The sequence below is a fragment of the Diaphorina citri genome, unplaced genomic scaffold, assembly GCF_000475195.1.
Source record: "Diaphorina citri unplaced genomic scaffold, Diaci psyllid genome assembly version 1.1 scaffold521, whole genome shotgun sequence".
Lineage (NCBI taxonomy): Eukaryota > Metazoa > Arthropoda > Insecta > Hemiptera > Psyllidae > Diaphorina > Diaphorina citri.
Genome location: NW_007377955.1, coordinates 111,186 through 175,313, shown reverse-complemented (window position 1 = coordinate 175,313; position 64,128 = coordinate 111,186). Strand labels below are relative to the sequence as shown.

Genomic DNA, 64,128 nt, shown 5'->3' with positions numbered 1-64,128 from the left:
CGATGGCCACTTTGGTCCAGTTGAGAAAGCGGATCACATCTTTGAAGGCAGCGTTGAGTAACTTCTGGGACGGATAGAGGTTTACTGAGAACTCCTTACTGTTCAGTTCTAGGTCCAGGCGCGATTCCATATGGGGGACATCGAGGGCCTCACAGATACTCTGCACGTGGGGGCCTAGGAGGGCGTCGGACGGGCCAAACAGGGCCTGCACCCCGTTCTGTAACTGACGGCACACTGGAACAGAGAGGTGGTAAGACCTTTAACTTTCTAAATTTTCACTTATAGGTAGGTAGGTAGGTACCTAACTGTAGCTGTGTCCACACATGTCGACCGGCCATCGATCGATGTTCACTTAACCGTCCATACTACCTTGATAACATACATTCACCTCGTCGATCGGCCGTCGACTAAGTATGTGTGGACAGTGGACACACCTTTACAATCTGTAAACAATCGATAGTTTTTTTTGTAAAGCTTTAAACTGTAGATTTTAAGCTTTAAACTGTATGCTCTCATATAGGTGTAACCTACCAATAACGTAGGTACGTATACCTACTAGTATAGAAATAAAAAGTAAAAATCAACCAATGAGTGACTAGTGGCGTCGGGTCTGAGGGAATCGAACCCACGGCCTAGCGCTTTCCCGATTTTGAAAATTTGGACCGATTGCAATACTTTCATTACTAGTATAGCTCCGCTATACTGTAGTAATAGAAAGTAAAAATTGTGGCCCCTTCATTTTGTATTACAAAATCTGTTATATGGGAATTTATTATTATTATGTTAAGGCGGTCTCTTCCTGATCCCTGATGTGCCGCGTCCATTTTAATTTAGGACTATTGCACTGTGTTATATGGGAAAATCGAGCCTCTATAAGTGGGAATGACTATTTCTAGATACTTGGTCCGGAGCCTCTGTAAGTGGGAAAGGTTGCCTTTTTCCTAGGTCCGGAGCCTTCTGCGGACCTCTGTAAGTGGGAATTTGTAGGAAAGCATAGTAATACTTACTGACAGATTCCTCTTCCTCCAAACCAGTGTTCACATTTACCTCTACGAGACTAGGCTGGCCACACATTATAGAAATAAAATAGTTGAACTGTTGAAGTGAAAGCAAAATGAACAAAATCGTCAAGTTAAAACTTAGAGCTTTTATTAGTTAAAAAAAAAACTATTAAATTGAAAGTCGCCACTGGACAACGGGGTAGATTTAATTAAAAAGTTTTCGGTATTAAATGCGGGGGAATATATTTATTTTCTTTCCTAATACCTCCTAACACTAAAACCCATAATCCCTGTCCATATTTCAACACCAATTCTAAAGGAAAGGGTCAAACACTGTACCTCTATATAGGTATGTACGTATTACGTATGTACACCTACTGTATAATACCTATTGTAAATGTGTGCTGTGTATGTATAACTATTTATGTATAAGACATAATGTACGAATATAATAGTTGTTAGGTGAGAGAAGAGACGAGAGGAAAAATAGGAGAGAAAGTGAACAGAAGAGAATAAAAGAGGATCGAATTGAAAGACTAAAGAAGAGAGGAGAAGAGAAGAAATGGAAGAGATGAAAGATGAGGAAAAGAGGAATAAACGTAAGTAATAAGTCGAACACAGTTGCAAGGTTGCCAATTTTATTTAAAACTTTTCGCCCTCTGAGTGCACCCCCAAAATAATAATATAAAAATACTTACCTATACTTTACTTACCTCCTACCCATATACCGACCTACCTACATTAGATGTTTTTCCAATCAAGAGGAAAATATTTTATTATTAAAGCGTTAAAGCTACCTACCTACGACCTCTTTCTCTATTTTTCTCCTTCTTCCTTCTCTCTCTTCTTCCCTCCCTCTCCTCCCTCTCTAAGGACATTGATAATGTGTATGTTTCCATTTCTATTCTGCGTGTCATTTATAATCACCTTCTTTTTTTTGTTTACTATTTTGTTGCCTGAGAAACTCGAGGACATTGTCAATAGATGGTTCAGGCATCACTGATAAAAGAATTTTTCAAGTGAAAATGATCGAATAAGCCGATTTCAAGTGAAAACGATTAACTAATGAGTTGATTTCAAGTGAAAATGATCTACTAATAAGTCGATTTCAAGTGAAAATGATCTACTAATAAGCCGATTTCAAGAGAAAATGATCCACAAATTTTTTTTTTGTATTTTAATGTAAATACCTATACGAGTATTATTTTTATCATCTTTTTTTTATTATTTAGATTTATATCACGAGTAAATATCCCCATGAAGACAATATAAACATGTAAATACCTATATAGGTAAGTACAAAATATAATAACAATGTATTCACGCTTAGACTATGTTGTATTTCAATTTAATATGTTTACTGTTACTCTCTTCTACTGGTATTAGAAATTTAGATCTTGGATTAACCTCGTTATAACCGATTCGGAAGGTTTTTCTCACCATCATAAATTGGCTTCCTCTAAAGATGAACTTTTGAAATTCAGGGCACATATTTAGGTAAGGTATATTAGTTTTTCACGAGCCGGATCCAGTCTTCCTACCACAATAGGTAAAATCCGCCCCGGGCGGGAATCGAACCCGCGGCCTAGCGCTTACAAGGCAGACGCACTACCAACTAAGCTAACTAGGCTGGCCATCTTATAGTAAACCCACTTTCTCTTGTTCAAATTTGCCTGTGGGCGGAGAAGGGAGTAAGCCAAGCAATTTTTTCCTCAATCTTATTACAAAAAAGAAAAGAGTCAAAGATGAAGTTTTTTCTATGCAAATGACTTTAGCTTCATCTTGGGATCCAATTATTTTATGAATACTTTGCATTTCCGTAAAATTTCGGCATTTTAAAAAAAAAAAAAAAAAAAAAAAAAAAAAAAAAAAAAAAAAACCTACCTATAATTAAGGGATAATACCTATCTCTACCTAGCACCTAGTGGTAGGTATTTTTATTCAAATGCGTTTTTTACTCCTTTTTGTTCAACTTCTTCCACTCCGTCACCTTCATTCTAAAGTCACCGAGGTATTTCTATTCACTGCCATGACACTATACACTACGGGAAATTAATAAAAGACGAGCATTTGAGAGCAGAAAATATTTAGATGTATGGTTAGGGAGCATTTTTTTCTCCTCACGAGTTTGAAGTCAATGTATACTCCAGTGCGGAAAATTTGGGACCGTGTGGTTTCCTTTCCTTTCGCCATGTCGTAAGTTCGACTCCCGCCTGGGGCGGATTTTATATTTTTTATCCCAAGCAGATGAGGTTCGTTATCGGAAAGGCTTTCTCCTATCTTGTCTTCCTTCTTTTCGCTTTCGGAACGATAAGACCTTAGCAAAAACAGTCTCTCATTTCCGTAAAAAAAAAAGAAGAAAGGAAGAATATTTCTGTTCGTCACAGCCGAGAATAGCCACCGGCAATGGCTTGAAGCAGATTCCGGACGATTTAATTCGGATAGAGAGATTCGTTTAAGTTTAACCCGACCCATCTTGGTTAGGTGGTAGAAATGGCTTCCGGCGCGGCGTTAACCACGCCTAGTGGTTAACGTCGTATAGATTTGTATAAGCTTTAACCCATCCTTTAGGGCTGCGGCTGTTTGCCCCTACACCTAAGGGAGTGGGCTTTTTGTGTATGGACTGTATATGGAGTTAACCCATGAGAGCCGAAGCCTACATTAAAGTCACACCAAACGTGACCAAACCCTTCTCTCTTTTTCGCTAATATCTCAGTCCCTCCACGTCAGAGTGCATTGAAGATTTGTCTATTAGTTAGAAAACAAAATTTCCTACTATTTTCAATATTATTTAACATATTTACACAGTACCGGTCCGGAGTTAGAAGCGGTTAAATTTCAGCAAGATAAAAAAAAGTTCGTCTCCTATGGGTTAAGCTGTAATCCTGATGAAGCCTGGAGCCTGGGAGTCTGAAGCTCACGAATTCGAATCTCGGTAAAATGTGTGACAACTACAACGGACTCCAAAAGGTCAAAATGGGCCAAAGGGGCCCCCAAAGGCCTGATCGAGCTTAACATCTAATGAGCAATCTCACTTTAGGATAAAATAGAGACGGAATTTGGAATCTTTAAGTGTTAAGCTTTTTTGCCACTTTTACTGAAGTTGGACGAACACCAAATGCAAAATCGTTCGAACGTAGAAACTCACTTCTTTCGCTCAATTCTTCTAAATCTTCTAATGCAGTCTAACCTTATCTAATGCAGTCTAACTTTTATCCAATATCCACACAAGTTTATTGTTTCAATACCTATTTATCCGAGTATGGAAAAACCTGACCTACATACCTTAGAGGTACCATAAATTGGAATTCAAGAATATTCTGTTTTTGAATCTTCTCTGTTTCTTCTTCTTCTTGTTTCAACCCCATTTTTGAAAATGGTTTTTCGGTTTTCACAAAATGTAAAAAGTAAAAAAAATCTCAAAGTTTCAAATTCTCGTTTTGTTATTCCATAAAACCCATAGGTAAAAATAATATACCGAGGGGTTAGGTAAGGTAGGGGGGGCGTGAAAAAATGAGAATATGCCCAAAGGGGGCGCCATGCAAAAAAAGTTTGAGAACCACTGCTCTACAGTCTACCTGCTCAATGCTCTCCTCCATTCTGTATTTTAGCCTTAGTATGCGGTCACAACGACGACCATCGACCCTCGCCGAAAAAATACTAACCTCAATGGAGCAGTTGCAAATAGGTAAAAAATATTAATAAATGGTGGATTCCTATGTAAAAAGTTGTGAAAAATCCAAATCTGAGGTCAAAACTCCGAAAAAATAACTGTAAAAAGTCGAGAATTCAATTTTTATTTTCCATTCTAATGAAAGAGTTGTGTGACGTCAGACTTTAGGCAGTTGTCTTTTCCGTCCGCTAGGTAGCGCCAGTATGCAAGCACGCTTGCAGAGGAGCAGAAAGAAATGCCCAGAAACGTATGCGCACAAACACATTAATGTGCTGCCTGCGAGGGAGCTTTGCTTGGAACATTTGATGTGACGTCATCGTGTACGGGAGCGTATGCCGTGACGTCAGAGTTCAAGTTTTACCGGTATTATTTAGATCGATTTATCTCGCGATCTAGAAGTCGTAGAAGAAAAAGGAAAATTCCATTGTTGCTCGTTTTTTCTGCTCTTTGACTTAGAAACTTCGTCCACGTAAGCGCAACTGTTCTATTTCTTGCATTTCTCGGGGCCCACTCAGCCTCGTGAGGAAAATGAGTAGCTATGACATGTAAATGCGCATAGCGACCGGTGCCAGCATGGTAGGTAAACATTGCATGTTAGGATTATTGAGATATTGGGAAAACCCTACAATGCTGCAGTGAGCACAAAAGTTGTGATATAATAACACAAAGAAACTGCATTTACATTTACATTTACATAAAGAGATTCGTGTAAGTTTAACCCAACCCATATTGGTTAGGTGGTAGAAATGGCCTCCGACGCGGCGTTAACCACGCCTAGTGGTTAACGTCGTATAGATTCGTATAAGCTTTAACCGATCCTTTAGGGCTGTTTGCCCCTACACCTAAGGGAGTGGCTGTTCACCCCTAATACACCCATCCTTTAGGGCTGTTCGCCCCTACACCTAAGGGAGTGGCTGTTCACCCCTACACCCATCCTTTAGGGCTGTTCACCCCTACACCTAAGGGAGTGGCTGTTCACCCCTACACCCATCCTTTAGGGCTGTTCGCCCCTACACCTAAGGGAGTGGCTGTTCACCCCTACACCCATCCTTTAGGGCTGTTCACCCCTACACCTAAGGGAGTGGCTGTTCACCCCTACACCTAAGGGAGTGGCTGTTCACCCCTACACCCATTCTTTAGGGCTGTTCACCCCTACACCTATTTTGTGGGCTTTATTGTGTATGAACTGTATAGAGTTAAGCTGTAATCCTGATGAAGCTTGGAGCCTGGGAGTCTGAAACTCACGAATTCGAATCTCGGTAAAATGTGTGACAACTACAACGGACTCCAAAGGGTCAAAATGGGCCAAAGGGGCCCCCAAAGGCCTGATCGAGCTTAACATCTAATGAGCAATCTCACTTTAGGTTAAAATAGAGACGGAATTTGGAATCTTTAAGTGTTGAGCTTTTTTGCCACTTTTACTGAAGTTGGACGAACACCAAATGCAAATTCGTTCGAACGTAGGAAACTCACTTCTTTCGTTCAATTCTTCTAAATCTTCTAATGCAGTCTAACTTTTATCCAATATCCACACAAGTTTATTGTTTCAATACCTATTTATCCGAGTATGGAAAAACCTGACCTACATACCTTAGAGGTACCATAAATTGGAATTCAAGAATATTCTGTTTTTGAATCTTCTCTGTTTCTTCTTCTTCTTCTTGTTGTTGTTTTAACCTCATTTTTGAAAATGATTTTTCCGTTTTCACAAAATGTAAAAAGTAAAGGAATATTTGAAAACACAAGAAAACGAAAGGAATTGATGCAAAAACATGGCTTATGTAAAAAAATACCTATTATGTAAACTGTTTTGCTGTTTGCTTTGAGTAGGTACTTAATTACACTCTAGGTAAAAAAATCGTTAAGTTACTATCTCCGTTCTTTGCTGTCATGCGATCCACTTTAGAAGTTTCATTTCAATCAAACGAAACTAACGATTCTTTAAGAGTTTTCTTTCCCCAGAAGGGAAGATCTTGCAAGGAAATCACCACGATAGCGGATGAAGAGATCTTAAAGAGGGCGGTAATTAAAAATGTAAGGACATTAATCCAATTTGTAACTTAAAAATAGTGAGTTCAAAGTTTTAGTTTGAACTGGATGATTTTCTTTTAGTTTTTGTCTGTAAATCTGTTTGTTCCTCTATAACTCTCAGACGGTTCGTCTGATTTTGATAAACTCTGGCAAAAATGGTAACCATCTGAAGGACAATTTTTCACTGGAACTGGAGTCCAATGGAGCCTCCGGAGACCAGTAGGGACGCTTTTTAAGAAGTTCTGTGTTTCGCAATATAACTCGAAGTCATTTTTAAGTAACACCACTAGTGGAAATGCAATGTAAATATCAAGTTCTATGTCATTAAGTCATTATCATTAGGTATTATTTGCTTCCTTACACTACCCTTCCTCTATTACCTGTAGCTTATTGCACACTATTCGGAATTCCTTGAGAAAAGTCGAAGGGATTAACTCAAGTATTCTCAGCTGATGTTTGAACATCGGAAAGGTGATTTGATTCTGAAGGAAGCTCAAATTGCTGTCTGGAAAATCAAATAATCAGTACAGCACATTACTCGACAAGGCAATCCAAGTGGCGAACCACTGGAAACACAAGACATGCGATTATGTTCGCGGATTTGGCAATTATGTTCGCGGATTCGCGTCCCGAATCGACATTTTGGATATTTGGCAAGCCTAATAATAGAATAAATCACAAAGTGACCCTTTCTCATTACGTCCTAACCCTTAAAGCAATACAAGTGATACTACAAATTGGACCTTATACGCCCCTTACACAAATGCAAGTGATAGGGACTTCAAAAGTGTTTTGGCACTAAAAACTGACCATCGAAAATTTGACCCGATTACATTACTTTCCTTCCTATATAGGATAAGGAAAGTAAAAAGGATGAAAACCAAAGAGGAAACTAACATAACAGTAGTGGAAAAAAACTAACAGTACATATTATAGTGGAAGGTGATAAAAAAAAGCTCTGTATATAATGGCGACAAAAATGTTATTATAGGGTATTCAGTTGTACCCGTGTATAGCTGTTTATAACAGACTGTATATGATTTTGAAGGGGGGAAAATTCGGTAAATGATTTGAAGGAAAAAAAATCGGTCCAGTGGTCTACAGAGACCACACTCCTTACCACTCGGACACTCCGACTCTTGTCTCTACATAGCACAAAACTTCCTTATTAATCAACTCGAGCGATAATTTAGAATTTTTCCCCTAAAAGTCACTCTTTTATCAAATTTAAGGGCGAAGGGGCCCTTTGGGGGCCTTGAAAATATGAAAAGGCACACCTACCACTCACGAGAAAAAAAAAATGAGCCATCAACCATCAAAATCGGTCCGGTGGTTTAGGCTGTAGAGCGGTCAACGTCAAAGAAGAAGCGGAAGAGGAAGCGGACCATCAAAATCGGTCCGGTGGTTTAGGCTGTAGAGCGGTCAACGTCAAAGAAGAAGCGGAAGAGGAAGCGGAAGCAGCAGCAGCAGCAGCAAATTATGAAAAATTTGATGTTTTTCAAAGTCAAATATCTCTGGCTAAACATAACCGATTTTGATGATTTTTTTTTTTTTTCAACTTGGTCTACTTTCATGCCCCAACACACACTAAAAATTGACGCAAAGGGAAGGTAGTCTCATTTTGTTAAACAAAACATAAAATGCGAAATTTACCACAAGCACGTTTATTTCAGGACGATACGAAGGTACCTCACAAAATCACCGGAGAAATCCCGTTCAAACGAACCTTCCCACGTGAGTTTTCCGTCCTCAGCTCCCTGTCTATTTGAAAGTTGAAACCCACACACACCCTATAGCCCTATACAAGATGCCTGGACGCCTACACAACACAAAACACGGCCTTTACTTGGCAACATTAAACAAGACCATACCTAATTCCATTATTCAAGGGTCAGATGTTTTATTTTTCAAAAGAACAAAAATAATCTATACCTAATATAGAAAAAAAATAGAGGAGGGAGGGACAAAAAACAAATTGTGTTGGCCTCCAAATTGTCGATAAAATCCCTTATTAAAAAAATATGTCGTACACAACAAACCTTGAAATTTTTCGTTCATCATGATGGAGCAATCTTTATCAACGAGCACAAAGTTGTTGCGGTTTGAATGTTTTTTTTTTTTTTTTTTTTTTTTTTTTTTTTTTCAAAAATCCAATGAATACCTACTTCAAATCCACCAGATTCATGTTTTTAAAATCCGAATCCTCACTGGATGCACTGAAAGGGAATCCAAAGAATCCAGATAATGAATCTGTCGAATCCGAATTTTCTGAATTTTTTTTTAAACCCCTATGGAAAAAACTAAAAAAGGACTGCTTATCTACTCTGTCTTTGGCTTAGATATACCTACCCCAGATCCCATAACCTTCTTAGGTAATAGACAGTATTAGATACCTACCTGCTTTTTTCTTGCTGTCTATTTTGCTTAAAAATAAAAACTAATCAGCTTAATATGATTCTAGGTACTTGGATTTCATTGGAATTCAATGATTTTTTTTTTTTTTTTTTTTTTAAAAATTATTTTAGTTTTTTGGTTTTATTTGAAATTAAATTTTTTTTTTTTTTTTTTTTTTTTTTTTTTTCAGCGCAGTGAAGCTTTGAATACAAATGGCATACAATGAGGCAACATATATATTATATAGGTATACAATATTTCTGTGCATGTTTGTAGAACTAGAAGACGTGTTTTCATTTATTTTAATCTTGAATATTTCTAGGATGGTGGGTATAGATCTGCTTCTTCTTCCATTTTTTCATCTACAGTAGAACCTCGATTATATCAAATAATTGGGACACAAGGTAATGAGAAAGTATTGCAATCGGTCCAAATTTTTCCTCTTCCTCTTCCCCCTTCTCCTCCTCCTCCTTCTTCTTCTTCTTCTCTTTTTTGTGATGCTCTATATGGTTTGGAAAGATGTGCCAGAAAAAGAAAAACGAAATTCATTTTACTTATACTTACATCAGGTAGATGTCTTACTTACTTTGGCTCACCTAATCTAAAGCTTTACCTTCTGTTATTCCGAAAGGATTTTCTATTTCATGCGATCTGTTTTCGGTGGTTTCCTCCTTTACTCCAAAATGTGGGCAAAGCATAAAGGAACAAAAATTTTGAGTAGAAATATGATGAGGTTTCTCTCTATTTTATAAAAATTGACGCAAAGGGAAGGTAGTCTCATTTTGTTAAACAAAACATAAAATGCGAAATTTACCACAAGCACGTTTATTTCAGGACAATACGAAGGTATACCTCACTAAAATCAAACGAACCTTCCCACGTGAGTTTTCCGTCCTCAGCTCCCTGTCTATTTGAAAGTTGAAACCCACATACACCCTATAGCCCTATATAAGATGCCTGGACGCCTACACAACACAAAACACGGCCTTTACTTGGCAACATTAAACAAGACCATGCCTAATTCTATTATTCAAGGGTCAGATGTTTTATTTTTCAAAAGAACAAAAATAATCTAATATACCTAATATGTATAGAAAAAAATATAGGAGGGAGGGACAAAGAACAAATTGTGTTGGCCTCCAAATTGTCGATAAAATTCCTTATTAAAAAAAATATGTCGTACACAACAAACCTTGAAATTTTTCGTTCATCATGATGGAGCAATATTTATCAACGAGCACAAAGTTGTTGTTCCTAGGGGTTGCTGGTGTGGGAGCGACTGTGTATGCCAAATATCTATACGAAGCTGTGAAGAGAACCAAACAGAAACTAGACAAGCTGCTCGACTCGGGTTCTGACGGAAGTATTCGGTTTATAGAGAATGAGACGTGTTCCAGCTCGCATTACTTTGACCTTGAAAGTCTCAGCTTATCGGGTCTCACTTGGATGAGCACTATTAAAGCGGACCACGCCCCTATCTACATGGTTCTGCTGAATAGTGACTGTGTGCTGACGCGACAAGAGTACAAGAACTATGTGAAGAGAGTCAGCCATGTGTCACTCAAGAAGATGCAGGCTCAAGATGCAAGCTTCTTCGCGGAGTGGAATGTCAAGCGGGTTGCCTACACTGTGAAAGTGAATGGGGAGGAGGATTTGGTTCTCCTTCATCAGAAAGCCAAGGCGAGGGGAATACCACGCCTCCTTATGATGGATGAGAGTAATACAACTTGTGTTGTGTTGGGACTAGGTCCTGCTAGAGCGATAGATGTGAAGATAGTTCTGTACGATAATCTATCACCTCCTACGCCGTCTGAGAGTAAACTGAGCTGAGTTAATAAATTTTACTACGAACATGACATCAGCGTATTCTATTCGCGGTTAAATGACTCGTACTCAGTGGCGTAGCGTGTATGTATGGCGTGTATGGCGGCCATACAACTCAAAAGTTCACTCTAATGCCCATAAATTAATATTAATGGCATGTACTGTGATGGGACTTGGTAGACCTGTGCAGTGTGCATGAGCCCTACACTTGAATTTAGAGCACGCTACGCCACTGCTCGTACTTAGATTTGTACAAGCTGAACTCATCTTTTGGGGCTGTTTTCCCTTAGATACAGCTATGCCTCAGAGTGAACTTATTGTGTATGTAGGGTAGTTAAGGGTTAACGTGTTCCCCATCTACATACGTACATTCTCAGGACAGTAAATTTATGTGGGGTTATATTTTAAACAATCTCGGTAGGTAGGTAGGTACTTAGGTGGATCAGTCTGCCTCAATATACTTCCATTCATATTCTGACTTTCCTCATTTCTGTGAGATGATAATCTTATTTTGATAATTATCTACATCTACATAATGGATATATACAAACTGTATTGTTTTGTACAAAGCTTATATCTCCGTATAAAGTGAAAAGGCTTGTTCTATTTCGTGCACACAGATAGAGAAGGCCTCCTCTATTTCTGTGACGACATTTTCGTGGGAAAACAAAAGGCTTTCTATTACCAACTGACGAAGATGTAGGCAATTTATTATTTTCTAACCATGCATATATAATAAAAGGTAATATCTTCTTCTTCTTCTTCTTCTTCTTCTTCTTCTTCTTCGTCTCCTCCTCCTTCTCCTCCTCCTCCTTCTTTTCAATCCCACATATCTGAACGTCGAAAGTTTCGAATCCTGTGCTATAGATGCTATAGAATAGAGGTTTCTCTGAAGCTTGCGGCCAAATGGAAATTTATGTGACATTGTGAAGGTGTATTATACGATAGGTGTATTACGACTTGTATACGATAGGTGTATATTTATACGATAGGTATTGTACTTGTATACGATAGGTGTATATTTATACGATAGGTATTGTACTTGTATACGATAGGTATTGTACTTGTATACGATAGGTGTGTTATACTTGTACACGCAGCAAATAGTGAAATGAGGTTACCGATACTTTTACGTAAGAGTGTGGAAGGGGGGGGGGACAAAAGTTTGGTTGGAAAAATTCAAATCGGTTCTTCGGAGAAAATTGGAGAAATTTCCATTTGAGAATGAGACTTATTGTGACACTTCTGATGTTCGTATATCAACGTGTCACGTCCTTAGGGTATTTAGTATGTAGGTATTAGATATAGATATATAGATAGGTACATAACATATGTATACATACCTATTACCAATGCAGTATGTGATGTAAATACAGCGAACATATCCAAATTAAATGAGTATCTAGTGCGAGAAAAAGGTCAGACTGTACATGCTACCTTGCCTTTTTCGCTGTCATTTCAACCCAGTTTTTCAGTTTTCTGCCATGAAATGGCCAGCACAAAAAAAGCGACAGCACCAGAATGTGTATACAACTATATAATTGTGTAACGCGTCTGTCACCCGTCCAGGCGCACATCACGCCCAACGTATTCTTAACATGATGATCTCTATGAAAAAAATGAGATCTACTTTTCCTCCTCCTCCTCCTCCTCCTCCTCCTCCTCCTCTTTTTCTTCTCCTTCTCCTCCTCCTCTTCTTCTTCTTCTTCTTCTCCTCCTCCTCTTTCTCCTTGTCCTTCTTCGTCTCCTCCTCCTCCTCCTCTTCTTCTTCTTCTTCTTCTTCTTCTTCTTCGTCTCCTCCTCCTTCTCCTCCTCCTCCTTCTTTTCAATCCCACATATCTGAACGTCGAAAGTTTCGAATCCTGTGCTATAGATGCTATAGAATAGAGGTTTCTCTGAAGCTTGCGGCCAAATGGAAATTTATGTGACATTGTGAAGGTGTATTATACGATAGGTGTATTACGACTTGTATACGATAGGTGTATATTTATACGATAGGTATTGTACTTGTATACGATAGGTATTGTACTTGTATACGATAGGTATTGTACTTGTATACGATAGGTATTGTACTTGTATACGATAGGTATTGTACTTGTATACGATAGGTATTGTACTTGTATACGATAGGTATTGTACTTGTATACGATAGGTATTGTACTTGTATACGATAGGTATTGTACTTGTATACGATAGGTATTGTACTTGTATACGATAGGTATTGTACTTGTATACGATAGGTATTGTACTTGTATACGATAGGTATTGTACTTGTATACGATAGGTATTGTACTTGTATACGATAGGTATTGTACTTGTATACGATAGGTATTGTACTTGTATACGATAGGTGTGTTATACTTGTACACGCAGCAAATAGTGAAATGAGGTTACCGATACTTTTACGTAAGAGTGTGGAAGGGGGGGGGGACAAAAGTTTGGTTGGAAAAATTCAAATCGGTTCTTCGGAGAAAATTGGAGAAATTTCCATTTGAGAATGAGACTTATTGTGACACTTCTGATGTTCGTATATCAACGTGTCACGTCCTTAGGGTATTTAGTATGTAGGTATTAGATATAGATATATAGATAGGTACATAACATATGTATACATACCTATTACCAATGCAGTATGTGATGTAAATACAGCGAACATATCCAAATTAAATGAGCACAAAAAAAGGGGGGGAAGGCTTTAAAAAATAAGAACTCAAATACTTCGCGCGATTTTTTTTTTTTTTTTTTTTTTTTTTCTTCCTCTGCAAAGACACAATTTTCGATGGGATTGATTTATGTTGAGCAATAAAAAGTAATTCACTTTTTCCGGCCGTTTTTATGACGACCGCTGTTAAAAGAAAATTGTGGCCGGGGGGGCCTTTTTAGGTTTTTTTTTTTTTTTTTTTTTTTTCAGATCATAAAATAAGTAGGTACCAATACCTGCCTAAGTGCTTTTCTTTTTACCCCGTTTTTGTCACAACATACGAGTAATTTTCAAATCTTGTATTTACAGAACTCTGATGCAACTTGGATTTGGATAGTTTCCCTTAGTCGTATCCATTTTCCCTATGAAGTTTCCCCTCTTCTGAAACTCGTTCCCCTCCTGTAGCGTGGTAGCAACTGTACTCAACGACTAAATCATATAGATCCTAGATCAGGGATTTCCAACTTCCATGTGTATGCGGACCACATGTTACATTGGCAGGTATACTTCGCGGGCCACATACACAGGTTAGGAGGCCCGTATCCATTATATTTTCTTGAGGGCGGGGGTGGACGCTCCACATTTTCGGAGTACACCCCATATTAAAAGAGCAAAAATTACGCCCCATGAGTTCCATCCAAAAAGCTTCGCGGGGCACGAAAATGGTCTGGCGCGCCACATGTGGCCCGCGGGCCACTAGTTGGAAATCACTGTCCTCGATGGTGCGCCATTGTATTCGGTTCCGTTCCCTCCCCTAAAACCTTAAAACCGTTAAAAAATAGATCTGAGGAAAGTACGTAGCTGGGGGAAAGAGAGAGAAAGAGGGAGGGAGGGAGAAGGAGGAGGAAATGTAAATACCTCAAAAAGAGAGGAAGGAATGGAAGGATGTATCAGAGCACAGAATTTTGAGAACCACCTCTCTAAACCAAGATGTGAACTGAACATTCCATGAACCTAGTCACCAGCTCACCAGGCAGCCAGGCACAGGTATTCAAAGTATTCCAAAGTGAGTTGATTAAAACTTTTATGATACCTAATGCATAAAGTTCCTTTCTGCCTGCCTTTTATGAGTCAAACCTTTTAGTGCCAAATAAAAGGCGGAATGTCTGAAAAACTTTAACTCTTTCAGACTTCCATATATGTAGGTATGACTTTGTATTAGCTTTAAAGATTTAAAGGCAGGTACCTATGTTTAGTAAGAGCTTTAGCTTTTTTGTGAGACTTCCTTATGATACCTAATGCATAAAGTTCCTTTCTGCCTGCCTTTTATGAGTCAAACCTTTTAGTGCCAAATAAAAGGCGGAATGTCTGAAAGTCTTTAACTCTTTCAGACTTCCCATATAGGTATGACTTTGTATTAGCTTTAAAGTTTTAGGTAAAGGCAGGTATGTTTTGTAAGAGCTTTAGCTTTTTTGTGAGACTTCACTCACGAGAAAAAAAAAATGAGCCATCAACCATCAAAATCGGTCCGGTGGTTTAGGCTGTAGAGCGGTCAACGTCAAAGAAGAAGCGGAAGAGGAAGCGGAAGCAGCAGCAGCAGCAGCAAATTATGAAAAATTTGATGTTTTTCAAAGTCAAATATCTCTGGCTAAACATAACCGATTTTGATGATTTTTTTTTTTTTTCAACTTGGTCTACTTTCATGCCCCAACACACACACACACGCAATCCGTTTTCTTCCATGATTTGTAGTTGTCCCTCTACAACTACCTGAAAACGGCTACTTTCCCTGTCGCGTATAATATCTCTAGTAGCGCGGTCAAACTTTTTTGACTTGGCGGGGCGGAGCGCTACCGCGCTCCTTAATTGGGAGCTGATGTATTCGACGTGCTATATCGCCGCGCCGCGCAGCTACACACTGGCTTTTCAAATTAGACTTGTCTCGCAAACTGTATGTGTGGAACCTATATTCGTTTGAAAATTCAATGCATTGTGCTGAACTTGGGAAATGCTTGTTATAAGATGCCAAGAAATGAGAAATTTATCAGAACCTGAAAGTGTCTTCTACATTTTTCTTCATTATTCTGGTAATATACCTACCTATGTAAATGTAGGTATATGTATGTACCTCAGGGCCGTATTTATTATAGGAGGGGCCGATTAGCCCCTCCCCCTCGGCCTCGGGCTTTATTTTTGCTCTTTTACTGTGGGGCGGACTCCAAAAATTTTGCAGCATCCATCCCCTCTCCCGGTACATCACTATTTGACCTCTTGTTGTCCCACCCCCTCGGAAAAATCGGCCCCGATGTATCTAGGCTATAAAACAAGTATGTAGAAGTTACAAAGTAGCTAGAGCAAGAGTGTGTGTGCAAGATTTGCAACTTGCAAGTATATGCAGAGGAGAACATTATTGCAAATAATGTATACTTACGGAGAACACACGTTTCCAAATGGAACATTACAAAACATAAAACGTGCTCTCTGAGTTCGCGCCAGGTTTTTCTTTCTGGGTGCACTCAGTGTTACAGCTCTCATATCGTTGTTTTCTGGGTGCACTCAGCGCACTGATACAGCTCTCATATTATTATCATTGTTTTCTGGGTGCACTCAGCGCACTGATACAGCTCTCATATCATTGTTTGCCAGAAGATTTTTCGTAGAATTCCGTGAATGTGGAGAACAAAGAAGACCGCGAAAGAGGCAAAAGAAAGAAAAAGCAAAGAGAAAAAAACAATGGGGCTGAAAGGAGGCTAAAGAGAGTGCAAAGAGAAATAAGAAACAATGAAGTATAAATAGGAGAAAAGACCAAAGAGGAATGAAAAACAATGGAGGTTTCGTAGGAACAATAGCGTTTCCTGTTCCACATTTTCTAAATTTGTTGGTGATATTCTTACTTTCTTAGTTCCTGGTAGTTACCTATCTATTCTGTATTCTACAGCTTTTCTATTATTTTTGCTCACAGAACGAATGTAAGCAAATGCAGTAGGAATGTATGTATTGCATGTAAGTATATTTTTGTATACGTTCTTACTTACAAAGAGGTCCTCAGCTGAAGTGCATAGCTAGATAACTAATATTACCTATGTAACTTAGTATGTGTGCAATACAGTGTGTAGGTTGCTACCCAAATACAAAGCTACTGGAAGATACGAAATGAATTTTCTATTCCAAGTACTTGTAACGAGACATTTTACATTTGCTCCAATACATTTTCAGTTCTATTTTTATTTATTTTAGGACAACTCTAACTGGGTAGGTAACTAGGAGGTATCTAGTGGTAGTAAGAGCGAGGGAGAGAGAGGGGCGAGGGAAAGAGAGGGGGTGAGGGAGAGAGAGAGAGAGAGAGAGGGAGGGAGGGAGAGAGATAAAAAAGAAAAGGAGTGAAAATTTTCATAAATCATGTAATTTTTCCGGCGAAAAAAGTTTAAAACAAAGAGGCTGGGAATTCCGCTTAACATGACGCTCTCTCTCTCTCTCTCGCTCTTCCTTCTCTTTTGCTCCCTCTCTTAATCCTTCTCCCCTCCATCTCTTTTTCCTTTAATCTTTCGCACTCTCCCTTTTGTTAATCTCTCTCTCTCTCCATAAATCATGTAATTTTTCCGGCGAAAAAAGTTTAAAACAAAGAGGCTGGGAATTCCGCTTAACATGACGCTCTCTCTCTCTCTCTCTTCCTCTTTCCTTCTCTTTTTCTTTTTCCTTTAATCTTTCGCACTCTCCCTTTTGTTAATCTCTCTCTCTCTCCCTCTCTCTTGTTTTCCCTTTGACTCACTTTTACTCTCTTTCCAGTTTCCAGTTCTCTCTCTTTCTCTACCCCTTTCTTTCTCTCTCTCCTTCTATCTCTTTCTTTCACTTCCTTTTCCTCCCTCTTCCTGTGTTTTTTTTTCAATCAGCTTTTGTGTTACTTACCGCTCGGAAGAACTGACTAATATGAGTGGTACTGGTGTCGATGATCAAATTGAAAATCTCTTTTTGGCGGATTTCTCGCAGCACGTTCCTGTACGTACTGGGATTGGCGTGGCGGATGTACATTTCGGTTTTTAGCGTCGGCGGAGTTTTGACCAGCTCTTGAAGTTTGAATAGGCCTGTGGAAATAGCAGACGTCAAGGTTAAGTAACGTCGGGGATGGTAAGTACATGGATGGGTACGTCATGTAAAATGGGCCACAGCGGATCCAAAGAGACTCTCTCTCCCTCTCTCTTGTTTTCCCTTTGACTCACTTTTACTCTCTTTCCAGTTTCCAGTTCTCTCTCTTTCTCTACCCCTTTCTTTCTCTCTCTCCTTCTATCTCTTTCTTTCACTTCCTTTTCCTCCCTCTTCCTGTGTTTTTTTTTCAATCAGCTTTTGTAAGGATGCCCTGCATTTTATGGCCTGACTTGGACTCGAACCATCAATCTCCGAATACGAAGTCCACCTTGGTAACTAGTAGAAAACCAGAAAGGGTGAAAAATTCTACAGCAGGAACCTTTTTTCTGAGTGAGTTCTGAACTTCACTGTGAACTAATCGTCCCTATTCAAAGGACTGAAGTAATGTTTTATCCTTATGCTGTATCCATAATTCCATACATTGTCAATGCCGTCGATCGTCTCGATCGATGTCGACTGAAATCGTCCACTGCCTCGACAACATAGATTCATCTTGTCGATAGACGGCGCGACGGGGTCAACTACATAAATATATACTCGTATGTGTGGACACAATTTAAAAGCTAAAAGAAGCACATCAGTTAGCACAGGGATTTTCTTTTTGAATTGCTTTGTAGGGGAGGGGGGTGTAAAATGGCCACTCTAAGGAAAAAACCCAATTTTCTTGGAAATGGTTACAATAAATCACTGGATTTTTCTACGAATTAATATATAATGTTGTTTTGTATTAAGAAGGATTTTTTTTATTTTTTTTAAACTTTCATTTTGAACATTTTTTTTAAGATTTGTAAAAAAAAACAAAATGGCCATTTTACCCAGGCCTTGGGGCAAAATGGCCATGGCTTGGCCATATTACCCCTGGGTTTAATCTAGATTTAAAAAAATGGAAACAGTAGGCGATTTAAGATATTTTGGATAAAACAAGATGTTAGGTAATCAAATTTGTATTTGGTTAAGGTTAAAAGGAACAATAAAATAAAATTATACACTTCTAGAGATCAATAATTGGTCAAACAATACGTAGGTACGAGTCGTTAGGGCTACATACCAGATACCCCAGTTTTTGTTACATTGGATTTATTTCGGAACATAATTCACACGTAAAGTTGTCGTCTTCAGGGTCTACCCTAGCACAAGACTCATGGGCACCTCCTTTACATATGACACAAATGATCCACCCTTCTTGTCTAGTGGTTCTACTTTGAACTTCAGCTTGGCTACAAATTATGCAATGTTCATCATGTTCTTCTGACTCACTGTCCTCATCTGACTTCTTTGATTGTTTTTTTTTCATCTGCTTTCTTGGCTCTTTGTTTTCATCTTTTGTAACTTTTTTAGCTCTCTTTTGTTGTCTTGTTGCTTTTCTTTCGTTTTCTTTAGCTATTCTTTCAATGCATTCCTGTAGCGAGTTTTTGTACGGGCTACTAGTCAAATTTGTTGCAGTACTTTTCTTCCTATTTGTTTTTCTAACCTGATGAGCTGCTTTGGGGATTGGCTTTATATCCTGAGGGCTTACTGAAAAACTACTTGAAATGTTTGCTACACTTTTCTCGGCTCGGTCTTGAATAACATGTTGTATTGTGAGTTCCCCTAGGACAGGCTGATCTCTTGTCTGGGAGGTTTCATGATGTCCACTTGCAGGGCTTGTTACGTCATGAACATCAACTTGGACATGTATCACATGTGGCTCTGTGGGTTCCTCTTCTCTGAAAGCCTGATCAGTTGTCTCTGATGCTGCAAAGTCCAGATCTGTAAAGACATTCGGATCATAGGGACAGATGCCGCATTTCTTAAATCCACTAATTGCATTGGTAGGTGTAGCTGCCTTTAAATAGGCCTCACCAAAAACCTCACTAATCTGATATTGTGTTACCACTCTTCCAACATGATTGTTCAACCATTTTTCCAAACTTTGAGAGTAGTAAACGTCCAGAGGGCCCATGACTGAGACGTCCAATGGCTGCATTCGATGGGTGCAGTGTGGCGGGAATGTAATCATGGTTACATGATTCTCTCGGGCTGAATTGATGACTTCCAAGTTTCTCGTATGACTGATGTGGCCGTCGAGGAGTAGAAGTACAGGATCATCCTTAGTTGGTTTTGTGAAATCAATGAAATGTTGAAACCATTCTCCAAAAACCTTGACCGACATCCATCCGGATTCATTACAAGCAAATTTAGTCCCGGGTGGAGCTCCGTCTTTCAACTCTTCCTTCATTCTCATTCTCTTGAAGATCAACATTGGAGGGACATAGCCACCCCCGGGGGAACTACAAATGACCGCCGTTGTTGTGCTGCTTCTTTCTGCAGAGGTTAAGCGTCCAACTTGTTTCTGACCTCTTGGGGCAAATACTTTGCTGTTTCTCTCTGGCACTGTACCCAAACCGGTTTCATCTACATTGAAGATGCGGTGTTCTCCATATTTTTTCAGCAATTGCCCAGATGAGTTGGTAGTAAAAAGTGCATCTTTTAGTATTCCAAAAAACTTCTTCACATTGGGCCTGTTGAATGCTTGAGCACGCGCAAACGAGGTAGATTCTGGGACTCTTAGGGAAATTTGCGGGTGTCGGAGTCTGAATCCATCGAGCCAGTCTTCCCCAGCCAAACCAGAGTTTTTGTTGAATGGATGATTGATATTATTCTTCTCTGCTAAGTCAAAGGCAAATTTCCTTACTTCGTGTGCTGTCATGCCAAAGTACCTATTGCTCATTGAAAGAATGTGGTTCACCATTTCTGCCTCTTGTTCTTCAGAGAAAACGGGACGCCTGGATCCTAATCCTTTGGAGATACCGGTCACACGAGCATTGAGGTCCAAACATCTTCTCTTCAGTGTATTGCGCGGGACATTGTACATTTTGGCGGCGGTTGAAAAATGCATTCCTTGGTTTTTAACAGCTGTGATTGCCTCCTGCATGGAGACGGCTGACCACCCTTGCCTTGTGGTCGTTCTGGGCCTCTTTCTAGGCATCTGAGAACTGAAACAAAACAATAAATAAATAAATGTGTGTCAATTATTGTGTTGTACTGAGCTCGGTAAGATAAAACAACATGTAAAAAATGACCGGGGTAATATGGCCATCTCCTTGGCCATATTACCCCAGTCGGAATTTTTTTTTTTTAAATAATTTATTTAAAATAAAATAAAGGATTAGAAGAAATGTAAAACGAGCATTAAATTTCTAATTAATTTTTGCATGCATTAAAATAAATAGTTCAATTATTCACCTCAAAAAATTAGAATGAGAGAAAAAAAACTTACGATCAAAAATTAGATCAGCACGTACAAAAACTAAACTTTTTTAAATAACGTTTAAACGCACCATTGCACAGCTCTAGATTTTGCTCACTACTAAATCGAACACGTGTAGAAACATGTTGAAGAAGAGAGGGGAACCGTAGGATCACTAGAAACTGCTGGAGTGGGGGTTGGCCATTTTACCCCGTGTGGCCATTTTACACCCCCCTCCCCTACCTCATAGACTAAAAGGATTGTTTACGTTCTGCAGATCTCTGGGGACTTTTTCTTTATTTTCTTTTCCTTGTCATTTAGAAAATACGTTTTGTTCAGATTTGCTGACAAAATAAACTCAAACGTTTCAATAAGAATAAATATGGCTGCTGAACACTTGACGTTAAATGTTTTATTTTTTTATTATTTTTTTCCATTATAGGCTGATGTGAGATGAGAAATGAGGCAGAACTTTCATAGTAAAAATTCCTAAAGGGAATTGAGCTTAAAGATAAGGAGATAATTATTTCAATGTAGACTTGAAATAAAATTGTTTTGAAACCAATCTTGTTGTAAAAAAAGTGTTTCAACGCCGTCTACATTTTTTCGTGACAATAAAACAATTTGCTTCATTGGACGCGTTGTCTGTGTCGTAGCATGACCATCCCGTATAGTATGTCCCTCATCAGATGAAGTTGGTAGATCAATACGAGAACACCAGAATGACCCCCTTTGAAAATGTTGAAATAGGTAATTGCATTTTTTTTTTTATGAGCTCCCATGGCGTAGTAGTCACTGCGCTCGCCTTGCACGCGGGAGACCCGGGTTCGATTCCCGGCGGGGTCAAGAAATGATTGAATTCGTGACTGGCTGTTGCGGGGCCCACTCAGCCTCGTGAGGAAAATGAGTAGCTATGACATATAAATGCGCATAGCGACCGGTGCCAGCATGGTAGGTAAACATTGGATTTTAGGATTATTGAGATATTGGGAAAATCCTACAATGCTGCAGTGAGCACCAAAGTTGTGACATAATAACACAAAGAAACTGCATTTACATTATTAACTGCATTTACATTCCTATTTAAACAGTATGAATAAGCAACATTATTGTTAGGTACCTACATTACTTCAAACTTAATAAAGGTACTTATAGAAACTAGCTTCTCTGCCAAGATGAAAGGTACTTACCTGTGCCCGCAGTGTGGTAATGTCTTCCTTCTGCCAGCTCTCCGGAATCATTTTTTTTTTTTTTTTTTTTTTTTTTTTTTTTTCATGACAACAAAACAACAGTTGAAAATATTTCAACAGTTCTTCTTCTTCTTCTTCTTCTTCTTCTTCTTCTTCTTCTTCTTCTTCTTTCAAATCCTCCGAAAAAGGATGTTTTCCCTAGGCTTGTCAGCATTTCAGATTTTGCTTGCGTAAATATTTGGATATAAAGGGCTCTTTTTCCATCCGTTTTTTTTTTTCTGTTTTAGTATCATCAAGGGAACTGTTTTGGATGTTTCAGCCTCACCTTGTTATACTGGAAGGAAAATAACCAAAATACAACAATGGGCCCTTGGTTACATATAATATTAACTCCATTAAGAGTTAATCTTTTTAGATGACTAAGCCTATATAAGAGCTAATGTGCTTAAGTAGTATTAGATTTAATCTATGAACTTATATAAACCTACAACCTAACGATTTTTTTTTTTTACAAATTTTTTGATAGAAGGAACTGTAACTGCTAAGATCTTATCGTCCCGAAATCGAAGAGAAAAGGAAGACAGGATAGGGGCTTTCTCCTGAAGGGATAAGGTTCCTTCTAGGAAAAATCCGTCCTGGGCTAAAATCGAACCCGCGACCTAAGGTAGACGCTCTACACTCCAAGCTGCAACTATAAGACTCTAAAATTCAAGCAAAAGCCGCATCGGAAAGAGAAAATCATTCAAATTGGCGTATTGGTAACTCGAGCATAAATAAATGAGAAGAAAATAATTAAATTTGGTGGATGGGTACCCTAATATAATATCTACCCCTCACACAAACTAAAATTATGAAAATAGAAATAACAAAACTCACCGCGAGTGACCACAAAGGTAAACAAAAATGTTAATTGAAATGGAAATTTGGAAATAAAATATAGGTACCTAAAGGTTTTGCTACCTTAAAAAATAATGATGAAAGTAAAAATAATGGTTGGGGTATTAAATGTCGTCTGACCAGGGAAATGAATTAAATTTCTAATAATAAAATAAATTAATTAATGAAATAAATAACAAATTAATATCTCCAACATACATAGGTACATTTTAGGTAGGTACCTAATTTAGCGACTCTAAAAAGTTGGAAACTGTCCTAGCGGTCCTAGCGCTATTCAGTAACCTGAGATGAAAGTATGTGGAATAACAAAGGTTAGGTATACAAAGTTTATACAATACCTACAATTATCTACTACCTAGATTCATAATAAAATTAACATAAATAAGGGTAGAATAGAATAGAATATACCTTGTTTATCCTGCTCGAATGAGACCAAAAAGTCCCTTTACCCCAGCAGTCTAAACAAGGTCTCGTGTATTTTATGGGTTTAACATTGTACAATGCATATAATTATTACAAGAGGCCTTGCTTACTTTGTTTACCAAGATGGCTGCTTTCCACTAATGATTTTCATTAGTCCACTTTCGTGGAACAGGCTGCAGGATACTATTAGAGGTACAACAAAATCAACAATAAAACACATCTAGACAAAACAACAATAAAATAACAACAACCTCATATGTATAGGTATTAATATTAACTTCTCTTCCTATCATATATACCTATTATTATCTCCACGGGGAGGATTTTAAATAGGATCAACAAATTACCTTCTGCGCCCTTCTCTGTCGCTGGATCAATACAGGTCAACAGGAATACTAAAATCACAGGAACTAGGTCTAATATTTGTTCTTCAGTGTCACAAGAACGTAAATCCTGGTTCAATTGCACTTGAAATTCACTGTTAGTATAGGTAATAGAAAGTAAAGGAAAATGTTGGTGGTTCGAAAAATAGGTAAACGTTTTCAAACACCGGAAAGTTCACTCTATAAAATAATCAAATACCTAATAAACACTTGAGTGAAAGGTAACTTTTTCACAAGGTTAACGCCTGAGGCGTTCTATACCACCGAATAACTCAGCTACGTTATGTTTGATCTTGCCGAAACTCGTATAGGAAGAAAGAAAAATCAAGACCGACTGCTCAATGTGCTTTCTATTCTATAGAGCTAGGGGAAGGGGCTGGAGTAGGAGCACCAGAAATTGTTTTTTTGACCTCCTAAGTAATTTTTTTGATTCTTACATTTTATCTCATTACTTTTTTTCTGTAATATATTGAATTATTTTAATAAGTTTCTGTAATACCCTGAAGTGTTAGCAGTGTTTATACGTATTTAAATCATTTGTTTTCGTGTTGGTTTTTTTATGAAAATATTTTTTGTGTAAAGTGTCGGAATGGGGCCAGTTCGGACACTGGACTCGGGGCCTCTTCAGACGGCGTCCGTACAGGCCCCGAGTACTAAATTAGGTGTTTAAGAAATTCAATCATCGGAGTTTGTACCTACTTTGTCCTATATCTGTAGTTGGTCGTCTGATCAGGGAAATGAATTAAATTTGTAATAATAAAATAAATTAATTAATGAAATAACAAATTAATATCTCCAACATAGGTACATTTTAGGTACTTAATTTAGCGACTCTAAAAAGTTCGAAACTGTCCTAGCGGCCCTAGCGCTATTCATGGAACCTGAGATGAAAGTATGTGGAATAACAGTATAACAGAGGTTACAAAGTTTATACAAGGTGATAATAATAATATATCTAGAATTATCTACTACCTAGATTCAAAACAAAATTTACATAAATAAGGGTACTTTTGTTTACAAGATGGCTGCTTTCCACAAATGATTTTCACTACCTAGTTCACTTTCGTGGAACAGGCTGCAGGATACTAGAGGTACAACAAAATCAAAAATAAAACACATCTAGACAAAACAAAAATAAAATAACAACAACCTCATATGTATAGGTATATTAACTTCTCTTCCCATCATACCTATTATTATCTCCACGGGGAGGATTTTAAATAGGATCAAAAAATTACCTTCTGCGCCCTTCTTTGTCGCTGGATCAATACAGGTCAACAGGAATACTAAAATCACAGGAACTAGGTCTAATATCTGTTCTTCAGTGTCACAAGTCACAAGAACGTAAATCCTGGTTCAATTGCACTTGAAATTCACTGTTAGTAGGTAATAGAAAGTAAAGGAAAATGTTGGTGGTTCGAAAAATAGGTAAACGTTTTCAAACTCCGGAAAGTGATGCACTAATTTTCCTATAACATAATCAAAAAATAATAATAAACACTTGAGTGAAAGGTAACTTTTTCACAAGGTTAACGCCTGAGGCGTTCTATACCACCTAACTTTTTTAGGAGGTTTGATAGAGGAACTAAGGTCTTATATCGTCCCGAAATCGAAGAAAGAAGGAAGACAGAATAAAAGAAAGCCAGCCGTTCCGAGAACGAATATTATTCGTTCAGGCGCTTAACTCAGCCTAGTGCTTACAAGCCAGTCGCGCTACGAACCGAGCTAACTAGGCTGTAAGGCTGTCACGTAAAGCTTGCCCGTGATTCACTACGGAGGAAAAATAATTTTCCAGAATGAAACTATGTACCTAATAGGTACAACGAAATGCAATCCATTGACTTTGACCTTTACTTGTCACCTTTTCTAGCTATTGTATCTACATATATATAGGTACCTAGATTGTAATCTTTCAGCTTTCAGGGTTGCTCCAAAATATCTCGCCCAGATAATAATAATAATTATGATTGTAAGTAATTGTATACCTACCTACCTACTACTTTTTAGAGTAGATCGAACCAACCTAATATAGCATTACGAACTTTTTTTTTATCTTGCTGAAATTTAACCGCTTCTAACTCCGGACCGGTACTGTGTAAATATGTTAAATAATATTGAAAATAGTGAGAAATTTTGTTTTCTAACTAATAGACAAATCCTCAATGCACTCTGACGTGGAGCGACTGAGATATTAGCGAAAAATAGAGAAGGGTTTGGTCACGTTTGGTGTGACTTTAATGTAGGCCTCGGCTCTCATAACCTACTGCATTTAAAGCTCTATCCAGATAATTTCCAGCTTCCAATTCGGATCCATCCTACCTCACCATTAAAAAGTCGTAAATCAAATCGCGATTTCTTGAGAAAAACGCACGAACAAAATAAATTGTAAAGCAACGCGAAAATACATGACAAAGGCGTCAAATTTATGACAGAAATGACAGAAACGAAGCTTTCTGAAATTATAGCCAACAAAAAGAAAGCTACTGACAAGCAGTGGCCAAGAGAAGAAAATATTCCTGATAAAATACAGTGGTGTAGATTGTTCAATAGTTAAGTACATAATAGAAATAAATAAAGTTAAACAAATAAACATCCCGGAATACTTACCACTAGAATCATCTGAGTCACTCATGATGACCTTGACTTAGAGGTCACTCAGTAGCTTCTTGTACAAGAGAACTTGGTTCAAACCTCGGTCATATTAGCAAATTAAATCAGACCTATTGAGCTATTAAAGTGCAGATTCAATTGAATCCTTGTCATTTCAAGCTTTCTGATTGGATTTAAGATTTTCCAAACTCAATTCATTGACAATATTCGATTACTTAATGCCTATTAGATACAGCTAGCAGCTGTATGAAGTACTCTACTTAGTAGAAAACTTGTTTCATAGCAACTCAAATTGTTCAATGGAGCGAAAACAACTAGTGGAAAATCAGCCCTCTCTACTCTATTCCAAATTCCAAGCCTTGCTAAAGCCGGAACAAAAAAGCATTTATTTTTTGACATAAAAATAAAGAGGATTTTTCCCTTTCCCCGAAAAAATAAAAATTAATGAAAAAGAAACAAGAGAGTTTTTAACTGTGAATGTGAAGCCTATGTTTATTAGGACTTATTTTTCTTCTGGCTTCCGCTGCTCAAAAACCAAAGGAGATTATAACAAAAGAACATCATTATCTTTCGAATATTTCTCGTTGGGTACGTCCTAATTTTTGTATTTTTCCAAATTTAAGGTAGGTACTGAGTAACTACCTCTCCTTTTTCACTCCTTTCATGATTTATCCCATTTTTCTTTTAATTTCGAAACTTCTCACTCTTCCTCTTTTTCTCCCTTTCTAAAGAACTCATTTCAAGTTCTTCTCCTCAAACAACTTCCGTTAAACCTACTTCTCAATCATCATCATGTTTATCAATCCTAGGTTTGGTTTGTAGATCGCCACTCGTCTCTATTTCATGTTTTCGTCTTCATCTCCGTGTAAGAGCTGCTCCCGGAGTACTTCTCAATAGACATCAATTAAACCCACGACTACCAAAACCCAGACAACTCTCGACAGCATAACGAAACCCACGTTTTAATTCAGAGCCATAAAATGCTTAGAGCAAAAGTACTCTTAATTGGGTCAGTGGGTTTTATTTGATCTGGCATTAAATAGATTAAAAATACATGACTCGACAGCAGCACAATCACAAATGAAAGCTTTACAGGGAGAGCTTTGGCTTTCTCTGAGAGCTCTCAGCATCCCTATCCCCCTAACCTATTGCTGACAGCAAGATCAAACTGTATAGGTACTCCACAACTAGTACGAATTTGGTACTCAAAATTTTCTGCCGATTTTTTGTTATTTTTATTTAATTTTATCCTACCTAATTTGTTTTATTTTATTTTAATTTAAACACTTCAAGTTTTACTTTCTATTAATCTACCAACCGAGTATGGATTGGTGATTTGTTCTTGCTCAATTTTATGACTCAAACAGTCAACCTCCAGATCTACGTACAGTCCATCACTCTTGATCACTAAAATTTATGCTAAAGCATGTTTTATTGAAATGTGAATTATTGATGGTATTCTTCCCAATAAATTATGTAAGATTTATAATTTGATTTGAAAGTAGTGGAATTCCCTCACCCAAAAAATTGCAAAAACAAAGAGTTTTTTTTTGTAAACCCCCTGGACGATGGAAAATTTGTCTTTTCCTAATCCCCAAGTTCCTTGCTTTCATCTCTCTCTTAATTATTATTATATAATATAATTATTATTATAATAATAATAATTCAATTCTATATGTAACCTATAATCATTTACCGATATCCCAGGGAAAACCCACCCAGGGAAATATCTACCATGTTGTTTAACATAAATGATCTTTTCTGCAGTATTATTATATAGGTAACATTCATGGAGTGCAATATGAAAAGTGCAAAGTGTTTTCTTGAATTAAGGTGTGAGACATTCAGTCTGTCACCACAATACAAGTTAGATTTGCTAGATTCTAGCCTCAATCTAACCTAGCACAACTGCCACTGTACTTGCAGTAAGTATTGATCTTCAGCTTGTTCACATCACAATAAAACAAAAAATATCGGCAAATAAACTGAGTTTCAACCAGACAGAATATTGCTGTTTCCATCATTGTAAAATAGTTTCCACAAAGCCAAATAATTTGGACATACAATCAACTTCCTGTAGGATATAATCACTAGGTAAGTATAAACTACTCGTGCTGGTTACTTGTTACTTACCTACCTCAATCCTCAATCTCTGATGATTATCTCCTCTTCAAGGTAAAACAGTTGACAGAACAACCGACAAAGAATGGGCTGTTACTTACCTACCTCAATCCTCAATGTCTGATGATTATCTCCTCTTCAAGGTAAAACAGTTGACAGAACAACCGACAAAGAATGGGTATTGTACTATTGTTAAGTTTGAGTGCGGTTTGAAACTGAAGTCTGATAGGTAATCACCTCATTGGTAACAAGTTAAAGCAAACACCTTTCAATATTAATCACAAATTCAATTTAAATAATTAAAAACTTGAAAAAAACTTTTTCATTTTTCCATTTCCCATTTTTGTGTTTTTCAAATTTCTCACTGTTTGTTTATGTCAAATATCTGTTGCCTAGCAACCGAGTGATGCAGATAATCTACCTCTTGATAAGTAATATTGAAGGCGTTTTATGTGAATAAAGGGGGCATTAGACAGGCATTACACGTTCTGAAAGTCAGAACTTTTAGGTTGGTACAGGCGGAATATTACCGATTTTTTTTTTTTTTTTTTTTTTTTCGGAGGTTGTTTTTTTTTTTTTTTTTTTATTTCCGAATTTCCTCCCTAAACCTAATCTACTCGTCTACTACCCTCAGAGTATCTACCTACGCGGTTGCGTGGCTCCCTAAAAAAAGTTGATGGGATGATTGATGCAGATTAGGCTGATTAAGTAGGTATTAGGTAATAGGTAACGTACCTTCTCCACACCCCATTTATAACCTTCATCTACCTACTTGTTTGCATATTCCTTCATCTCTCTCTCTCTCTCTCTCTCTCTCTCTCTCTCTCTCTCTCTCTCTCTCTCTCTCTCTCTCTCTCTCTCTCTCTCTCTCTCTCTCTCTCTCTCTCTCTCTGTCTCTCTCTCTCTTTCTCTCTCTCTCTCGCTCATTATTTAATCTTCATCCCATGAGAAACGGTCTTGTGTTATAAATAAATCTGCAGTGTGAACATCACATGACTACGTATCACCCATAGGTACTTGCCTAAGTAAGTACATGCAAACATCATTACTCCCTTGATGAGAGAGAGAGAGAGAGAGAGAGAGAGAGAGAGAGAGACTAGCGTTTGGCGTACCTAAAATACCTAAATTATTATTATTATTTTTTAAGAGGTTTGACAGAGGGAACTGTAACTGCTATGGTCCTATCGTCCCGAAATCGAAGAGAGAAGGAAGACAGGACAGGAGAAAGCCAGCCGTTCCAAGAATGAACATTATCCCATCAGGATAAAATCCGCCCCGGGCGGGAATCGAACCCGCGGCCTAGCGCTTACAAGGCAGACGCACTACCAACTAAGCTAACTAGGCTGGCATACCTAAATTAACTTTACCCGCAGCCGTACGCAGGGCTGTATTTGGGGGAGCTTGATTTTCTTCCTTTACTGTAGGTAACTAGGTACATCTAACTCCGAAAATTTAGGGGTCGAGGGACCGGGCTACCTTGCTCTTCGAGCTGAATTTTTTTCTTATACTGTGGGCCAGCAGATTCCAAAAATTTGGAGCATCCAAAAGGGTCGGTCAAGACTCCGTTGAGGACGCTTTTATTCATTAACATGGTTTGTTTATTTTCTCGTCGGTTCTCCGTGGACTTCTTCTTTTTTAGCTACCAAGGTAATGAAAAGCAAAATTTAATGCTTATTAAATTTAGGAGAACTTTTCTTATAATAATATCTACGAGTTAAATTTAGGAAATTTAATCCGATAATCTTCTTTAGAAACCCACAAACCGGATCCTCTCTAGAATTCCCGCTGCTCTTGGTTTTATCATAAAAAGAAATATTTTCCCTAGGTACTTAGTTAACCCGTTAGGAGTCTCTTGTACCTTTTTGTAGATGGAAAGAATATGAAATATCCACGTATTCTCGGCTAACTTGAAAAAAAAAAAGTAAAAATCGAATGAAACTCAGGAGAGAATGGGCCCGTTAACCCGTTAGGAGTCTCTTGTACCTTTTTGTAGATGGAAAGAATATGAAATATCCACGTATTCTCGGCTAACTTGAAAAAAAAAAGTAAAAATCGAATGAAACTCAGGAGAGAATGGACCTTTGCTCTGAGAAGTAGAAACAATTTGTATGAACGCCTAGTAACTCATTTGTGTATGCAATGTGCTGTACATAAAACATACGTGGTGGTTAACGCGTTTTACTTATGATCTGAATGTTGGTGGCTCGAATCCAAATCAAAGTATAAAATTCAACTACCTAGGTGTGGTAATTGGGGAACGACATGGACATTTGTGGCAAGAATTCAAGTATGCTTAACACAATCAAAATTTTCCTCTGTAAAAGAAGAAGAGGGTCAGGAGACAATGTGGGTTAATCTAGTTTGGTATCAGCTTTGTTTGGGTCCCCTACTGACCTATTAAGAGTCAATTGTATCAAGAGCAAGTCTTGTCGTCTACTCTATTTTTGTGAATTTTCCAGAATAAGAGAAAATTCAAACTGGATATAGATAGGGAGGGAAAATTCGTGAAATTTCTAAGTCAAAGATCAGAAAATACGAGGAACAATGGAATTTTCCTTCTTCTTTTACGACTTCTAGATCCCGAGATAAATCGATTTAAAAATACCGGTAAATCTTGAACTCTGACGTCACGGCATATGCTCCAGTACACGATGACGTCACATCAAATGTCCCGAGCAAAACTCCCCGCAGGCAACACTGGATGAGAGTAATACAACTTGTGTTGTGTTGGGACTAGGTCCTGCTAGAGCGATAGATGTGAAGATAGTTCTGTACGATAATCTATCGCCTGCTACGCCGTCTGAGAGTAAACTGAGCTGAGTTAATAAATTTTACTACGAACACGACATGAGCGATGAGCGTATTCTGTTCGCGGTTAAAGGACTCATAGATTTGTACAAGCTGAACTCATCTTTTGGGGCTGTTTTCCCTTACAGCTATGCCTCAGAGTGAACTTATTGTGTATGTAGGGTAGTTAAGGGTTAACGTGTTCCCCATCTACATACGTATTACGTACATTCTCAGGACAGTAAATTTATGTGGGGTCATATTTTAAACAATCTCGGTAGGTAGGTAACTAGGTACTTAGGTGGATCAGTCTGCCTCAATGTATTATACTTCCCATTCATATTCTGACTTTCCTCATTTCTGTGAGATGATAATCTTGTTTTGATAATTACATAATGGATATACCTACAAACTGTATTGTTTTGCACAAAGCTTAGGTATATCTCCATATATAGGTAGCGGACGAAAAAGACAACTGCCTGAAGTCTGACGTCACACATCTTTGAACTCTTTCATTAAAAAAATGAATTTTCGACCTTTTACAGTTATTTTTTCGGAGTTTTGACCTCAGATTTGGATTTTTCACAACTTTTTACATAGGAATCGACCATTTATTAATATTTTTTACCCATTTGCAACTGCTCCATTACCATTATTAAGAAGTCAGAAGCCACAACAACGAAAAAGAAAACTCCTTTTCGTGTTCAACCTAACCCTAATATAATAACGCTGGAGAGTCTGGACACTGATCATTTGTGAAAGCTCCTTATTGTTGAAATGTTTCATTGTCGTGGCTTCTGACCTAGTACCATATCTACTGATATGCTAATATCGGGGCTTGGGGGGGAAAAAAACCATTTTGAAAACGAAGGGCCCCGGGGGGTCTAGAGCTTGTTAATATCAGTGATGATTTTTTTTTTTTTTTTTTTTTTTTTTTTTTTACCTGATACATAATTATGAGAGAAAAAACTGTACCTACCTACCTATTACTTATTAATTTAGGTAGGTACCCATCTTTTGAATGTAACTACATATTTCATTGTGAACTGATTGACAAATATTGCTGACTTCATAACTTGAGAGTGACAATCCAGATTTTGTTCTAAATACAACTCTGAATTTTATTCAATTTGATATCCATACAAACCGCACAGCCCTTTCATTCGTCAGTACGTGATTTGATTTTTACTTTCATGTAATGATTTAAAATCAAAACTAGAATCAAAGTCACCCATCCATTTATTGGCCTTGCTCGACGTAGCTTAACATAAATGACGCTAAAACCGGTCTTAAATTATCAACTTTCTCGCTTTGAGTTTATAGGTCGTCGCGACAAATTTCGAGATCAGAGCTCGTTTGTGTGAGAAAATGTGAAAAAAATCCCCCAAAAACCAGTTCTTTTGGTTTTATGGACAAAATTTGCACCACCATTTTCGTGTTTCTGGTAAAAAGACCTTTAATTTGATGGATAGGTCGACCAGGTTTGGATAAGTCCTTCTATTAGGAACAGACAGACACACAGACGACACCGAAGCGAATAGCCCGTCCACTATACCTTTTTATTACTATTGTAATAATAAAGGAAGGACGAGCTAAAAAGGTACGTGCGTATATCTAAACAAAATAAAACTAACTATTCAGTGACGGGTTGTCTGTACGTTATGAAAACAATATTGATTAATGGACTCGAAAATGTGGCCCTAAATGGATTATGCGAGAGGAAAAAGTATGTTCATTTCCATCGAGAATTTTATATTTATTGTTATTATATTATGTTCAAACATACCCATACGGAAAACTGTACAATGAATTTTTCGCATAGCGGAATATTATTTTACGGAGGAAAAAAAAAGGGAATTTCAATTGTGTGCAGTGTGCATGAATGATTGTCATAGCGGGAATTCTAGAGAGGATACGGTTTGTGGGTTTCTAAAGAAGATTATCGGATTAAATTTCCTAAATTTAACTCGTAGATATTATTATGAGAAAAGTTCTCCTAAATTTAATACGCATTAAATTTTGCTTTTTATTACCTTGGTAGCTAAAAAGAAGAATCTTAGTAGGCGTCCACAACGGAGAACCGACGAGAAAATAAACAAATGTGGGTTTCTAAAGAAGATTATCGGATTAAATTTCCTAAATTTAACTCGTAGATATTATTATAAGAAAAGTTCTCCTAAATTTAATACGCATTAAATTTTGCTTTTTATTACCTTGGCAGCTAAAAAGAAGAATCTTAGTAGGCGTCCACAACGGAGAACCGACGAGAAAATAAGCAAACCATGTTAATGAATAGAAGTGTCCTCAACGGAGCCTTGAACGACCCTTTTGGATGATCCAATTTTTTGGAATCTGCTGGTCCACAGTATAAGAAAAAAATCAAGCTCGAAGAGCAAATTTTCGGAGTCAGACGTACCTACAGTAAAGGAGGAAAATCAAGCTCCCCTAAATACAGCCCTGCGTACGGCTGCGGGTAAAGTTAATTTAGGTATGCCAGCCTAGTTAGCTTAATTGGTAGTGCGTCTGCCTTGTAAGCGCTAGACCGCGGGTCCGATTCCCGCCCGAACGGCTGGCTTTCTCCTATCCTGTCTTCATTCTCTCTTCGATTTCGGGACGATAAGACCATAGCAGTTACAGTTCCCTTTGTCAAACCTCTTTAAAAAAATAATAATAATTTAGGTATTTTAGGTACGCCAAACGCTAGTCTCTCTCTCTCTCTCTCATCAAGGGAGTAATGATACTTGCATGTACTTACTTAGGCAAGTACCTATGGCCTATGGTATGGGTGATACGTAGTCGTGTGATGTTCACACTGCAGATTTATTTATAACACAAGACCGTTTCTCATGGGATGAAGATTAAATAATGAGAGAGAGAGAGAGAGAGAGAGAGAGAGAGAGAGAGAGAGAGAGATGAATATGCAAACACGTAGGTAGGATGAAGGTTATAAATGGGGTGTGGAGTAGGTACGTTACCTAGATATTATACCTAGTATACCTATACCTACTTAATCAGTCTAATCTGCATCAATCTTCCTATCAACTTTTTTAGGGAGCCACGCAACCATGTAGGTAGATACTCTGAGGGTAGTATAGATTAGGTTTAGGTAGGTAATTCTGAGAGAGAGAGAGAGAGAGAGAGAGAGAGAGAGAGAGAGAGAGAGATGAAGGAATATGCAAACAAGTAGGTAGGATGAAGGTTATAAATGGGGTGTGGAGAAGGTACGTTACCTATTTACCTAGTACCTACTTAATCAGCCTAATCTGCATCAATCATCCCATCAACTTTTTTTAGGGAGCCACGCAACCGCGTAGGTAGATACTCTGAGGGTAGTAGACGAGTGTGTAAGTCCTCAAAGCGCGGGGCCCCCAAAAGCGCGGGGCCCGTGGCAGTCTGCCATTCTGCCTTATGGGTAATCCGGCCCTGTGTCTAATGTGAATCTATTCAATTACCCTGACCTGCCTACACTATCGGGCACATTGGACACTCAATGCGAATGACTTGATTAATGGTTAGTCTCTGTTTCAGACCAAACGCATCAAGCGGCTCGCTAATCTCCCCTACCTGACAGACAAGGATTGGAACAATGAGGTGGACCAGACCATTGAGAAGTTTATCCTCGATGATGCCCTGGTCCTTAGCCTCTTCTTCCAAGAGGGCAGACTCCAAGCCAGACTTGGCGTGCCGGATATTGTCACCGACTATGTGTTTTGTCTCCTCAAGCTGTTTATACTTACCTAGTGATTATATCCTACAGGAAGTTGATTGTATGTCCAAATTATTTGGCTTTGTGGAAACTATTTTACAATGATGGGAATAGTGATATTCTGTCTGGTTGGAACTCAATTTATTTGCCGATATTTTTTGTTTTATTGTGATGTGAACAAGCTGAAGATCAATACTTACTGTAAGTTCAATGGCAGTTGTGCTAGGTTAGATTGGGGCTAGAATCTAGCAAATCTAACTCGTATAGTAGTGACGGACTGAATGTTTCACACCTTTTAATTCAAGAAAGCACTTTGCACTTTTCATATTGCTCTCCATGAAAGTTACCTATATATAATAATACTGCAGAAAAGATCATTTATGTTAAACAACATGGTAGACATTTCCCTGGGTGGGTTTCGATATCGGTACATGATGGTTTGTGATCAAGAATCAAGGGTGATCAAGGTTTGTGATCATTCCCAACTCCACTTGAGCTGGGTGTGGTTATTGCTAGTAGGTACCAAGTTATGGTACTAACTTGGTTGTTTCTTACATTGAGAATATTCCTAGGTGTTAAAAGCAACTTGAAGAAAAAAAAAATCATAGGATGTAGGTAAGGTAAGAATATTTCTATGCTGCAAACAACATGCATAAAACATAGTTGTTAAGTAAAGCACATTATTGTAGAAAAAAATCCTGATATACCACAGTGCTCCTTTTTGAAGTGCAACATATGTACCTACCTTGTGTCTGAGCATTCTCAGAGAGAGAGAGAGAAAAAAATCTTCAACGTAAAATTGTAGATCAAAGTACAATCTCAAGTAAAAGTGCACAATTATTGTACAATGTACATTACATACACCATTCTCAATTATGTCTCTTGTTATATTTCTATGCTGCAAACAACATGCATAAAACATAGTTGTTAAGTAAAGCACATTATTGTAGAAAAAAATCCTGATATACCACAGTGGTCCTTTTTGAAGTGCAACATATGTACCTACCTACCTTGTCTGAGCATTCAGAGAGAGAGAGAGAAAAAAATCTTCAACGTAAAATTGTAGATCAAAGTACAATCTCAAGTAAAGAGGGGGAGGGAGAAGAAAGGGAAGGAGGAAGAAAGAGAGAGAGAGAGAGAGAGAGAGAGAGAGAGAGAGAGAGAGAAAAAAAAATCTTCAACATAAAATTGTAGATCAAAGTCTTAATAGTTCAACTGTTCTTTTTCTAATTCACAAACTCAAGTAAAAGTGCACAATTATTTTACAATGTACATTACGTACACCATTCTTGATTATGTCTCTTGTCCTCATTGACCACTCTCTGAAGTCCCAATCATCACCAAGACAAGACTTGGCACTGAAAGAATTCACAGGGAAATATTTTCAAATGCTGTGGAACTATTGGTGCCTATTCTTGTCAAGTGATCTCTCTACAAGTCTACATTCAATCTGCACAAATATGTACATCTCATGGGAAGGAATCTTCATTAGGTACAGTAGTAAGTTCTTGACCAAAAAAATAAAAATAAATAAATAAATAAAAAAAAAAAATACCCTACCTACAGTAAGTTCCTATAAGACTTTTACTGCATTTGTTAACTTTAATAGGTAATTAGTTCTGAACTGCTGAATCCCATGACATGACTTGAACCCAAACCAACAACCCCTGGATCCAACATTCACTGTGCTAAGTTAGTAATTATTAAACTGTGCTAACTAATAGTACTAATACACTACTGAGGTACATGCTACCTCTATTTGGTAGGGTAAGTAAGTAATCATAAAATAAAATAAAAAATAAATAAATAAATAAATAAAAAATACTCTACCTACAGTAAGTTCCTATAAGACTTTTACTGCATTTGTTAACTTTAATAATAGGTAATTAGTTCTGAACTGCTGAATCTCATGACTTGACTTGAACCCAAACCAACAACCCCTGGATCCAACATTCACTGTGCTTAGTAATTATTAAACTGTGCTAATTGCTAACTAATGCACTATACTGAGGTACATGCTACCTCTATTTGGTAGGGTAAGTAATCATATTCATAACAACATACACATTATGAAGAGAACTTTCAGAAGTCCCTCCCAGCACTACAATTGAAAGGGGACACCTAGGTACTACCTTTTGCCTCCAACTCTCAATTTTTTATATCACCTGCTTTCTTTGCTAGACTTTTTTACTTTCCCTCTCCTATAGGAAGGAAAGTAACGTACCTACTTCTCTAAGTAACGTACCTACTTCTCTGGAACTTCTGGTGTTCTTTCCATTTTAACTCACGTCTTTATGTAAAGAAGGGCACATTCCTTGCATGTTTAGGTCTTGTTTATGAGGGTAGAACAATGGTTTCCCGAGTTACCACTTAGTTTCCCCTCGATATCTTGTCATCTGTCGTGTCGTGTCGCGTGCTATGACTGAGATTTTCCACCCCATTTCCTATCTAGTCGTTACCATCTCATTTCGTTTTCAGTGCCAGGTGTATCTAGTTTTCTCAATTTTTTATATCACCTGCTTTCTTTGCTAGACTTTTTTACTTTCCCTCTCCTATAGGAAGGAAAGTAACGTACCTACTTCTCTGGAACTTCTGTGTTCTTTCCATTTTAACTCACGTCTTTATGTAAAGAAGGACACATTCCTTGCATGTTTAGGTCTTGTTTATGAGGGTAGAACAATGGTTTCCCAAGTTACCATTTAGTTTCCCCTCGATATCTTGTCATCCATCTGTCGTGTCGTGTCGCGTGCTATGACTGAGATTTTCCACCCCATTTCCTATCTAGTCGTTACCATCTCATTTTGTTTTCAGTGCCAGGTGTATCTAGAAAATACATGACTCGACAGCAGCACAATCACAAATGAAAGCTTTACAGGGAGAGCTTTGGCTTTCTCTGAGAGCTCTCAGCATCCCTAACCCCCTAACCTATTGCTGACAGCAAGATCAAACTGCAGGTACTCCACAGCTAGTACGAATTTGGTACTCAAAATTTGCTGCCGATTTTCGTTATTTTTATTTAATTTTTATCCTAACCTAATTTTTTTTTGTTTAGTTTTAAATATTAGCTGTTTTTAAAAGTATTAAAATCTCGTTTGGTCGTGATTTTGGCAAGGAACCAATTTTGAGAAAGAGAATGTTTGAAGAGCTCTCCATTTGTGACAATCCTGTCATTAATGCTCAATTTGAATTTGAAGTATTTTCCTAAGTACATAGATAGTAGGTAGTAGGTACCTAGTAAAGAATATTTGTAATGAAAGAATTCGATTTTCCTCTTTTTGCTTACTCCTTTCTCAATTAGGCACCTACCTAATTTAACTTAACTAACAGCTGAGAAAGAGAATGTTTGAAGAGCTCTCCATTTGTGACAATCCTGTCATTAATGCTCAATTTGAATTTGAAGTATTTTCCTAAGTACATTACATAGATAGTAGGTAGTAGGTACCTAGTAAAGAATATTTGTAATGAAAGAATTCGATTTTCCTTTTTTTGCTTACTCCTTTCTCAAGTAGGCACCTACCTAATTTAACTTAACAGCGCAGCTGCTCTTTTGAGGATCGTATACTGGTCCCCTTTTATCTGTGAGAGAACCTTCATAGAAAAGCTCAGAAAGTGCAATAAAGGCTCAACAATTCAAACAATGTCCCAAATGGTAACTACATTGAGATTGTAAATTGTTATCACCCACAGATTTTTATGTGCTGTGTATTTCTCATTTTCTAAAACAATAAAACCCAAACCTAAATGAAAGGAAAAAATAGGACTGAGAAAATAAAATTAAATGAAAAAAATATAATCAGCCATAAAAGGGAGGCACTTAAAAAGAAAGAAAATGTTGAACTTTATTAGGACGGGTATATATTTTCTGTTTGAAGAGATGAATATCTCTCATGTAGGAACAGTAACTCGTAGAGATAATCTATTTAATGCCAGATCAAAATATAAAACCCACTGACCCAATTAGGAGTACTTTTGCTCTAAGCATTTTATTGCCCTGAATTAAAACGTGGGTTTCGTTATGCTGTCGAGAATTGTCTGGGTTTTGGTAGTCGTGGGGGTTAATTGATGTCTATTGAGAAGTACTCCGGGAGCAGCTCTTACACGGAGATGAAGACGAAAACATCAAAATAGAGACGAGTGGCGATCTACAAACCAATCCTAGGATTGATAAACATGATGATGATGATTGAGAAGTAGGTTTAACGAAAGTTGTTTTAGGAGAAGAGCTTGAAATGAGTTCTTTAGAAAGGGAGAAAAAGAGGAAAGAGTGAGAAGTTTCGAAATTAAAAGAAAAATGGGATAAATCGTGAAAGGAGTGAAAAAGGAGAGGTAGTTACTCAGTACCTTAAATTTGGAAAAATACAAAAATTAGGACATACCCAACGAGAAATATTCGAAAGATAATGATGTTCTTTTGTTATAATCTCCTTTGGTTTTTGGGGCAGCGGAAGCCAGAAGAAAAATAAGTCCTAATAAACATAGGCTTCACATTCACAGTTGAAAACTCTCTCGTTTCTTTTTCATTAATTTTTATTTTTTCGGAGAAAGGGAAAAATCCTCTTTATTTTTATGTCAAAAAATAAATGCTTTTTTGTTCCGGCTTTAGCAAGGCTTGGAATTTGAAATAGAGTAGAGAGGGCTGATTTTCCACTAGTTGTTTTCGCTCCATTGAACAATTTGAGTTGCTATGAAACGAGTTTTCTACTAAGTAGAGTACTTCATACAGCTGCTAGCTGTATCTAATAGGCATTAAGTAGTCGAATCTTAAATCCAATCAGAAAGCTTGAAATGACAAGGATTCAATTGAATCTGCACTTTAATAGCTCAATAGGTCTGATTTAATTTGATTTGCTAATATGACCGAGGTTTGAACCAAGTTCTCTTGTACAAGAAGCTACTGAGTGACCTCTAAGTCAAGGTCATCATGAGTGACTCAGATGAGTCTAGTGGTGAGTATTCCGGGATGTTTATTTGTTTAACTTTATTTCTGTTATGTACTTAACTATTGAAAAATCTACACCACTGTATTTTATCAGGAATATTTTCTTCTCTTGGGCACTGCTTGTCAGTAGCTTTCTTTTTGTTGGCTATAATTTCAGAAAGCTTCGTTTCTGTCATTTCTGTCATAAATTTGACGCCTTTGTGTTAACGAGGATATTTTCTTGATCGATGTATTTGCCCTTTGGAAATAAGTGACTTGATTTTTCGTTCTTTTCTGCTTTGTTTCCTGGTGTTATAAGAAGGTTCAAGTGACGAATATTTTGTGCTTTCTGCTTTGAAATCTTTGGCGAGGATATTTTCTTGATCGATGTATTTGCCCTTTGGAAATAAGTGACTTGATTTTTCGTTCTTTTCTGCTTTGTTTCCTGGTGTTATTAGAAGGTTCAAGTGACGAATATTTTGTGCTTTCTGCTTTGAAATCTTTGAATTCTGGTGGTTAAGAAGTTGATGTTTGATTAAAAGTGCTGGTTTTTCAGTGACCAAGGTAGTCACCCCGTCAACAATGAGTGTGTTCTCTGATGACATCAGTGATACATCAGATGATGACATTGATGTAGAAGTAAGAACACGTCACTTCGTTCTAGAACAGAACAAATGTCGCCTCCTCTCTCAAGCAGCGTCGGGTAGAGACACCAAACATTGTCCCTGTACACTCCACACACTCCGCGCGCGTACAGACATGGACAGGATGTCACACAGACTCGATCTGCTTGAAGAAGAGCGATACTTCACTCTGCTAACGGCAGAAAATCCATATGCAGATGAAGCTGAGGTGATGGAAAAACCCGAGTACCAACTGGAAAGCTCAGATGAGGATCTCCTGGAGGATGAAGAAGATGCTAAAGATGAGCTCAATGCAGAAGAGTTCAAATTCCTCGAGAAACTATTGGATCCTGAAGGTTACGCCAAGAAGAAAGCGGAGGAGGGAGAGGAACTTGAAGAAACTGAGGGCGAAGCACAAGATGAAGACAAATCTGATGAAAGTGAAGACAAAGAATTATCATCGTCCGAAGAAGAAATGGTTCTAAGTAAAAGTGAACAAGAGAAGAAGGCATTCCAAGAACTGATTGCAAAATATGGAAATGAAGGAGTTCTAAAAGAAATAAGAGCGTGTTTGGAAAGAGATGATGAAGAGTTTGATAATGACGATAGTGATGAAGAAAGTGAAGTAGAAGATGAAAGTGAAGGGGAGGAAGAGGTTGAAGAAGAAAGTGAGGAGGATAAGAACGGAAATGGAAATGCAGATAAGAGTGTCAGTGTAGAACTAACATCAAAGGGTAAATAACTAAACATAGTCGCTTAGGTGTGTAGAAAATCTTACTTACGACATTTACAAACAAACTTCAAATTATAATAGGTACAAGATTCATCGTCTTTTTACGATTTTTTTTTTTTTTTGTGAGTGTTTCATCGCCATTTTTATTTCGTAGCAATGAAACAACTGCTACATTAGACTTGTGTTATCTGTGTCGCATGCCAATCCCATATTTTGCCTCTCATCAGATGGGCGAAAAGAGACACAATACTTCCCATTTAGGTGCTGGGTCAACACGAGAACACCAAAAAGTAACCTATTGAAATATTTGCAATCGAAAAAGAAGTACAAATTTTTGTCGATGGTGGGCATTGAACCCGGGACCTTCTGCATTTGTGTTCTTGATTTAATATTGACGGTATCTTGTTACCGTCTGATTTCAGAGGACACACCACAAGTAGAGGTCACGGAGAAGAAACCAAAAGTTTGTTCCGAGAACGATGATCTTAACGTTGAACACATCTTGGTTTTGGTGAGTCTGAAATCATTCAACCGATTTTGAGTCAGATAGGCAGAAAGAGCTTCCTAATAGTGGGTGTTTAAAAACTCAAGTTATTAACCAAAATCTTGAACATTCTTAGCCCTGAAAGCGACCTGATTCTAGTGTGAAATACTCTAATAAATTGCTTAGATACCTTATTTCATAAATTACTAGGGTTCTTAGGGATTTTCCGAGAACCCAAGAGCCGAAAAAGCCCACGAGAGAGGCGAAATTCAAGTCGGTTTCGGAAAATCCCTAAGAACCCTGGTCATTTATAAAATAAGATAAGCAGTTATCTATTTTGGGTGTCTAATGTGAATCTATTCAATTACAATTACCCTGACCTGCCTACACTATCGGGCACATTGGACACTCAATGCGAATGGCTTGATTAATGGTTACTCTCTGTTTCAGACCAAACGCATCAAGCGGCTCGCTAATCTCCCCTACCTGACAGACAAGGATTGGAACAATGAGGTGGACCAGACCATTGAGAAGTTTATCCTCGATGATGCCCTGGTCCTTAGCCTCTTCTTCCAAGAGGGCAGACTCCAAGCCAGACTTGGCGTGCCGGATATTGTCACCGACTATGTGTTTTGTCTCCTCAAGCTGTCTCCAGACGTGGACATTCAGCCGGACACGCTACTGCGGTCTGTCCAGGTGCTGTGTGTCCATGGCAGTGTGGACGGAGCGTTGGTTATTTCACTGTGCAATGTACAGTCCCCCATTGCACATCATGACACTGAGGTGCCTAAACGTATCCTTTCTCGACGAATGTAAAACACAAGGGTCGATTTTTTTTTTTTTTTCAAGATGAGTGTTTCACTGCCGTTTTTTTATTTCGTAGCCATGAAACAACTGCTACATTAAACTCGTGTGGTCTGCGTCGTAGCATGCTCATCTTGTAGCACATTTGTCTCTCATTAGATGGGTGAGAAGGGACACAATACTTCCCATTTAGGTGCTGGGTCTGAACACCAGAAAGTAACCGGTTGAAATAATTGCAATCGAAAAACGAGAACAAATGTTTGTCGATGGTGGACATCGAACACGGAACCTTCTGCAGGGCAAGCAAGCGTTACCACTGGGCTAACCGTGTCCCCAATGTTTTGTCATTAACCCTTGACTCACCGATTTGTCACTAACCCTTGACTGACCTATTCAGATATTCGTCACGAGTTTACAATAGGAATGTTACGGGAGGTGGCTCAAATTGTGGAGGACCGGTATAGAATATCAGGCCTGTATTCATTGTATATTCCTTACTTGGCCATGGACAAGACACCTGAGCTAGCTGTCAAGTATGCTGACATTTGTGAACAACTGCAAGGTAAGGTTGATTAGAATAGAATACACGTTAGATGCGCTGCAAGTGTTTTATCCGTACTATTCCCGCTCTCATCTATGCCCCATATTTGTCGAGAAAACGAACCAGGTGAGTTTCACAACTTAACGTTGAGGAAGCGTTAGATGCGCTGCAAGTGTTTTATCCGTACCATTCCCGCTCTCATCTATGCCCCATATTTGTCGAGAAAACGAACCAGGTGAGTTTGATAACGTAACGTTGAGGAAGCGTTTAAGTAACATATTAGTCAATAAACAGGTCTAAAAATATATGAGTCGGCAAATAGATTAGTTGCGCTTACGTGGGTGATGTATGATGTTTCAAAGTCATAGAGCACGAAAAATGAGGACCAACGGATTGTTTCTTTTTCTTCTACGACTTCTAGATATTGGCTAGAAGTTCTGGCTATCCCAGCACCTCGTGGTATGTTGCAAGGCCCGTGGATGTAATTTTCTTGTACCTTGCCTAGAAGTTCTAGCTATCCCAGCACCTCGGGGTATGTTGCCAGGCCCGTGGATGTAAACGATTCCACCGCTTTTGGCGGCTCGTGGTGTAATTGAACAATATCTCGGCTAGAACGGTATGAGCTAGAGACTTGTTATATTGCCATGATGAGACTGAAAAGTCCTTTTAAACCCGCAGTCTAATAGCCCCGCAGTCCCGCAGTCTAATAGCTCACATTTTTTGCTAAATCCTCTTTAAGGGTAAGCTCTTCATTCTTCGACAAAGTCATAACTTAGGGTCGTGTTTGTGTTTTTTGAGTCTTTTGGTCACTAGAAAGCTAGTCGCTATGAAATTAATATGGCTAGAAACCATTATTCTTGTCGTATACCTCTCAAATGATTGACAAGTTCATTGATAGACACCATTTACATTTTCAGATGTTATCAATGAGTGGTACTATCGTATCAACTCCTTCGTTCAGGATCATGGTGATAGTTCCAATGCTAAACTAGTCAACCTCCTTGAGAGACTGGAACTCTGGAAGTATCGTTGTAAGTATCCTTAAGGCTCGTTGCCACTTGTCGTTCGGGAAAAAATCGTGTCGTGTGTAGTGGGAACACTCTCATTTAAATTACATTGCCTACAAGACATCAGGGAAAAAATCGGATGAAACTCACGAGAAGTGGAAAGGGGCCTTTACTCCTCACCTTTGTAAGATTTATATTGATGTTCATATTCTTAAAGTCTTCTATTTTCTTAAGTCCTTTTTATATGATTTCCAAGTGGGTCGATTGGTTTGAAACACATCACATGCCTTCAGGCACACTCTATTTGTCAAAGGTCTAGGTTTTCCTTGCCCTTGGGATCAATTTAATTTGAAGAAACCATTTACTGATGAAATTTGCAAGTAATGCACCAAATAAACTAATTTGAATTAAGTAATGTTCAGTTAATTAGTTACCTACTTTCCGTGTCCGGTTCATCACACCTACATATGTCTTGTGTTTCCAGTGGTTCGCCACTTGGATTGCCTTGTCGAGTAATGTGCTGTACTGATTATTTGATTTTCCAGACAACAATTTGAGCTTCCTTCAGAATCAAATAACCTTTCCGATGTTCAAACATCAGCTGAGAATACTTGAGTTAATCCCTTCGACTTTTCTCAAGGAATTCCGAATAGTGTGCAATAAGCTACAGGTAATAGAGGAAGGGTAGTGTAAGGAAGCAAATGATAATGACTTAATGACATAGAACTTGAGATTTACATTGCATTTCCACTAGTGGTGTTACTTAAAAATGACTTCGAGTTATATTGCGAAACGCAGAACTTCTTAAAAAGCGCCCCTACTGGTCTCCAGAGGCTCCATTGGGCTCCAGTTCCAGTGAAAAAGTGTCCTTCAGATGGTTACCATTTTTGCCAGATTTTATCAAAATCAGACGAACCTTCAGAGAGTTATAGAGGAACAAACAGATTTACAGACAAAAACTAAAAGAAAATCATCCAGTTCAAACTAAAACTTTGAACTCACTATTTTTTACGAGTGTTTCATCACCTTTTTGTATCGTAGCAATAGACAACTGCTACATTAGACTCGTGTGGTCTGTGTCTTAGTATGCCTCTCTTATCAGTTGGTTTACCAAATTGTTCTCAGGTTGCCAAAGAAGAAGCTCTATCGAATGTTTCGTTTCTCAAACGTTTAGAAGAACCGTGTCACCGCTTGAACCAAGTGACTTCACCTCTGGATACGCTTACCATATTGCCGGAAATAGTCACCAATATTCTGGTCATCCAATTCAATTGTCCTTATTATTCCAACTCCAAGTGAGTATCATCCGAAAAAGAAGTATCATTCATAATTTGTAACATTCATGATGAAAAAAATACCATCCATAATGAAAAAAACCTTATTCCGTAATCCTTACTTTTTTTTTTCAACGGCTTAACTGAAGCCAGAGATATGATGGTCTCCAGCCAGGTTTAACTGACTTGTCCTCAACAACATACTTGGATGTGCGGTCTACAATCTTGGGACTATTCTTTCACCCAGCTAAAGCCTATCACAATGCCATTAATACATTACCCCTATGTGTATTCTTTTCTACAGGGATAACAGTACTCAGCTGTATCTAGATCTCAACTACCAGGTCATTGACCTCTGTATCAAATCTCTGTGAATGAGAATTAATCAATTACATAATAGTAATGAAGGCACTTAGTAATGCTGTGATACCCACGGAAGTTGTGAAAAAACCACTAATAATACATAATTTGATTTTATTTAAGGTGTTTGGTTAAACATACCTTCTCGTACGACAAACAAGTAGTTGAATATGTTGCAGAAATGATCCGAAATGACTCGCAGCGCATTCTCGCGACAATCTCTCAGTTTAGCCTCCAATTCCGCCAGAGTGAGACACAAGTTCGGTTTAATATCCACCAGATTCACCCGTGCTACAGCCTCACATTCATTCAATATGAGTAGATTACACTGCTTGTAGTCATCTATGAAACTTTGAACACGATAGATGTGCTCCAGACTGCGGTATATCTGAAACATAAGAGTGTTTTACTGAACTGTAGAATTAACTTTAGACACTTAATCAGAAACATAACATAACAGTGTTATTGTGAGCTTTTTTAAAAAAAAGGGCCTTTGCGGATTCTTTTAAATCCCAATCAGGTCCAAAATATCTGTTTTGGGTCATTTGGTGGATTTGGATTTTGGACTCTTACCTCACCAAGTGTATTATCTGAACCCCACTCCACCTGTTTCATAGCAGGTAGTAGATATATATCCACTATCTTGGTTAGTACTCGGAATAGCACTCTCTCCTGGTCAGATAGGGAGCTTAGCATCCGGTTGTATTGAGATACGAGCAGATTGACTGCATTGTGCGTGTGTCGGATGGAGTTGTACCTTTCCAGAAGTTGATCAATGTGAGGAAGCAATCGGTATTCTGTCTTCCAGAAACTGGCGTCCTCTAGGAGATCCAGCAAGTGACTGGAAATGAGAAAAAGAATTGAGCTGACTTTAACTCAAGCCACCAACTTTCACATCTGAAGTGTTCCAAGTGAGGAAGCAATCGGTATTCTGTCTTCCAGAAACTGGCGTCCTCTAGGAGATCCAGCAAGTGACTGGAAATGAGAAAAAGAATTGAGCCGACTTTAACTCTAGCCACCAACTTTCACATCTGAAGTGTTCCAAACTGACCCCTACACTTTTAAGGTTGGTAAGTGATTGGAAATTTTTAGTTTCTGCTTCACATAAAAGGCAGCAGTATTATTATTATTATTATTATTTGTATTTTTTATTAAAGGCAGCAGTATTAGCTGAACTTCACGTAAGAGACAGCAGAAATGTCTATCGACAGCATCGAGAACTAATACAGGTAAGATTAACGGATTTTGATGGAACGGAAAAAGGCTACATAAAATCCGCCCCGGGCGGAAATCGAACCCGCGGCCTAGCGCTTACAAGGCAGACGCACTACCAACTAAGCTAACTAGGCTGGCAGTGGTTACTTTTAACTGCGTTATTCTACTGATGCAGACCATAAATTTGATTTCTTAGCATAGAGATACGACACTTTTGCTGTAATATCTACAAAAAGTGTGAAGAACCTCTCAGTTATACCACAAATAATTCGCGATTTAGATTTTTTGATTTTATGGTTGTTATTATTATTAATTAATTTATTTAATTTTGACATCCTTTGTAAATACTTTTTTACTTAAGTTATATATAAAAATGGATACTTACGAGTCGGGATATAAAAACCTACTCGTAAGTATCCATTTTATATATAACTTAAGTAAAAAAAAAATTATCGTTATTGTTTAGATTGTGGATATGTTCTGCAGTCAGACCGGCAACCAATGGAACCTGGATAAGAAGATCATATTCAACAGTTTGGAAGTGTTCAAGGAGAGATGTAAGAATATGATTGAAGTGTGCAAGACGCTGTCTGTATTTGGTCGGTGAGTACTTCTGCATTATTTGGATATTCATCGATTTCATCATTTCTTGTACCTTGGCTAGAAGCTCTAGCTATCCCAGCACCTCGTGGTACGTTTCAAGGCCCATGGATGTAAATTTCTTGTACCTTGGCTAGAAGTTCTAGCTATCCCAGCACCTCGTGGTACGTTGCAAGGCCCATGGATGTAAATTTCTTGTACCTTGGCTAGAAGTTCTAGCTATCCCAGCACCTCGTGGTACGTTGCAAGGCCCATGGATGTAAATTTCTTGTACCTTGGCTAGAAGTTCTAGCTATCCCAGCACCTCGTGGTACGTTGCAAGGCCCATGGATGTAAATTTCTTGTACCTTGGCTAGAAGTTCTTTTTTTTTTTTTTAAAGAGGTTTGACAGAGGGAACTTTAACTGCTATGGTCTTATCGTCCCGAAATCGAAGAGAGAAGGAAGACAGGATAGGAGAAAGCCAGCCGTTCCGAGAACGAACATTATCCCATCAGGATAAAATCCGCCCCGGGCGGAAATCGAACCCGCGGCCTAGCGCTTACAAGGCAGACGCACTACCAACTAAGCTAACTAGGCTGGCAGTGGTTACTTTTAACTGCGTTATTCTACTGATGCAGACCATAAATTTGATTTCTTAGCATAGAGATACGACACTTTTGCTGTAATATCTACAAAAAGTGTGAAGAACCTCTCAGTTATACCACAAATAATTCGCGATTTAGATTTTTTGATTTTATGGTTGTTATTATTATTAATTAATTTATTTAATTTTGACATCCTTTGTAAATACTTTTTTACTTAAGTTATATATAAAAATGGATACTTACGAGTCGGGATATAAACCTACTCGTAAGTATCCATTTTATATATAACTTAAGTAAAAAAAAAATTATCGTTATTGTTTAGATTGTGGATATGTTCTGCAGTCAGACCGGCAACCAATGGAACCTGGATAAGAAGATCATATTCAACAGTTTGGAAGTGTTCAAGGAGAGATGTAAGAATATGATTGAAGTGTGCAAGACGCTGTCTGTATTTGGTCGGTGAGTACTTCTGCATTATTTGGATATTCATCGATTTCATCATTTCTTGTACCTTGGCTAGAAGCTCTAGCTATCCCAGCACCTCGTGGTACGTTTCAAGGCCCATGGATGTAAATTTCTTGTACCTTGGCTAGAAGTTCTAGCTATCCCAGCACCTCGTGGTACGTTGCAAGGCCCATGGACTGACTGGACACATATATTTTTAACCTAAATGCTAAATTCCATAAAGGCGAATCTTCTGACAGTTATCCAGCCAGGCACTCTAAACTCCCATTACAAATGACTTGAAGTTAATATGTGAGTACCTACCTAGGTGGGTAGCTTGTCGTTAATCCGGCGAAATCCGGACATCTGGAAAGCCTACCTGTGAATCCTATCGAGATTTTTCGCCAAATCACAAGAAAAAAACTTTTTGAGATCTGCAACTGCACATAAACACAATGTGTGTGAGCAACACCTTAGATGGTTTGGAAGTGATGCACACATTGCGGAGAATTCACTTTCTTTCCGAGTCGACAAAGTTGTCTTGGAACGGCGCCCTGGGATGGAGAAGAGGATCTTTTTATCCTAATTTGGTAGTTTTTTTTCTAGTTAAGCAAGGTCTTTTTACTGAATTGTATGTGTTATTTTTTAACCCATCAAATATACGAGACCTTGTTTAGACTGCTGGGGTAAAGGGACTTTTCAGTCCTATTCGGGCAGGATAAACAAGGTATATTCAATTCAATTCAATATAAAAAATTGAGGATGTTGTTTACTAATGCAAAGGAATTGATCATTAGGTCATTTTTCCAAGTTCTTGGCGGTTGGATCCTTAAAATTATACACATCCGCATTTCTTTTGTGTCTTGTCTTCAATTGCAGACTCAACGAAAGAGAGGATATACCTCGAATCACATTCGCATTCTCGAGCGGAAGATTCGAGAGAAACCTGGAGGAATCTCAAGTCAGATATATGAGAACTTTGAAGAGGATTGAGAGCCATAAGCATTCCATTATGGAGTTCCAGAATACAGACTGGCTGGAACACATTGATAAGTAAGATATTTGGGTGGAAAAGCTCACTAAGTGAGAGTACTGTCATTAAAGCTTTTTAAAAAATATTTCCTACAAAAAAAAAAGTTAAATTAAACCTTGGATTTCACCTAGAAAAAAGGCTCTCATAGGTCCCCGAAAGTCCTTCAATTTATGCCAAAAAAAGTTTCCTTTATGCAGACCATATTATGTGACATGAATAAGGCCTTTGAAGCTGTTGATTTCGACATCATCCTAATAACATGAAAGAACTGCACTTTTCAAATAACTTTCTGTCTTGGATAGGTTCCACCTACTTGACAGTAAACGGTGCATTTTCAGTTATATGAAAAACATCAGCTTTGAAGTCCATCAGGTGTGGAATACCACAGGAGTGCAATCAACCTCAGTGGTGTAGTGGTTAGCGCGGTGGACTCTGGATCTGGAGGTTGGTGGTTCGAGTTCATAAAATTTAGCGTAGTGTAGCGCAGGGAACGACATTTGTGACAAGCATTTATGCTTAACACAATTAAAATTCCTAGGGGTGCATGATTGTACCTTTCTTCTTAACTTGTTTCTTGATATTTTAAAATTCTATCGGGAACTTATACAGAGTAACAAGGTACCTAATGAAAAAGAATTATTGTAATAGCTCCATTTTTCAAAATCCGGAAATGGATGGAAATATTCGTGATGGGGTCCCTACACAAGACATAGGTGTGATGAACCGGACACGGAAAGTAGGTAACTAATTAACTGAACATTACTTAATTCAAATTAGTTTATTTGGTGCATTACTTGCAAATTTCATCAGTAAATGGTTTCTTCAAATTAAATTGATCCCAAGGGCAAGGAAAACCTAGACCTTTGACAAATAGAGTGTGCCTGAAGGCATGTGATGTGTTTCAAACCACTCGACCCACTTGGAAATCATATAAAAAGGACTTAAGAAAATAGAAGACTTTAAGAATATGAACATCAATTTAAATCTTACAAAGGTGAGGAGTAAAGGTCCGTTCCCACTTCTTGTGAGCTTCATCCGATTTTTTCCCTGATGTCCTGTAGGCAATGTAATTTAAATGAGAGTGTTCCCACTACACACGACACGATTTTTTCCCGAAAGACAAGTGGCAACGAGCCTTAAGGATACTTACAACGATACTTCCAGAGTTCCAGTCTCTCAAGGAGGTTGACTAGTTTAGCATTGGAACTATCACCATGATCCTGAACGAAGGAGTTGATACGATAGTACCACTCATTGATAACATCTGAAAATGTAAATGGTGTCTATCAATGAACTTGTCAATCATTTGAGAGGTATACGACAAGAATAATGGTTTCTAGCCATATTAATTTCATAGCGACTAGCTTTCTAGTGACCAAAAGACTCAAAAAACACAAACACGACCCTAAGTTATGACTTTGTCGAAGAATGAAGAGCTTACCCTTAAAGAGGATTTAGCAAAAAATGTGAGCTATTAGACTGCGGGACTGCGGGGCTATTAGACTGCGGATTTAAAAGGACTTTTCAGTCTCATCATGGCAATATAACAAGTCTCTAGCTCATACCGTTCCCGAGATATTGTTCAATTACACCAAAAACCGCCAAAAAGCGGTAAAATTCCGCCAACCGTTGCACCGATCGTCGAAGAATGAAGAGCTTACCCTTAAAGAGGATTTAGCAAAAAATGTGAGCTATTAGACTGCGGGACTGCGGGGCTATTAGACTGCGGGTTTAAAAGGACTTTTCAGTCTCATCATGGCAATATAACAAGTCTTTAGCTCATACCGTTCCCGAGATATTGTTCAATTACACCAAAAACCGCCAAAAAGCGGTAAAATGCCGCCAACCGTTGCACCGATCGTAACCAATAGTTTCGTGTCGCATCCTTGTCACATTTGACATCTACATACCAAATTTCAAGTCTCTAGCTCTTACCGTTCCCGAGATATTGTTCAATTACACCAAAAACCGCCAAAAGTTCCAAGACAACTTTGTCAACTCGGAAAGAAAGTGAATTCTCCGCAATGTGTGCATCACTTCCAAACCATCTAAGGTGTTGCTCACATACATTGTGTTTATGTGCAGTTGCAGATCTTAAGAAGTTTTTTTCTTGTGGTTTGGCGAAAAATCTCGATAGGATTCACAGGTAGGCTTTGCAGACGTCCGGATTTCGCCGGATTAACGACAAGCTACCCACCTAGGTAGGTACTCACATATATTGACTTCAAGTCATTTGTAATGGGAGTTTAGAGTGCCTGGCTGGATAACTGTCAGAAGATTCGCCTTTATGGAATTTAGCATTTAGGTTAAAAATATATGTGTCCAGTCAGTCCATGGGCCTTGCAACGTACCACGAGGTGCTGGGATAGCTAGAACTTCTAGCCAAGGTGTATATTTGATGGGTTAAAGAATAATACATACAATTCAGTAAAAAGACCTTGCTTAACTAGAAAAAAAACTACCAAATTAGGATAAAATTAGGAACCAAATTATACTACCAAATTAGGATAAAAAAATCCTTTTCTCCATCCCAGGGCGCCGTTCCAAGACAACTTCGTCAACTCGGAAAGAAAGTGAATTCTCCGCAATGTGTGCATCACTTCCAAACCATCTAAGGTTCTAAGGTGTTGCTCACACACATTGTGTTTATGTGCAGTTGCAGATCTCAAGAAGTTTTTTTTTCTTGTGGTTTGGCGAAAAATCTCGATAGGATTCACAGGTAGGCTTTCCAGACGTCCGGATTTCGCCGGATTAACGACAAGCTACCCACCTAGGTAGGTACTCACATAGTAACTTCAAGTCATTTGTAATGTGAGTTTGGAGTGCCTGGCTAGATAACTGTCAGAAGATTCGCGAGTCGCCTTTATGGAATTTAGCATTTAGGCCAGTTAAAAATATCTGTATTCAGTCAGTCTGAAATCACAAAATTAATACCGTACACGTTTCACCAAGCTCCGATTTCTAAAATAAAAATATTTTCGCATGCGTTCATTCATCCTTTTGATTTTACCATCCATCACGACAAGAACCATTAGACCTAGGGCCGAATCTCAAGAATTGAAGAGTCTATGGTGTTTGAAGCGCAGAGTACTTTATTGATGCACGCCCATAATATACATATCATGCATGATGTAGATATACCTTACACATCCGACCATATAAACAAACTAGTATGGGCACACCTCCCTGATCCTGAGCAACAGCCAGAACTTCTAGGCAAGGTACAAGAAATTTACATCCACGGGCCTTGCAACATACCACGAGGTGCTGGGATAGCTAGAACTTCTAGGCAAGGTACAAGAAAATTACATCCACGGGCCTTGCAACATACCACGAGGTGCTGGGATAGCCAGAACTTCTACCCAAGGTACAAGAAATTTACATCCACGGGCCTTGCAACGTACCACGAGGTGCTGGGATAGCCAGAACTTCTAGCCAAGGTACAAGAAATTTACATCCATGGGCCTTGCAACGTACCACGAGGTGCTGGGATAGCTAGAACTTCTAGCCAAGGTACAAGAAATTTACATCCATGCGAAATTCAAGTCGGTTTCGGAAAATCCCTAAGAACCCTGGTCATTTATAAAATAAGATAAGCAGTTATCTATTTTGGGTGTCTAATGTGAATCTATTCAATTACAATTACCCTGACCTGCCTACACTATCGGGCACATTGGACACTCAATGCGAATGGCTTGATTAATGGTTACTCTCTGTTTCAGACCAAACGCATCAAGCGGCTCGCTAATCTCCCCTACCTGACAGACAAGGATTGGAACAATGAGGTGGACCAGACCATTGAGAAGTTTATCCTCGATGATGCCCTGGTCCTTAGCCTCTTCTTCCAAGAGGGCAGACTCCAAGCCAGACTTGGCGTGCCGGATATTGTCACCGACTATGTGTTTTGTCTCCTCAAGCTGTCTCCAGACGTGGACATTCAGCCGGACACGCTACTGCGGTCTGTCCAGGTGCTGTGTGTCCATGGCAGTGTGGACGGAGCGTTGGTTATTTCACTGTGCAATGTACAGTCCCCCATTGCACATCATGACACTGAGGTGCCTAAACGTATCCTTTCTCGACGAATGTAAAACACAAGGGTCGATTTTTTTTTTTTTTTCAAGATGAGTGTTTCACTGCCGTTTTTTTATTTCGTAGCCATGAAACAACTGCTACATTAAACTCGTGTGGTCTGCGTCGTAGCATGCTCATCTTGTAGCACATTTGTCTCTCATTAGATGGGTGAGAAGGGAGGGACACAATACTTCCCATTTAGGTGCTGGGTCTGAACACCAGAAAGTAACCGGTTGAAATAATTGCAATCGAAAAACGAGAACAAATGTTTGTCGCTGGTGGGCATCGAACACGGAACCTTCTGCAGGGCAAGCAAGCGTTACCACTGGGCTAACCGTGTCCCCAATATTTTGTCATTAACCCTTGACTCACCGATTTGTCACTAACCCTTGACTGACCACCCTAATTTTTTTTTTTTTTTTTTTTTTTTTTTTTTTTTTTTTTTTTTCAACGGCTTAACTGAAGCCAGAGATATGATGGTCTCCAGCCAGTTTTAACTGACTTGTCCTCAACAACATGCTTGGATGTGCGGTCTACTATTCTTTCACCCAGCTAAAGCCTATCACAATGCCACTAAAACATTACCCCTATGTGTATTATTTTCTACAGGGATAACAGTACTCAGCTGTATCTAGATCTCAACTACCAGGTCATTGACCTCTGTATCAAATCTCTAGACTTGGACCAGATATTCGCGGGAAAGTCTATGCATGGGGTGGAAATGCTTAATAAGTGCATTGAGACGTGCTGTCTGTACAAGACTTTGTTTGATCAGGTGAGATGCCTATTGGTAATTTCGCTCTTTACATAGTAAGCAGAGGATTATCATAAAGCCATTCTGAGTGAGGGTTTTGAAATCCTCCGGTTTATTTAGTTTGGAAAAACTTTCACGAGGTAAAAGTAAAATGAGGTATGTTGTCAGATAAAATAGAGATTACTTTTTTAAAGCACAATCGATCTGGTGCGTGCCTACAACCAAATTCCAGTTGCCGAGGAAGACATCTGCAAGACAGCCATCACCACACCTTCTATGCATGGGGTGGAAATGCTTAATAAGTGCATTGAGACGTGCTGTCTGTACAAGACTTTGTTTGATCAGGTGAGATGCCTATTGGGGGTAATTTCGCTCTTTACACAGTAAGCAGAGGAATATCATAAAGCCGTTCTGAGTGAGGGTTTTGAAATCCTCCGGTTTATTTAGTAATGTTGTATAAACCAGACATTTTGGAAAAACTTTCACGAGGTAAAAGTAAAATGAGGTATGTTGTCAGATAAAATAGAGGTTATGGGAAGGAGACTGGTGTGTTCCAGTATTAAAAATAGAATTCAGATCTTGAGAGAAGTAAGTTATTAGATTATTGGTCCTGTAATTTAATATGCTTTCTATGTGTCTTCTTTTGACAGTTTTGACACTAGATAAAGTACTACTAACCACAGTTTTTAATCAGGAAGGTGAACTAACCCTATCAGTTGTATTGTATTTATGGGAAGGAGACTGGTGTGTTCCAGTATTAAAAATAGAATTCAGATCTTGAGAGAAGTAAGTTATTAGATTATTGGTCCTGTAATTGAATATGCTTTCTATGTGTCTTCTTTTGACAGTTTTGACACTAGATAAAGTACTACTAACCACAGTTTTCAATCAGGAAGGTGAACTAACCCTATCAGTTGTATTGTATTGTATGGTTCCAAACTTTAACGCATTATTTCTTGTTTCACAAAAAAATACCTACCAAGGCCCAAGACCACATTTTGAAATAATTAATTACTAAAATTAATTAACCTATCAGGCTGCACCTTTTATTATTATTATTATTTTCAACTTCAACACAACAATAAAACATATACTGTCGGGATCAATAAAATCTGACCAGAATCCTCAGGCCAGGTTTCTTCTTGCTTCTAGTAGATGGTCTCCCAAGTGCAAGAGCAGTTCAATTCCAGTTCCGACGTTCATTTCATTTATTTTGCAGAGCTTCGATTCCCGAACCTGGTTACTTCCTGTGAAGATAGACCGTGACATCTACGCTTGTTATGACTCCCTAGTCAGTTCAATAGATGACAGAATGAAACGTCTGTATAGAGACTGGAAAACGAGTGTTCCCGATATTGACCGACTCCTGAAGCGAAGTCTCCTGGTTCGAACCACGATGCGGCCCAACTTCCTCAAATCCAATATCGATCCGTAAGTTGGTCAATAAAGGAGCGTCCACACGATAGTCGACATCGCCCTAAACACGTTCACACTTATAGCCTTTTTTCGTTCCATCAAAATCCGTTAATCTTACCTGTATTGGTTCTCGATGCTGTCGATGGACATTTCTGCTGTCTCTTACGTCAAGTTCAGCTAATACTGCTGCCTTTAATAAAAAATACAAATAATAATAATACTGCTGCCTTTTATGTGAAGCAGAAACTAAAAATTTCCAATCACTTACCAACCTTAAAAGTGTAGGGGTCAGTTTGGAACACTTCAGATGTGAAAGTTGGTGGCTAGAGTTAAAGTCGGCTCAATTCTTTTTCTCATTTCCAGTCACTTGCTGGATCTCCTAGAGGACGCCAGTTTCTGGAAGACAGAATACCGATTGCTTCCTCACATTGATCAACTTCTGGAAAGGTACAACTCCATCCGACACACGCACAATGCAGTCAATCTGCTCGTATCTCAATACAACCGGATGCTAAGCTCCCTATCTGACCAGGAGAGAGTGCTATTCCGAGTACTAACCAAGATAGTGGATATATATCTACTACCTGCTATGAAACAGGTGGAGTGGGGTTCAGATAATACACTTGGTGAGGTAAGAGTCCAAAATCCAAATCCACCAAATGACCCAAAACAGATATTTTGGACCTGATTGGGATTTAAAAGAATCCGCAAAGGCCCTTTTTTTTAAAAAAGCTCACAATAACACTGTTATGTTATGTTTCTGATTAAGTGTCTAAAGTTAATTCTACAGTTCAGTAAAACACTCTTATGTTTCAGATATACCGCAGTCTGGAGCACATCTATCGTGTTCAAAGTTTCATAGATGACTACAAGCAGTGTAATCTACTCATATTGAATGAATGTGAGGCTGTAGCACGGGTGAATCTGGTGGATATTAAACCGAACTTGTGTCTCACTCTGGCGGAATTGGAGGCTAAACTGAGAGATTGTCGCGAGAATGCGCTGCGAGTTATTTCGGATCATTTCTGCAACATATTCAACTACTTGTTTGTCGTACGAGAAGGTATGTTTAACCAAACACCTTAAATAAAATCAAATTATGTATTATTAGTGGTTTTTTCACAACTTCCGTGGGTATCACAGCATTACTAAGTGCCTTCATTACTATTATGTAATTGATTAATTCTCATTCATGTTCAACCTTTTTACACTGATAATGCTGCCACTGTAGCAATCATACTCTATTAAACTAGCAATCATGCTGTATTCATTTTAATTATTTTTCACTCATTCACATTATGTATTTAAACATAATTTCCATATATTTCAGGGTTTCCGACTACATCTATCCAGAATCGGCGACACCACATTGGGTCGATATCTTGAACGTAAGAGAGCATTGTTTGAAGAAGCACCTAACGTCTCTGTGTATTAAACGAGCCCTCAAGACTATGGCACAAGCTACCTATCTGGAAACAGGTAGGTAAATTTATGGGGACCATTTTTCAGTAGATAAATTTGCTTTGTGACAAATTTTGGTCAACCACCAATATTCTCCCAGCATGACAGAGTTACTAAACTTTCATGTAAGCGTATTGCCAGAACTGGTGCTGTCTCTCAAAATATTGCCCAGGTATGTGAAAAATGTCTCTAAAGTATTGCCCAAAATGGTCAAAAACTAAAATGAGCTCTCAAAATATTGCCCAGGTATGAGGAAATGTCTCAAAATATTACGCAAAACGGTCAAAAACTAAATCAAAATGTCGAATCTCGACTTGGGAGTTTTGGCCTTTATACGAGCAACGGATGGACTGTATTTTTTATTTAATTCCCAGCATGACAGAGTTACTAAACTTTCATGTAAGCGTATTGCCAGAACTGGTGCTGTCTCTCAAAATATTGCCCAGGTATGTGAAAATGTCTCCAAAGTATTGCCCAAAATGGTCAAAAACTAAAATGAGCTCTCAAAATATTGCCCAGGTATGAGGAAACGTCTCAAAATATTACGCAAAACGGTCAAAAACTAAATCAAAATGTCGAATCTCGACTGGGGAGTTTTGGCCTTCATACGAACAACGGATGGACCGTATTTTTTTATTTAATATAGGAATTGTGCTAGGCTGTAGAGCTTTCACGCTTGTCTCTCAAATGTGTTTCCCCAATCAATATACCACGCTAAAATTTATAACTTGACTTGGACTCGAACCAAAAACCTCTTGGTCCGAAAATCATGTTTAATAAGCCCTATATACTGAGATTTAATTTAAAACTTTCTGTTAACCCATCCAGATTAACAGAGAAGTATCTCTCAAATGTGTTTCCCCAATCAATATACCACGCTAAAATTTATAACTTGACTTGGACTCGAACCAAAAACCTCTTGGTCCGAAAATGATGTTTAATAGGCCCTATATGCTGAGATTTAATTTAAAACTTTCTGTCAACCCATTCAGATTAACAGAAAAGTACGGGATTATGAATCTAAGCAAGCCAACATACGGAGCTGCCCTATTGAAAGACAAAGAGTGTGTGGCCGCTCAGAATGAAATCGAGATGGAAATGGTTGAAGTTATGAAAGGTAAGCAACCTCCTGGATTTTTTTTATTTTTGATAGAGGGAACTGTAACTGCTAAGATCTTACCGTCCCGAAAGCGAAGATAGAAGGAAGACAGGATAGGAGAAAGTGGCCTGTGGCAGCAACTGTGGACTTCCAAAGCGGAATCTCTTTGTGGAATTAAAAAAAAGTCCTATAATAAAATACGGCTTAATTTCTCCTCAGGTATTGCTGCGTTTGAAGAGAAGTGGAAGTCATTTGATAATCTGTGGTCATTGGATAAGGACAAGTTCTTCAGTCTATATGAAGCCCTACATCCTGATCCGTCTCAGTTTGATGAAGATATTAGGAAGTATAATGTCACTGAAACTCTGCTGTCCCAGAAACTACCGGACTATACTGTCAGGTAATAAACCAGATAATACAACACAAACCAAAAGTTTGGTACTCTTTTCTGTAATGTCTGTAAGTAGGTAATGTATGTATACTTTTATGTATTTCTGTAATGTATGTATACTTTTCTTAGAATCGTGAATTTTTTACTTAAATCCGCTTATTCCCGAGGTATCAGAGAACCCAATTATAAAATTGAGAATTTGAATTTTTTGTCTCTACGCCTCGCGCCTGGCTGTTACACTGATAGACCTGGTTTTCGCTGAATGGCTCAATTGATTTTTTTTTTTTTTTTTTTTTAAGAAGAGTTCTGAAAGTACACGGGAAACCTACTCAATATTTCAATTCCATATCAATTATTTATATTGGCGCTCCAACTGGGGATACAGATACTATGTTAACCAGAAACTGTTTAGCATTCGCTACCATAATACAATTAGAAGCACAGTATATATATCTATTTTCATATACATTTAAATTTACACACTTCCAGGTATACCTCATCTTCGCACGGTGGTCATAGCTACAGGGGTGTATGTACAGAACATGCAGCTCTACTATGGCAGAAACGGGTTCACATTCCTACTCCCAAACTAACGGCCAGCACGTATAGAATCATCTCTATCTATCAGTCAGTGATACATATGAGTGTGACAAGATAGTTACCCGGAGCCTCGAACAATGTGGCGGAGCCTACAGGAGTTTGATTAACTTCCATACGACACTGGATCAATGAACGGTAAGATACTTGCTATTCAAAACGCTGGAAATAATTTTATAAATAATTGTGATATTTATAGTGTACTTGTGGTTCTTAAGGTGAAAATAGTTTCAATTACAATCTGACGTTCGATTACCTAATCATAGAATGTTGTTGATTGTAACTCTGAAGTTGCTAATCTCCGAAAAAGTATCTTTAAAAGGTCGTAACAAGTTTCCATTTTAATTTTTGTTCTAATAGAAAACTCAGTATCGATACATTTTTGTGGATAAATGGTCAGATTTCACGTCAAAATGCGCAGAAACGTCTTGCGCACAAACAAACGAAACGGGAGTCTCTGTATATGAGAGTCATCACCTACGGGAGCGTATGCCGTGACGTCAAACTCTCACGATTTACGCGGTATTTTTTGTAATCGATTTTCTATCTCGGATCTAGAAAACGTAGAAGAAAAAGAAAAATTCAGTTCTTCCTTATTTTTCCTGACATCTATGACTTTGAAACACCACCCAAGTAAGCGCAACTGATCTATTGCGATTTTATAGTGCAGTTCTGATCTTAGAGATTGAAAAAGTTTCAATAAACAATCCTGACCTTTACCCAATCAAAGATCAAAAGCATGCCTTTTGTTGGTTGGTGTGTTTAGCCAGCGTCCACCATGTCACTGAGTAACATTGTTACTCCGGTCGCGTCGTTGGCTCCACTTCTGTTTAAGGACAGGAAACGTGCAGCATCCAGGTTCAGTTGTGAAACAGCTTAAGGTTCCACCCTCACCCTAACGTAGCGTCCACTATCTCTCTCCTAGAGTTGGATGCAATGAGTTGTGACCTCTCTGACCGCTTTCTCTTGCCTTGTGACCTAGGCTCTTGGTTGTGTTATCTTCGGTTGTTAGATGTTAACGATCGATGGGATACTTTGGGCAACAATGATGGGATGGGAAATGATAACACCTCTTCATTGAGCTTCTTCGTACCTTTCACTCCTCAGGTTCCAGAAAAGGAGAAGGAATTCGCCAAGATCTGGACCCTGATGGATGTTCTGGGCAAGAATCGAGTTGTAGTACCGGAAATTATGCTGGAAGAGAGAGAGAGGATACCGGATCGATGGAAGAAATACCTTGAACACTTTCTAACCATAGGTTAGCAGAGCCGTTCACATTAGCACAAACGATGTTTTTTTTTCGAACGATTTTTCTTCGTCACAATTTTTTTTTTTTTTTTTTTTTTTTCGTGAAGTGTACACAAATGAATTAGCGTGTTCACATTACACAACGATTTTTCTTGGACGAAAAAAAAAATTGGAACGAAGGCTTTTTAGATCAAATAGGTAAAATAGTTACCATGGTGCTGGCCGGTTAGCTTGGAGGGTAGCGCTCCTGCCTTATAAGCGCTAGGTTGCGGGTTCGATTCCCACCCCGGGGCTGACTTTATCTTAAAAAGTAATAAAATGATAAGGTTGGTTTTCGGGGCAGCTGGCTTTCTCTTATCCTCCTTCTGTGTTCGATTTTGGGACAGACTGGGTTGTTACAGTTCCCTCTATCAAAGCTCTAAACAAATAAGGAGTTGATTGATTGATTTTTTTTTTTGATTGATTGATTGATTGTTGTTGAGTTGATTGTTTTAAATACATATTTATCAATAAGGAGTTTGTGGTTCTATTCGAGTAGGATGTAGGATGAATACGGTATAGAATAGAATATACCTTGTTTATCCTACCAGAATGAGACTGAAAAGTCCCTTTGCTGCCACAGTCTAAACAAGGTCTTTAGATATTTCATTCTTTTATTTCAGGGTTGGACAAACTCCTCCAATCAAAGGAAAGTTTCAAAGTCAAGTTCTTGAACTTCAAGAAAGAACTTCTACTAGAGATAGCTCAGTTCAACGCAAGTTTCTTCAAAGCTTACCCTACCAGCTCTGAGATTGCCATTACTGATGCCCTCAAGATTCTCGCCAAACTAAGATTTGATCTGGATGATTTGAAACACAAGTTCAATAAACTCGCCCATGATTTGGATATACTGAACGGTAAGTAGGTACCTAAAACCTCTGATGGTGGTTAAAAAAAAGTGTTTTACCACCGGTTTTTAGCCCGTTCTTCCTTTATTATTACGATAATAATAATCGCGAGAATGCGCTGCGAGTCATTTCGGATCATTTCTGCAACATATTCAACTACTTGTTTGTCGTACGAGAAGGTATGTTTAACCAAATACCTTAAATAAAATCAAATTATGTAGTATTAGTGGTTTTTTCACAACTTCCGTGGGTATCACAGCATTACTAAGTGCCTTCATTACTATTATGTAATTGATTAATTCTCATTCATGTTCAACCTTTTTACACTGATAATGCTGCCACTGTAGCAATCATACTCTATTAAACTAGCAATCATGCTGTATTCATTTTAATTATTTTTCACTCATTCACATTATTTACATAAACATAATTTCCATGTATTTCAGGTTTCGAGCTACACCTATCCAGAATGGCCACACATTGGGGTCGATATCTTGAACGTATAGATGCATTGTTTGAAGAAGCACTACGTCTCTGTGTATTACGAGCCCTCAAGACTATGCACAAGCTACTATCTGGAAATCAGGTAGGTAAATTTGCTTTTTGGACAAATTTCGGTCAACCACCAAAAGTAATCATACCCCCTGTATACACATCAATAAAATGTTTACCTTAACCTACCGATCTCAATCTACCTAATACTTGTATTACCTATCTTCAATAACTGAATCGTTCCCAAGAAGAACGGCCTATGTGAAAATTTTCGATTTTTTTTTATTTTTTAGTTGGGGCCTCTGTGATCTCCTTGTTTCAATGCACTAATCAGTTTTGGGGGGAGAAAATCGGAAGTCGTACTAAGCGGCCGGATCTGATCATGGCTCACTACAAGAAGTTGTTCAATGGGATTGAGAAGATTGAGTTCCAGACCAGCACAAAACAGGTAAGTTTTTTTATGGTAAAAAAGAGAAAGACATTTATTTTTTAATGGTTTTAATTGTTAATTGTAATGAAAAATAATAATGAAAAAAATATTAAAATCATGAATTATTTGTGGTAAAGCAGAGAGCTTTCCCACAACCTTTGTAGGTACCACAGCATTACTAAGTGCCTCCTTTTCTATTAATGAGGGTGTCTACCCAGACTGGAAAACCGGGAAAAGTCAGGGAATTTTACATTGACTGGAAAAAAAACAAGGAATTTCACAAAAAATTGACAAAAAAAGTGGGGGGATTTTTCAAAGCCTAAAAAAAGAAAAAGTGACGTAAAACCCCTTGAATAGTTCACTAGTAATTCTACCATTCCCTGCTTTTACATATGACGACCTTAAAGATCCATTACTATTTTACTTAGGTTATTTATGAAAATGGATACTTACGAGTTGGTTATTTATCCCGACTCGGAGTTTCGTCTATTTCATAGACTCCCATCCATCCAGGAAAGATCCATTCAAGTTCTTGAACTTCAAGAAAGAACTTCTACTAGAGATAGCTCAGTTCAACGCAAGTTTCTTCAAAGCTTACCCTACCAGCTCTGACATTGCCATTACTGATGCCCTCAAGATTCTCGCCAAACTAAGATTCGATCTGGATGATTTGAAACACAAGTTCAATAAACTCGCCCATGATTTGGATATACTGAACGGTAAGTAGGTACCTAATACCTCTGATGGTGGTAAAAAAAAAGAGTGTTTCACCACCGGTTTTTAGCCCGTCCTTCCTTTAGTATTACGATAATAATAAAAAAAATCTGGTGTGAACATCACACGACTTTCGTTATCCTATTAAATTATGCTTATTTGAGTGTTCTTTCACCTTAACTTTTACAATATCTCTAACCGTTTAATCGGTATAGCTGAAAACCGCCAAAAAACGGTCAAAAACCGCCAAAAAACGGCCGAAATACCGCCAAGTACAGCACCTATCCTAACCAAGTATTTTGTGTAGCATCCTTGTCACATTTGTGGACTACATACCAAATTTCAAGTCTCTAGCTCATACCGTTCCCGAGATATTGAATTACACCGAAAACCGCCAAAAAGCGGCCGAAATGCCGCCAAGCAATGCACCGATCTTAACCAAAAGTGTTGCATTCTTGTCACATTGGACAGCTGCATGCCAAATTTCAAGTCTCTAGCTCTTACCGTTCTCGAGATATTTTGTTTATAGACAGACAGAAAGACAGACACACACACGGACCAATGGCTGAAACTTTGGATTTAGGCTCTAGGGACCTCAAAACGTGTTTTGGCACTAAAAATGACACACGGACCAATGGCTGAAACTTTGGATTTAGGCTCTAGGGACCTCAAAACGTGTTTTGGCACTAAAAACTGACCCGATTACATTACTTTTTTCCTATAGGATAAGGAAAGTAAAAAAGGTATAGTGGACGGGCATCGCTGTTGTCAGTCTGTCACTCTGTCTGTCCCCATAGAAGGACTTATCCAAACGACCAATGGCTGAAACTTTGGATTTAGGCTCTAGGGACCTCAAAACGTGTTTTGGCACTAAAAACTGACCCGATTACATTA

The 64,128-nt window shown here is 38.3% G+C and overlaps 3 protein-coding genes across 4 annotated transcripts in view; 2 read left to right on the top strand and 1 right to left on the bottom strand.

The window, feature by feature from the left end:
• Positions 1 to 8,634: 8,634 nt before the first annotated feature.
• LOC113467671 lies at positions 8,635 to 31,406 on the top strand. 2 transcript variants are annotated; one of them, XM_026823993.1, is made up of 2 exons: positions 8,635 to 8,797; positions 10,345 to 10,934. In XM_026823993.1, the coding sequence occupies exons 1-2, from the start codon at positions 8,765 to 8,767 to the stop codon at positions 10,927 to 10,929; spliced, it is 618 nt and encodes a 205-aa protein (XP_026679794.1). In that variant the 5' UTR covers positions 8,635 to 8,764; the 3' UTR covers positions 10,930 to 10,934. The 2 variants fall into 2 exon arrangements, with proteins under 2 accessions (XP_026679794.1, XP_026679793.1); XM_026823992.1 differs by lacking the exon at positions 8,635 to 8,797 and adding an exon at positions 31,316 to 31,406 and having other exon boundaries at positions 10,227 to 10,864.
• On the bottom strand, positions 18,614 to 21,043 carry LOC103509708. Its single transcript, XM_008474334.3, has 2 exons — positions 20,967 to 21,043; positions 18,614 to 20,682 (listed from the first exon to the last, which is right to left on the bottom strand). The coding sequence occupies exon 2, from the start codon at positions 20,673 to 20,675 to the stop codon at positions 18,774 to 18,776; it is 1,902 nt and encodes a 633-aa protein (XP_008472556.3). The 5' UTR covers positions 20,676 to 20,682; positions 20,967 to 21,043; the 3' UTR covers positions 18,614 to 18,773.
• Positions 31,407 to 40,366: 8,960 nt separating the features above from the next.
• The window catches only part of LOC103509704 (dynein heavy chain 2, axonemal-like), a 70,549-nt gene continuing 46,787 nt past the window's right edge, over positions 40,367 to 64,128 (top strand). Inside the window, exons 1-28 of the mRNA XM_026823990.1 lie at positions 40,367 to 41,328; positions 41,750 to 41,838; positions 42,262 to 42,604; positions 43,013 to 43,177; positions 44,074 to 44,187; positions 44,709 to 44,833; positions 45,289 to 45,458; positions 45,742 to 45,781; positions 46,955 to 47,026; positions 47,479 to 47,615; positions 49,521 to 49,694; positions 52,730 to 52,895; positions 53,397 to 53,674; positions 54,355 to 54,527; positions 54,732 to 54,844; positions 55,719 to 55,930; positions 56,279 to 56,546; positions 56,732 to 56,919; positions 57,246 to 57,394; positions 57,792 to 57,822; positions 58,369 to 58,493; positions 58,695 to 58,875; positions 59,356 to 59,497; positions 60,571 to 60,721; positions 61,374 to 61,607; positions 62,045 to 62,184; positions 62,425 to 62,538; positions 63,050 to 63,239. Of these exons, the coding sequence (XP_026679791.1) occupies positions 40,554 to 41,328; positions 41,750 to 41,838; positions 42,262 to 42,604; positions 43,013 to 43,177; positions 44,074 to 44,187; positions 44,709 to 44,833; positions 45,289 to 45,458; positions 45,742 to 45,781; positions 46,955 to 47,026; positions 47,479 to 47,615; positions 49,521 to 49,694; positions 52,730 to 52,895; positions 53,397 to 53,674; positions 54,355 to 54,527; positions 54,732 to 54,844; positions 55,719 to 55,930; positions 56,279 to 56,546; positions 56,732 to 56,919; positions 57,246 to 57,394; positions 57,792 to 57,822; positions 58,369 to 58,493; positions 58,695 to 58,875; positions 59,356 to 59,497; positions 60,571 to 60,721; positions 61,374 to 61,607; positions 62,045 to 62,184; positions 62,425 to 62,538; positions 63,050 to 63,239 (5,059 nt within the window). The 5' untranslated portion in view covers positions 40,367 to 40,553. The remainder of the gene's footprint in view (positions 41,329 to 41,749; positions 41,839 to 42,261; positions 42,605 to 43,012; positions 43,178 to 44,073; positions 44,188 to 44,708; positions 44,834 to 45,288; positions 45,459 to 45,741; positions 45,782 to 46,954; positions 47,027 to 47,478; positions 47,616 to 49,520; positions 49,695 to 52,729; positions 52,896 to 53,396; positions 53,675 to 54,354; positions 54,528 to 54,731; positions 54,845 to 55,718; positions 55,931 to 56,278; positions 56,547 to 56,731; positions 56,920 to 57,245; positions 57,395 to 57,791; positions 57,823 to 58,368; positions 58,494 to 58,694; positions 58,876 to 59,355; positions 59,498 to 60,570; positions 60,722 to 61,373; positions 61,608 to 62,044; positions 62,185 to 62,424; positions 62,539 to 63,049; positions 63,240 to 64,128) is intronic.

Coding starts and splice junctions, on each gene's coding strand:
- LOC113467671 (XM_026823992.1), top strand. CDS start 10,312: ATGATGGAGCAATATTTATCAACGAGCACAAAGTTGTTGTTCCTAGGG. Junction 10,865..31,315: donor AGGTCCTGCTAGAGCGATAG/ATGTGAAGATAG, acceptor CTAGAGCGATAG/ATGTGAAGATAGTTCTGTAC.
- LOC103509708 (XM_008474334.3), bottom strand. CDS start 20,675: ATGCCTAGAAAGAGGCCCAGAACGACCACAAGGCAAGGGTGGTCAGCC.